The sequence below is a fragment of the Engystomops pustulosus genome, chromosome 1 (assembly GCF_040894005.1).
Source record: "Engystomops pustulosus chromosome 1, aEngPut4.maternal, whole genome shotgun sequence".
In the NCBI taxonomy this organism is placed as follows: domain Eukaryota; kingdom Metazoa; phylum Chordata; class Amphibia; order Anura; family Leptodactylidae; genus Engystomops; species Engystomops pustulosus.
The window spans coordinates 217,050,047-217,122,135 of record NC_092411.1 but is presented as its reverse complement, the minus strand read 5'-3'; positions in this window follow the sequence as shown (position 1 = coordinate 217,122,135).

Below are 72,089 nucleotides of genomic sequence, written 5' to 3'. Positions count from 1 at the left end.
GAAGAGCCAAAGCCGTCCAACCACTTTCAAACACAACAGTTTTACAAAGGGAAGTGTAGTTAGATGTTATAATAAAGTAATATCATAGTCACACTGTAATAAAACCACAGTGTGCAATAATACCTATTATATTCTATTAAATTACTTGTGTATTGTACATAAGTCTCACAAAGTGTGAATTCATTGCACACAACCTGACTGAAATGTTGATGTGAAACTAGAATCATTACACTCTGCCTCATAAGACTAATTAGCAGCAGAAATAAAGTAATAACCTCAATGATACCCAGAGCCTCAAGCGTAGTTCATTTCAACACAGCCATCAATACACTTGACATGCAGAGACTTCCTTAATGGAGGTTTGGAAAACATATCCCTTTTTCAATCTCGACAGAAATGTCCTTTGGGACCTAATAGCCTAATGTAATAGAAACTAATGTACTTTTTTAAATTTCAAGTTATTTGCATTCAATTATGTTTTCTAATTACATTTAACAGTTTAGTCATTGCATAAAAACAAAACTTGATTGGTATTTTCCGTTCTCCTTGGAGCAAAAGAAAACCCAATATTCATTTACATAAAATGATTGGGTTGTTTTGTAATACATCATGTTACAGTTCAAGTCTGTATGACAGTCCAGAAGTCTAATTACAGTGTGGTGACTCTGGAACTGGCATCCACTCTTCAGTTTATCCAGGTTTGGATACGTTCACATCACATATGTTTGGAGCAAGAAAGAGAAAAAATATTAACTTACAGGGTATTATATATCTAAAAGTAGGGTCTCAGCTCCAACGACAGGGTCGTCAATGACAAAGATTTCACAGACAGTAGTATGAAAGTATAAACTTTGTGTTTATTTTCAAACATTCTGCAGCAAACAAAACAAAAAACAAAGTCCTTGCCTGTCCGTCTCTAACTTTACAGCAGGGGTTTTATACACTAGCAGACAAGCTAAATACCCCACAGAATGTTTAATTCTTCCTGGTGTGCACTCATAGGTCTCAAGCAGTTGACCTATTTCTCCAGACTTTATTTCCCCTGGACTAACATTCTGGGCAGTGCATTTATTCTCCCCTCTCAGCAATCCTCAACTGAGAACACCCTGGACTGGTTGTGTGGACTGGAAAACTCTTACTACTAGCCTGTCAGCCTATGTTCTGCTAAAGTATCATGTATCCTTCTGGATTTCTGTTACCCTACCCTGACTGAGGAAACCAAAAGAGATATGTACACTCCATCTAAAATGCTACCACACACTTTGACACAATTTATATTCAGTGGGGAAAATAAGTATTTTACCCTAAGACAATTTTGCCAAGTTTTCCAACCGAAAACAGTGGAGAGGTCTGTAATTTTGATTGTAGGTGCACATCAACTGTGGGAGACAGAATAATAATAATACGTTTTATTAATATAGCGCCATCAAATTCTGTAGCGTTTTAAAAATCATATCTAACTTAAAAGTTAACTTATAAGTCATACATTTTGAACATCTCAGTTTCTCCCTCAACTGCTTCAAATGGCCAAATGACTGTCCAATTACTTAGATATCCAACTACTTCCTAATTTACTTTTTTTTTACTTACTGTACTTTATTTTCTGATTTAGACTGAGGTAAGGTGCATTGCCAATTCCTCATTCCATAGCATACTACATAAAGGTCTTTTCTTGACTTTGGTTAATTTTCCCTCCATCCACTCTAACCCCTATCCGCTGCTGCCACTAGACTTACTACCAAGTAGGTTATAACCAGACTGGGAAGATATAAAAACAGATATTTTATACACTTGTAATAAAAATACCGAGCGTTACTAAGATGACACATTATGCACTTAGCTGAAGAATCTCAGTTGGAGGAAGCCTTTGGAGAAAAAGCTTTTCTCAGTTACATTGCATGCTATTCTAGATCTTTATAAAGTTGGTAGACCATACTATCTATAACAGTGAGGAAGAGAGCTTGAAGTCAATGTACCATTTGATTTAATGCATTATGAACCAAACATACCTTGAGAATGCTGAAGCTACACTGATGCAGGCACATACATTGTTTAATGCCTGTACTGAGTGGTTTTGCTGAAAAAACTATTATAAAATTATGATAATGAGGCTCTGTCGCTTCTGTGCCTGGCTCTGGTGCTTCTCTCACATTAATTATGCACCTCTCAAAAGAATGATGTAATCACTGTGTTGTGCTTCTGCATCATCCCCCAGCTGCTGTGTATGAGTGATCCAGCTCAGGTTAATTAATTAGTCCTGTCTAGACAGTTCAGGAAGCTCCTTGGAATGTGTTTATGAATGGCAGGCTGAAGCAATCCTTATTTCCCAAGCTCCTGAGTGTTATAATTGTTTTTTTAGCAAAACCACTCAGCTCAGGAATTAAAGAAGATACGTGCCCGCATCAGTGTAGCTGCAGCATTCTTAAGGTGTGTTTGGATCATAATGCATGAAATCAAATGGTAGATTTTCTTTAATGAGAATTTTTTCGATTAACCAGACTGTACTAGTAACTAGCTAGAGATGTAATATTTAAGTGGGTGGTATAACCCACATTTCATGGTCATGTCAGAAACGCCTGACATTTTAGGAGAAGGTCCTTGATTGGACAGAAAGAATATACTCCTGTACTATACCAACCTTCCCCAAATGTAGTTTTGTTCGGGAACCTCTGTCCAAATTTTACCTGGAAGAAAAACTCTCTAGCTCCCATATTACCTGCCAAGCCAATATTACCTTTCTTATGGAAATGGAACGATGTTCCTGTTAAAATGACATATTGTTCAAGCAAAGGAAATGAGATCTGTAGGTTTGAGGAACTAGTACACTGGGAGCTAGGTACTAGATCTAAGTTTATTTGCATATGGTGACCCTGGCATTCATTTAATTCTCACATTTCATCACAGACCTGCTCTATGTTATTTGCATCTATATTTGCTTATTATCTTATAAATTATCTTATTTAAGGTGAACCCGTCACCAGGGACCTCATTTTCACCATAGGCAGGTTGAAGAAGCCCATTACAGCTGTATTGCAAATATGCCTTTCTGCTTTCTCTCAGCATTTGCATGACAATATAATTGTGTGTTATAGCTTACCTTGCATTCTGACAGAATCCTCTGTGTAGACCCAGGGTTGGGCTTTGGTTTGGCTGCATATCAAAAAACAACATGTGACTTTTCTGTGCTGCAGGCTGCTCTGCTCTCGGCCTCCACCTTTCTGCTCCGGTACAGTTCCTCCCTCCCCCACTGATGTCAGCTCACCAGGCTATGAGCTCTGTGAAGGAGCAGGAGGAAGGAACTCTACAGGTGCACAAATGTGGAGGCCAAGAGCTGGGTAGTCTGCAGCACAGACAAATCATGTGTTGTTTTTTGAAAAGCATCCCTAGGACTACACAGAGGATTATGTTAGGGTACAAGGTAAGTTATAACAGACAATTATATTGTAATGCAAATGATTAGAGAAAGCAGAAAAGCATATTTGCAATCCAGGTGTCATGGGCTTCTGTCTTTAGTTAAAATGATGGTCCCTGGTGACAGGTTCTCTTTAACAATTATGTTGTCCTCATTAGACTGTGGGATACCACTTTATTTACCTTTCCCATGTCCTCACCCTCCTCTTTTTACCTTGTTCCTTCCATTTACCCCACCCCCAGGTATGCATATGGACAGGTTTGGGCCCCTTCTCATCCATTTCTTTGATCTGTTAAGGTCTTATCATATACCTGGTTGCAAGCTACCATCTTTCTTTATTTTTATTGTTTCCTGTTCTAAATATGTTTAAAACTTTATAACTTTTAATGGTCAAAAATGTTATACCTTATAATGGAAAATATAGGTTATATGTGGTTTATCTTTGATCAATACTATTTGCTGTATTGTACCCAATAAAAAAACAATGAGGCATTCCACTCCTAGGATTTGAGTTCTCCTGGGTGCTAACGGTGTTGCTGAGCTGTGATAGCATGGCTGAGAAAGTGCTGCTTATTGAGATCTTCTGATAACTTCTTCTAAAGTACCCCTAGAAAAGAAGGCGTATCATCATTGATGCATTGTAGTCACCTGTAGGTGATGTAGCCAGCTCACCCATAAATACTAAAAGGTAAATATTCAATATGCCTAGTCCTGGGGTGCACAAAATCTTTAATCCAAAGCCTTCAGACAAACACTCGATAAAGATGTAGACCACTTGGCACTAACTGGACACTCCAGGAATCTCTTGAAACAATTGCTGTATTCCAATAAAACAACTACAGACAACACAATGTACAGTCGATCAATGTGTTTTGTACTTGGCATCTTACTCATGAGCCCTCACACATGTAAGTCCAATTAACATTTTAACCATCACCATTGATGGCAGCCATAAAAAAGTCTGCATTTTAAATCTATACAAAAAAAATAAATAAATATTGGTCCAGCCTCTTACATACTGCTAGTGGTGTAGATTAGTGGACACAACCCCCTATCACTGTAAATACAGCCCATAACAATAACAAAGAATATATTATTGGTTTCACATTTAAACATTGAATATTAGTGTTGAATGCTGAGTAATAAGTGAAATACGAATGTAAATAAGACATGCATTTATAGTGTTCTTAGCTGGGCTGCCTGGGGAATAGGAATAAGTATTGAATGACAATGGCTAGTGTTGGTACAGTATTCTCCAGAAAGGAAGCAGTGTTTTCTACCATGTGGTCATTCACCACAATAGGCAACATGGGATCAGTTTTTCATTTGTATTATTCAGAAACAGAATAAATTAGATATGCAGACATTTTCTTGAGCCTTTAATCTCATTTTATTAAACTATTTACAGCCCCAAATTCTCCATAGACTCAACAGGATATGTTACGATTACAATAAATACAACTCATATAACGTAATCCTTTCTTACAAGTTGTTTTTGTTATTTTACATAATTCTTGTTTTTGCCTTATTTGATATATAAATTAATGTGTATTTACTAATTACAGTGGCAATTTATTTTTATCTTAGTATTTAAATGTCAATTCAAAATGTAAAGACAGATGTTTATTTACTGTTATAAAAATAACCTCTCTTAAAAAATGTGTGAAATATAAGACAATGGTCCACATTTATCAAAAACAGTGCAAAGCTGTGCCAGATTAATGAATTGTGGCAATCGTTCTTCATGAATCTGGTGCCTCTTGCACTGCTCCGAAAGAGCGCAGCAACTTTTTGGTGTACCTTCATCATAGAGTGTGCAACAAAATTCTGAGAAATTGTGCGTAATAAATGTGGTGCACAGTCCATCTGTGCACCGTAACGCCTCTTTCAGAGCAGAGTTTTGTGTCGCATCCAATATAGTGCAGTCGCGACACAAATGTGTCACAGACACATAATAAATACATGTGCAAGCAGTTTGCACTAAAAAGACAGAAAACCGATGCATGGGCTTTAATTAAAATTTCCCTTTTTACACATAGAAAATTTTTATTCAGTTAGATAGTTATGGTCCATCTCAGCCAGAGTCCATATACATATCTGGGATCAGGGTAGTGAGGCAAATGCATAATAATTAGAGATGAGCGAGCACTAAAATGCTTGAGTGCTTGTTATTCGAGATGAACTTTTCCTGATGCTCGAGTGCTCGTCTCGAATAACGAGCCCCATTGAAGTCCCATTGAGCACAATAGTCCAGACTAGGCTCTGTTTCACTGAGGTTAGTGAAAGGGGACTGTCAGTTATTGAAACTGAGAGTTTCAACCGAGTACCGGATGTTGTGTGGATAACTCTAAATAACTTCCTGTGCCTCTCAGAACCTGTGTGCTCAGGGAGTGTCTATTTATAAAATACAATAATTAATTGACCTTCTCTTTTAGTGACTGTCTCTACCATCAAAATCAAACATGATAAACCAGGGACAATTACTCATTGATCCAAGCATTAATCTTCTTATATTTGTTATACATGGCCTCTTTCCTTAAAAAATAAACTTATTACATTATAAGTAGAGATGAGCGAGCACCAAAATGCTCGGGTGCTCGTTATTCGAGACAAACTTTTCCAGATGCTCGAGTGCTCGTCTCGAATAACGAGCCCCATTGAAGTCAATGGGAGACTCGAGCATTTTTCAAAGGGACCATGGTTTGGGAATAAAATGTGTTAATTAACTGAAAAAGAATGTCTTCTGATAAGTTAGCAGATGTATGCAAACATCTGCAATCTATTCTTCACTGTTCCGCGCGTATATTATCTCCCGACAAGTTAGCAGATGTGAAGAACAGTGAAGAATAGAATAAAAACAGTGAACACAGTGAACACAGGATCATTTAAAGGAAACCTACCACTTAGTATGGCAGGGGTAAGCTGTAAGTACCGAGCACCAGCTCAGGGTGAGCTGGTGCCGGTACTTACTTTCGTTGGTGTTAAAACCGCGGTATCGCGGTTTTAACACTTTTTAAACTTTAGGGCAGAAGGGGCTTCGGCGCTGCGCGACCGTGCGCGCGCAACATCTCCGCTATTTCCTATGGAGGCGCGCGCACGATCGTGCGCACGCAGCGCCGAAGTGTCTTCTGCCCTAAAGTTTAAAAAGTGTTAAAACCGCGATACCGCGGTTTTAACACTAACAAAAGTAAGTACCGGCACCAGCTCACCCTGAGCTGGTGCTCGGTACTTACAGCTTACCCCTGCCATACTAAGTGGTAGGTTTCCTTTAAGTGAAAAACACAGTAAAGAACACAGTGAAGAATAGATTGCAGATGTTCGGCACATCTGCTTACTTGTCAGGAGATACGCTGTCCCGGGATCTGCTCCTCTTCTTCCACTGAAGTCTCCCCAATCTCTCTGTCTCTCTGCCCTTCCCGATGTCTCCGTGCCGCTACCCCAATGTCTCCGTGCGTGCCGCTACCCCGGTGCCGCCGCTGCCCCCGTGCCGCTGCCCCGGTGCCTCCGTGCGTGCCGCTGCCCCAGTGTCTCCATGCCTGCCGCTGCCCCAGTGTCTCCATGCCTGCCGCTGCCCCAGTGTCTCCGTGCCTGCCGCTGCCCGATGTCTCCGTGCCTGCCGCCGCCCGATGTCTCCTTGCCTGCCGCTGCCCGATGTCTCCGTGCCTGCCGCTGCTTGATGTCTCCGTGCCTGCCGCTGCCCGATGTCTCCGTGCCTGCCGCTGCCCCAGTGTCACCGTGCCTGCCGCTGCCCGATGTCTCCGTGCCTGCCGCTGCCCGATGTCTCCGTGCCTGCCGCTGCCCGATGTCTCCGTGCCTGCCGCTGCCCGATGTCTCCGTGCCTGCCGCTGCCCGATGTCTCCGTGCCTGCCGCTGCCCGATGTCTCCGTGCCTGCCGCTGCCCCAGTGTCTCCGTGCCTGCCGCTGCCCGATGTCTCCGTGCCTGCCGCTGCCCGAAGTCTCCGTGCCTGCCGCTGACCAGGTGTCCCTGTGCTGCTCCCCGGTGTCTCTGTGCTGCTCCCCGGTGTCTCTGTGCTGCTCCCTGGTGTCTCTGTCCTGCTCACCGTGTTCTTCAATGTGTTCTTCACATGCTATTTTGTTCGCACCGTTCCGCGCATATCTCCCGACAAGTAAGCAGATGTGCCGAACATCTGTAATCTATTCTTCACTGTGTTTTTCACTGTGTTTTTCACTTAAATGATCCTGTGTTCACTGTGTTCACTGTTTTTATTCTATTCTTCACTGTTCTTCACTGTGTTTTTTAAATTAAATGCTCGATCTCGAGCAGGGGAAATACTCGTCCGAGCAACGAGCCGTTTTGAGTACCTTAATACTCGAACGAGCATCAAGCTCGGACGAGTATACTCGCTCATCTCTAATTATAAGCCTGTGGGATTCTGGGGGGTGTTATCAGAGTGATGTCCGTTCGATGGTTGTTACAATGGGTAGAAAAGGGGGAGACATTTTCTGTTAATTGAAACTACCAGTGAAAATACATCACTAAGAGGCATTGGTAACACTCTCAAAGCCCCTCAGACTTATTAGCATATTAATCAAAGTTGATTTTTGAAGTAAGAAGGCTACAGCAGTCGCAGTGCCTGGATCTATAAGTAAGTGTCCCTGGTTTATCCATGCTTGATTTTCATGGTAGATATTCTTTAAAAACGTAAAATGTTAAAAAAGAGTCTATTTTTTGCAATTGTACTAAATTTGGAAATTTTTTTCTTACCTTTCCATAAAATTAAATTCTAGCACAATTTTTTCTACAGGTAACAAACCTACTGGTTCTGTAAACATAAAAATTTTAACCATTGTTTTTGGCACTGTGCACCAAAATCACTGACACTGGGGCGACCGGTGCTGGGGCCTCCTGGGCCTCTATCTGACCCAGGCGCATGTGATGCCATGTGTGATGTCGTCATCACACATGCCATAATGCACGTTTCAGTCATAGAGAGAGGCCCATGTATACTGGGCAGAAGAGGAGCAGCAGGATGAGAAGAGGAAGCGGGTAAGTACTGATTCTATTATTTTTATAATAAGCACCAATAAGGGGATCCTATTATGAATTTGATATGAGTAGGGATGTGTTATGAATTTATTATGAGCGGGGGGGGGGGGTATGAATTTATTATGAGTAGGAGGCTGTTATGAATTTATTATGAGTTGGGGGCTTTTTATGAATTTATTATGAGTTGGGGGCTGTTATGAATTTATTATGAGTTGGGGGCCTTTTATGAATTTATTGTGAATTTGGGCTGTTATGAATTTATAATGTGTGGGGGTTGTTTTGCATTTATTATGAGTGGGGGCTGTTATGAATTTATTATGAGTAGTGGGCTTTTATGTATTTTACATGACATGGGGGTTTATGTATATTATATGAGGGGAGCTTCTGTTATGAATTTTATATTATGGGGATGCTTTTATGTATTTTATGACTGGGAGGGCTGTTGTTAATTTTATATGGTGGGTGGCTGCTGTTAATAATCTTATGTGCATTGGGGGCTACTGTTATGAATTTGATTTGACATTGGGGCTGTTATTATTGTATATGACTGGGGGTCCCTGTATAGTATATGTGACAGTGTATTCAGTTGTATGGAGTGTTATTTATCAGCAAGGGACTTAGTAGTTATCCAGGAGACACTGGGGCCCATTTACTAAGGGCTGTTTGCCAGTTTTCTATTGGACTTTGCAGGTTCTTTCTAGTGCAAACTGTTTGCACAGATATTTAAAAAGTCTCTGCACCACAAAAGTGTCGCACGTCACCCTTTTGTGTTGTGGCTGCACTAGTCTTCATGCAAGACAAATTTCTGCCCTGAAAGGGGTGTTCCAGTGCTCAGTGGGGCCATGCACCAGATTTAACATGCCAAGTCCGACAGAATTGTGTGGCATGCATCATGTTAAAAGTGCACCAAAAAAAAAAATGGTGCACTTTGTCGGAGCAGTGCAGGGGGCACCAGATTCATGAAGAATGAGCACCAGATTCAAGATTTGCACATTACACAGGCAAACTGTTCTTAGTAAATGTGCCCCACTATTAACTGTGATATAATTTTAGTGGCACAGTGTGGCAAGGAGCTGACTGTCTAGCAAATCCTGCAAAGACCGCTGGGAGAAGACATTGTGAGGTTGTATTGCTGATGAAGAATTGTTAAATGTGAATACCCTACAGGATACAGACAAGGATGTTTATACCCATCTCTACAGCCTTATTGTACAGTACATTTATTGCCCCTATATATTATATGCTGATGTATATTTATGTTTGCAGTACATTAATAATTATCTTTACTTGTATTTACCACAGGTACACATTTATGTGTATGTATGTGTAAAGTCAATATGTATATTCTCAAGTTTAAAGGGGTATTCCCATGTGGGCATTTACATTTAATTTAATTCTTTTGCCATATGTAAACATTTCTTCAATTGAATGTTCCTGTGTGAAGTTAATTTCTCATAAATGTAGTAATGTTGTCCCTTAGAAACAAGATTGCTTCCTCGGTTACGACCACCTCACATTTTGGTTGCCATGGCAAGACATGTGTTATTGAGCCCTGTCTGACCTCCTGGATTCAGCGCTCATTACCACAGGGCGGCTGTGGGACATGCAGTAAGCCCTCTTCATACCCCCCCGTCGCTAACACCCGCCATCAGTGATAGCACCGATCTCAGGTGTTAACCCTTTGATTGCCGCAGGCAAAGCTGTTGGTGGCATTAACGAGCCAGCGCTGTGTGGGCACCACCATCTTGGCTCCCGATCGTCGCTCCCAGTGACATCATCGGGGAGCTGTGATCTATTGCCATGACAGCCTCGGGTCACACAAAGATCCGAGGCTATCATGTTTTAGGCGATCTATTACACTGTGTGATTTGTACATTATAATAGATGGTGTGCAAAATCCCCATATATTGCCATACTGTAGTATAGCAGCATATGGTAGAATCAATCAGACAACCTAGGGTTAAAGTACCCTAGGGAGTCTGAAAAAATTGAAAAAATAAAAATAAAAAGTAAAAAAAATTTAAATTAAAAAACTTAAAAATTCAAATCACCCCCCTTTCCCTAGAAGTCATACAAATATAAATAAACAGTAAAAATCATGAACACATTAGGCATCGCCACGTCTGAAAAATCATAGTATCATAGTATCATAGTATATAAGGCTGGAAGGAGACTCAAGTCCATCAAGTCCAACCTTCAAGAATTAAATAAATGTTTTATCCCCATAACCCGTGATATTTTTTCTCTCCAGAAAGTCATCCAGGCCTCTCTTGAACATGTACATAGAGTCGGCCATAACAACCTCCTGCGGCAGAGAGTTCCATAGTCTCACTGCTCTTACAGTAAAGAACCTTTGTCTATGGTGATGGTAGAATCGCCTCTCCTCTAGGCGTAGAGGATGCCCCCTTGTCCTGGTCACAGGCCTAGGTATAAAAAGATCTTTGGAGAGATCCTTGTACTGTCCGTTCAGGTATTTGTACATTGTAATGAGGTCTCCCCTCAGTCGTCTTTTTTCTAAACTGAATAATCCCAAATTTTGTAATCTGTCATTGTATTCTAGTCCCCCCATTCCCCTAATAATCCTGGTTGCTCTCCTCTGCACCCGTTCCAGCTCTACTATGTCCTTTTTATACACTGGTGCCCAAAACTGTACACAATATTCCATGTGTGGTCTGACCAGGGATTTGTATAAGGGCAGAACTATGTCTTTATCATGAGAATCTATTCCTCTCTTGATACATCCCATTATTTTATTTGCTTTAGCAGCAGCCGCCTGGCTCTGGTCACTAAAATTAAGTTTACCATCCACCAATACGCCCAAGTCCTTTTCAGCTTCAGTTTTACTAAGTAATTGACCGTTTACAACATAATTATACTTTTTGTTTCCATGGCCCAAGTGCATAACTTTACATTTATCTACATTAAACCTCATCAACCATTTCTCTGCCCATCCCTCAAGCTTCCATAAATCCCTCTGTAATGCTAAACTATCGACCTCAGTATTTATTACTTTACACAGCTTAGTATCATCTGCAAATATTGAAACTTGACTGTGTAAACCCACTACAAGGTCATTAATAAAAATATTAAAAAGAAGTGGCCCCAATACTGACCCCTGTGGCACTCCACTGGTAACATCAACCCAATCTGAGAATGTGCCATTAATGACTACCCTCTGTTTTCTATCACTAAGCCAATTACTTACCCAGATACACAGATTTTCTCCTATTCCCAGCAGTCTCATTTTATATACCAACCTTTTATGTGGCACGGTGTCAAATGCCTTTGAAAAGTCCAGATATACAACATCCACAGCGTCCCCCAGATCCAGTCTTGAACTTACCTCCTCGTAGAAACCAATCAGATTAGTCTGACAGGACCGATCTCTCATAAACCCATGCTGACGCTGGGTTATAAGGTTGTGCACAGTGAGATACTCCAGGATAGCATCTCTAATAAACCCCTCAAATATTTTCCCCACCACAGCAGTTAGACTTACGGGTCTGTAGTTTCCAGGATTGCTATTTGATCCTTTTTTGTATATTGGTACCACATTTGCTATGCGCCATTCCTGTGGAACATAACCGGTCCTCAGTGAATCTTCAAATATTAAAAATAACGGTCTGTCTATCACCGTACATAATTCATGCAGAACCCGGGGGTGTATGCCATCTGGCCCAGGTGATTTATCTATCTTAGTGGTTGCGAGTCGGCGCCGTACCTCTTCCTGGGTTAAACTGTTGACATTATAAAAAGAATTTACATTATTCCTCATTGTGTCTTCCACCAGGGGATTTTCCTGGGTAAAGACAGTTGAGAAGGCGACATTCAGTAGATTGGCCCTTTCCTCATCTCCTTCCACCATGACCCCCATGTTATTTCTAAGGGGACCCACACTCTCTGTTTTTAATTTCTTATCATTTATATACTTGAAAAATAATTTGGGATTATTTTTGCTCTCCCTGGCAATATTTCTCTCAGTCTCTATTTTTGCGGCCTTTATCTGCTTTTTACAGGATTTATTTTTCTCTCTATAATCCTGTAATGCCTCATCGCTACCTTCACGTTTTAGCACCTTAAACGCTTTATCTTTCTCGCTTATTGCTTTCCTTACAAGACTAGTTAGCCACATAGGCTTTTTCTTGTTCCTTTTATGCTTTTTCCCATAAGGTATGTGTTTCTCACAGGACTTTTTCAGAATATATGAGAAAAAGTCCCATTTTTGGGGGGGCTTTTGTCTTTGAGAGCATTTTCCCAGTCTATGCCTTTAAGGTCTTCCCTTAGTTGATGAAAATTTGCCCTCCTGAAGTTCAGAGTGTTGGTTGCCCCTTCACTAACGTGCTTAGTAAAGCGTAATACAAAATCAATGATATTATGATCACTATTCCCCAGGTTCCCCCCAACCTGTAGTTTTGATACCCTATCAGGTCTATTGGTAAGGATAAGGTCCAGCAGTGCCCCCCCTCTTGTTGGCTCCAGGACTAGCTGCGACAGGTAATTGTCTTTTGTTGTTGACAAGAACCTGCTACCTTTGAAGGACCTGCAGGTTTCTGCCCCCCAGTCAATATCTGGGTAATTGAAGTCCCCCATGATAAGTACAGTAAAAATCATGAACACATTAGGCATCGCCACGTCTGAAAAAGCCAGATATATCAAAATATAATAAAGTTTTTTGCCATTTTGAAAAATATAAAAAATTCTATAAAAAGTGATCAATAGGTCATACAATTCTAAAAATAGAAGCATTGAAAAATCATCAAAATTTGTCATCAAGATGACACCACCCACAGCTCTGTACACCAAAGTATTTAAGTTAAGAAAAGGTTATTAACACCAGAAGACGGAAAAATTAAGACTTTTTTTGTTATCCCCATATCCCGCACTGACAAAAAGAATAAAATAGACCTGTAATTTGGGGTGCACAGTGAAAGCCGTAAAATCCATGCCCACAAGAAATGGTGCAAATGTGTTTTTTTATTATTTTCACTGCATTCAGAATTTTTTTTCCACTTCTCAATATACGCCATAGAATGTTAAAAGCCCAAACACAGCTCTTTACATGAAAAAATAAAAAAGTTATAGATTTTTGTATGTGGGGTGTGAAAAATAAAGACGCAAAAATAAAAAAGGGCCTGGTCCTTAAGGGGTTAAGCACTCCAATCTGGTGTCACAAATTTACAGCTTATGTACAATAAACAAGTCATAACAGTGTTAAAAAGTCTTCATACTCACAAACAAAAATTATATTCTGTTCATATGTACCTGAATTCTTGCCACATACTGTATCAGTTTGGCTGTAATCCCCATATGTCCAGCATTGCAACATGTGTATCCTCGTGTTCTTTGAAGTTATTTCTTTGTATACCATTTCCCTCAGTTATTTTGTAAAACCTTTCTTTGAAAACTGATATGTTTCAAATAAAATTGTTTAGTAATACCAAAGAATCGAGTTGTAAGCTGTAAATGTGGCACCTTGTAACTAAATCCTCAAAACATAACAGTTTGTTACAATAACATGAGTGCATAGAAGACACGCCATTCTGGAATAAGCATAAAATGAATAGCAGTAATAGAAATAATGGGTATGCTTAAAGGGAACCTGTCACCAGGAGACCCATTTTTAGCACTCCCCCAGTCCCCACAGAGCATAGTACATACACTGCCAAAGTGTTTTTGTATAAAAAATAGGTTTTGCTGAAAAAAAGATATGTTATATTGTACCTTTCATTAGCATCTGCCGTGTGACTAGGCAGTTGCCAATTGGGAGGGGCTGGAAAGGAGCAGTTCCCCCCCACCCTTGGGAAACATGTGACCTTTTCAAATATATGAATAACTCCCCACACTCGGGATTGGCTGTAGAGGCGCAGGGGGCGTCGCTAAGCCCAGTGATGGGTGTTTTCATATATTTGAAAAGGTCACATGGAGCAGCAATTTCCCAAAGGTGGGGGGGAACTGCTCCTTTCCAGCCCCTCTCATTTGGCAACTGCCTAGTCACACAGCAGATGCTAATGAAAGGTACAATATAACATATCTTTTTTTCTGTAAAACCAATTTTTAATTCAAAAACACTTTGGCAGTGTATGTACTATGCTCTGTGGGGACTGGGGGAGTGCTAAAAATGGGTCTCCTGGTGACAGGTTCCATTTATAAAGTAAGGATTTATAAATCAGTGCTGCTACACCATTTTCTATGTTGACAAGTTTTTAGGCAACACTATTCCACGTTTGACCCAGCATAGCTTTGCCCGGCAGCGCGGCTGCCCTGATGGATACATCAAGAGGCTAATGCCTCTTGATGTATATGCTGTGATGTATATGCTGTTGCCTTTATATTCTTTTAACTCCGCCCCTTGATTTTAGTTTTCATATTTGGCGATTATGGGAGTCTTTCTTAGAGTTTAAGCCAAATGTTGGTCTCATGTGAAAATAAATGATTTATTAAATTTTACCACATGACAAAGCTATCTGTGCTGGGGTACTGTGGTACACAGTCAAGTTTAGAAATGAACCCACAAAAGAAGTCTGGATGCCATAGTAAAACAATGGCCCACATTTACTAAAAACAGTGTGCAGATGGCACCAGATTCATGATTTGTGGTGCCCCCTGCACTACTCTAATAGAGTGCACCATTTCTTTTTTTGGTGCACCTTTACATGCACCTTCTGTCGGACTTTGCATGTTGAATGTGGTGCATGGTTCGAATGAGCACCGAAAAGCCCATTTTAATGCAGAATCTTGTGTTGCGTAGACTTCAGTGCAACGTGAATCACAAAGTTTCTTGGAAACTTCTTGAATACTTCTACATGAAAGAACGTGCAAAACTGGCGCAGGGGCTTTAGTAAATCTGGGCCAATGACTGTTTGAGTTTTTTTTAAAACATCATAGACTGGTAGATATTGTAGGCTACCATGGTTTAAGGGGTACCCTGCTCTTTATTATGACATGATTAAGGCTATATTCACACAAACTTAAGGGGGATGTATATCCCCCATAGTTGTCTGTGGTGCCTGGACTCGGTACGGTGACCACAACATGTGCTCACCGTACCATGGCCGCAAATAAGCTAGAGCCTGCTCTATCTCTTGGCTGTAAGCACGGCCATGCACCATTATTCTCTATGGAGAGAGGAGGGGCAAGCAGCGCTCACTTCTCATCCTCTCCAGTGTGCCCCCAACGTGTGCCCGCCGTGCTGAAGCCATGTGGGCACACATCCGTTTGAATCCAGCCTAAGAGCAGGATGCCAGGAACCATTTCCATGTAGAGAACACATTTTTATAAGATTGTTTTGTCTTTGAGAGGGAGTATCATTTATCTTCAGCCTTGATCCAGTCCTGAGTAAAAGCTGTTGTTATGGTGAAACATCAATGCAGTCGATATTGATGTATAAAAGCATGACCACAAATGGTCTAGAGCATTTAAATCCAGGGTGGAGTTACATTCCCAAAATCTACATTAAAACTTACTGTGCATGGACAATGTAGATGTGAGGAATCATTACAAGGCAGCAGTAAACACATCAAACCCATTATCATTACACAATCCTGACGTGATTTTATTTTAAATTGCCTTGTACTACACATTCACATAACGTGTATATTTATTTTTAAGACACAGGCTAGACTGGATATAAAAAGTAAAAAGAAACAGGCAAGTTCAATAGTTATGTTATTGTTTTTGTAACTTTAGAAATAGTTGGTCTGGAGGCTGTTTGAGGTATTCACTGGTTTGCTAAGTTTGTTTTTGTGTTGTATATGATTTCTGAGCTTGGCTTTAGTTAATCTACAGTTAAAACTATCATTGTTGAAAGTAAACAATTGGTGGACCACAAGGTTTAAGTTAATCATATCCTCGGATCAACTAAAAAATGTACCATGTATGTTTGAAATACATTTCAGCTGGTTGTTCCCTTTATTCACATTTGTTCTTCTAAGTTCAAATAGTAAAAAGGTTAGAGGATTCTTATACCACACTAGCCTTACATGAATGACCCAAATTCATATGTATTTGGCTTACGACAAAAGTAGAAAATACAGGCCTTTGAGACAACACAGTTTTCTTTTCCAGGCATTAGGAAACACTGAAGCAAAATCTGAGTTTTCTCAAATAATTAAAAATGTTTATAAAGAAGGATTTTAGCAAAGATACATTCTGTTCATAAGTTTTTACACAGGTTATGTTCCAATAGCAACCAGTCTCAAAAAATGTAAGCCAAGCTCTGATTTTCTTTTACTGATGCAGCACCAGCTTAACAGATGGCATGCTACTGCTTTTGTGGATCGTGCCCCATGTATGTCATTATTCAATGGGTATAATCTTAACCTGCTCAGAGTTGATGCAACATGTTATAAAGGCTTCCTACCTACAATGCATCATTTTGTACAGGTTTCTTTTATGGGGAACAGGTGCATTAAGGGCTCCCTAAAATTCCTGGTCCCTGGGCACAGTAGTCAAATAGAATAACTTTCAGTTTCTTAAATTGGTGCCTCTATACCTCTATTTGGTAGATAAGGCCTATTTAGGGATCTCTAAACTAATATTTATACCAATACTCAATGAAAAACCATGTTTTTAACAAATCAAATAGTATCAGGTTGTGGCTCCTTGTATTACAGAACTGGAAAGACAATACAGGCAGTTAAAATCATAGTTGGGAATGCTTACTGCAGATAAAGATTCCCTTTCTGCCTACTTCTACTATGATTGCCTGTATTTCCGGTTCTGTAGCACACAGTAGCAAAAGCCTATTGCTATTTAGAAGATGAGATTCACAGCATAGTAGTTAGGACATTACAATACATTGGGGCACATTTATTAAGGGTCCGTGGACCGCATTTCCGTTGGGTTTCCCGACTATTTCCAATTTGCACCGCATTAAACAGGGGTTTTTGTCGCACGTGATCGGATTTTAGTGCAATTGCGCCAACTTTCATGCGACACAAATCGGGGGGCTTGGCCCGACTTATTCGGACTAAGCGCGGGACTTAACATTCAAATTGTGTCGCAAGACATGCACTTACATACACCGGGAAGAAGATGGTGAACTCTGGCGGACCTCAGTGGGGAAGCAACACATGCAGGGTATCCGTCACACGATCTTAGTGAATGGTGCCGGACTTCATCCTCGTCGGACAGACCGGATCAGGGATCATGAGAGGACCGGGTAAGAAAATGTGCCCCATTGTTCTATGTAACTCATGATATGAGTGCATGAATAGACATTTCCCCTTCAGCCTCTCAGTCAGACTAATCTTAGGCAAAAACTCTTTTCAGTTGATTTGTAAATGAATTAGGAGTTTTTTTTTACAGGTGTAGATTTTCTTTTTTTTTTTATAGGAAAACAACCAAGATCTAACATAACAAGGTATGATACATCAGATGTTTTGTTCATTCTTTGACAAGCAAATTGAAGAATGTAATTTTAGTTGCCTGTTCTGTAGTGAACAGAGGATCAATACACAGAATTGGCTGGAGGAGAGTTACTAAGCATCCATATTTACTGATGCTATATGAACACAAGAGCACACATTTAATGGGCTGCACAATGGAGCCATGTGATCAATGTGTAACGTCCGCTCACATGAGGAAGACCACAATATACCGTCACTGAGCCTCAAATACAGGCAGGAATAGGACATGCTCAGGCTCACACAAAGGCTGTGGAAATCACGGCTGTGTGTATGAGTCCATAAGCACAATCATTTTTGTGCTCTTTATTGAATCAACCGATAGCACAAGGGCAAAAACAACTTTGTGACTGTTTCTTTAATCTTTTAGGTCTCTAAAATATGTCTCTGGAAGAAATGACAACCAAACATTTGTGCTCTCTGGAAAAAGGGGCAAACCGCAGAAAGATGATTTTTTTTGACACATCCTATTAAACGGCGTAAATGTTTCGAGTGAAAAAAGTTACTCTTTGAGCTGGGTAAAAGACGAAGAAACACATCTATGAAATCTGTGAAGTCATATGCTTCAATGCATGACCTTGTAATTCATACCTTAGACAATATAGTTGTACATAAAATAAAATATAGTTCTATACCAAATAAAGTATAGTGCCTTGCAAAAGTATTCTGCCCCCTTGAACTTTTCTACCTTTTGCCACATTTGATGCTTCAAACATAAAGATATAAAATGCTATTTTTTTTGGTGAAGAATCAACCACAAGTGGGACACAATTGTGAAGAGGAGTGAAATTTATTGGATATTTTAAACTTTTGTAAAAAAATAATAAACTGGAAAGTGGGGTGTGCAATATTATTCGGCCCATTTATTTTCGCTGCAGCAAACTCCTATGTGCAGACTCTCCCACCTCAGCTGTAGATCTCTGCAGCTCATCCAGAGGGATCATGGGCCTCTTGGCTGCATCTCTGAACAGACTTCTCCTTGTTGGAGATGAAAGTTTAGAGGGACGGCCGGGTCTTGGTAGATTTGCAGTGGTCTGATGCTCCTACCAATTCAATATGCTCACTTGCACAGTGCTCCTTGGGATGTTTAAAGTGTGTGAAATCTTTTTGTATCCAAATCCGGCTTTAAACTTCTCCACAACAGCAACATGGACCTGCCTGGTGTGTTCTTTGGTCTTCATGATGCTCTCTGCGCATTAAACAGAACCCTGTGACTATGACAGAGCAGGTGTATTTATACGGAGATTGATTACACACAGGGGGATTATATTTATCATCATCAGTCATTTAGGACAACATTGGACCATTAAGAGATCCTCACTGAACCTCTGTAGTGAGTTTGCTACACTAAAGGTAAAGGGGCCGAATAATATTGCGCACCCCACTTTTCAGTTTATTATTTTTTACAAAAGTTTAAAATATCCAATAAATTTCGTTCCACTTCACAATTGTGTACCACTTTTTTGATTTTCACCACAAAATTAAAATTTTATATCTCTTTATGTTTGAAGTCTGAAATGTGGCAAAAGGTACAAAAGTTCAAGGGGGCTGAATACTTTCGCAAGGCACTGTATATATGTTACTTCTTTATATTTCAATATCAGGTAAATTTGAAGATTGGCATTAGTTTCCTATACGAAATAACGTACCATAGTAAGTTAATGATCTTCTATCCAAGACATCTTTTCATAAACACTTAGATTGCTTAAGCTAATTTTTTTATGGCAATTTAGTATGTGGCTCCTTCTTCTAATCAGGCTACAGTTTCCAGGTCTGGCCGCTTCATGATGAATGACATTATCTTCTGGCTTTGCTGTGTTGATTCTGGTGCCAGAAGCAGATGGAAATAACTGGCTAGTCGACATCCTCAGTATCGGACCCTCATTCATCTATTATTAAACATTCTTTGTATCAGTGATCAAAAGCTGAGAAAGCCTTCATTATATTTTAGAATTAAGCAAAATATATAAGTCAATATTCATACAGTTTCAATAACAATAAATTCTTAAATGATGACTTAATCCCCCCCATAATGAAATAATCTATGTGACCATGATGCATTGCTATAGTTCTTTAGTTGTCTAATCTTAGCTTTCCTCTCCTTCGTCTCTTGTTTACATCTTGTTTAGATAGCAAATATTCTTGGTTAAGAGACAAGCACTTTGGGTTTTGAAACAATTTATTATATAATCAAGAAAATTCAAGACCATATCCCGAGATCCCAACGACAGCCAGACAGCACGTGTAATTGCTGCTACATAATTGCAAGGATTGTTTTTGTAAGACTTGAGGGATCCAGCGAATGTTCTTTGATTTTAAAGTGACTGTGTAATTGACAATGTCTTCTTAGAAATTTTCAAAGCATGTCAAGTTTTATTCCTGGCTTGCATGGCATGTGACCAGAATTTATGGTACATAATACTTCACTCTCACTTTCAATATGTGAAATATTTTAAATGCACAATTGCCTGTTATTCTCAAGTGGAGCCATACTACATTGCATTCAAGAAATAAAAGTACAGAATGTGCCAAAATATGTTAACCATACATTTATTAGTCCTGGGATTTCATGGTTGTATTACACATCCCTGTCTTCCACATCGTGGTAATAAAATCCTGTAATTTAGTTGTTGATGATAAGCTAAATTATAGCTCAGAATGCCCGTCTATGGCATCCAAAACCAAAATGATACAGTATTGCCCTGTATTGGGATAGGCATGGCTTGTAGAACAGAACTTATTCATCTTCGTCTAAAGCTCTGATGTGGACAGATCTTGAGAACACAGTCCAGTTTTGGGTACATTTATTTAAAAAAAGACACCAGATAGTTTAAAGAAGGGCAACCAAATTGAAATTTGACTTGGAAGATCTGAGGTTGACAAAATGACATTTATATAGTTTGGAGAAGAGAAGACTAAGAAAACATATGATCTTTTTATTTAAATATGTAAATGGTCCTTATTAAACTCAATGCAATACATTTTTTTTCTGCAGGTCAGAGTGTCATTGCTTCCGGCTAGAGGAAATGCAATTTTTTTAAATAAAGTTTGGAAGCATTACTTGTCCAAGAAGGACATCTATCAAACTTTTGGCTTGCCATATTTGAGACTTTTCACGGTGCTCGTGCTCATTTGGGACATTTTTTTGCGCCTAAAACAGTCTCTCTTCAAAGTTTGTCATTGGCTAGTTTTCAGCAGACTACAGACTAAACGCCACATGTATCAATGAAGAAAGAACATTAAGATGTATCTGACCAGCAGTACAGCCAAGAAAAGTCTCAAAAAACAGACTGACAAAGCCAGACTTATGATACATGTGCCCCCAAGTATTACGAAGTGACATCACCTGCCCCGCAACCTCTGGGTATAGGCTTTATGGGTGTAATGAGAATATGCTGCACAAATTCTATGTTAGATGGTTTCATTAGTTATCCTTAATTATCTTTTGCAGGGGATTTAACACTTCAGTGTCCACTCCTGATTGTTTTTATCTTACACAGCTTGAAGATTATGGGGAAAATGTATCTTTATTCTTTCCAGTGTCTATGTCAGTCTCTTTTCCTTGTATTAAATTGGACCTGTACTTGTTATTCTAAGGATACAATTTTTGCATTCCTTTGTGCAAAAGCTTGTTCTTCTGTTTCTTTCAGTCACTTTTACCAGCCGTGACTAGGCAATTTGCAATTTTTTTTTCAATTTTTAAAAAATTGCAGAATATGCACCAAAGCATCTGGACAAAAAGATAAATAAAGTGATGAGTTGAAGTGTAAAAAGGTGTTAAAAATGCAGAGATTTTCCATTGCTCAAAAATTTGTGACTTTTTAAATCTAACATAGTAGCCAAAAACTAAGATAGATCTGTCCTTACGTTTCCTAATAGCATAAATATGATGGCTGTACAAAGCACAAAATGTAAAACAGGGCATAATTTACATAACACTAGAATTGCAGGTTAATGGTAAGCAGGGTTTCAAGCTCAAACCGTGGGATGCCTTTTACAGAAAAAAAATTGATGGTTATATTATAATATAGAATTGTGTACTCTCCCGTCAGCCCCTTCCCTTCCTTGGTTGAACTTGATGGACATACTGTATGTCTTTTTACAACCATACTATGTTAGTGAGTGTCCTTGTTTTCTAAGAGGGTCCAAAACATGATCAGGGGCATATAATGCACAAAAACAATTAAAAAGATGCAGCAAGGAACAGAATACTTGGCATTTAGAGAGGTAAGCAGACATATTGTAACAATGCCTATATATTATAATGATTAGAAAGTAGTCAGAGACTATAATTATTAATTTATGCCTGATGCCACAGTATCTTTTAACATATGGGGGGAGATGTATACACCGGCACAGGAGCTCAAGGCCCCCATCCACCCAGTCCGCCCCACGACCTCCTGAGTCCATACAAAAACATCAAGAGGCTTAGCCCTGTTGATGTATAATACAAGCGGCGCAGACATCGGGCAGAACTATGCCAGATCCAACCTGGCACAGTTTTGTTGGAAAACCAGTGAACGAAAGTTTGCTGGTTTCTCAAACGAACATTAAAATTAGCTTATTCACAATTTTAATCCAGATGGTTGCACTGTGATTTAAGATTATTTCACTGCTTCTGCATCAGAAAACTGGCATAGATGTAGTTCTAAATCTCCCACATGGAATCTATATATTTAGGGTAAGCAGTTCCCAGTTTCATCATGCCAGTTGATTTAACACTTTTTGTTATTTTAACAGAAATACAACAAAAGCTGTAATGTCATTTTTCGTTCAAGAAGTATTCATAGTGGATCATCAGTCTGTCATCCATAATCACACATTGGTTTTTTAAGCTGTACACACAATTGTATTTATTGCACCTTTAACTTTCATCAAAGTGACAGATTGTCAATATGTAAGTTTACTCAAGTGGGGAATGAAATATTCGTGTTGGAGCTGTCAAATGGACATAGCAATTTTGCTTGTGATATATTTTTGGACATTTCAAGTAGAATCTTTTCAATGAATAACCAGTGATAACAGAGTGGCATACAGAATTAGGTCACAGCTGTGTAAAGTTATTTTGGTGATAGATATGATGATTCTGTTTTCAAGTCATGTTACCTGGAACATTTAAAAAAAATGATAATACAATTTTTTTTGTATCAGGTTGATAATCTGGCTTCTTTAAACTTTAAGGTCTTCATTTATGGTAATATTGATGTTCCCTTTCCCCCACAGGACATGCATGGATCAATTCTACACCAGGTACTGCTTCAGGTTACAGCTAATGGGGCATATTCATCAGGGCCTCTGCAGCACGTCAGTGGCTAGCACTTGTGATTATTTGCCCTAATCCACCAACTTCACGCCAGTGGGTCATGAAGAGGCGTGAAGTGGGGTGCAATCGGCCTGGAGTGGGCCGGCACGTTACTGTCCCCAACTTTTTACATGTGCGCTGCGGAGTATCTTGCCCGATACATCAAGAGGCTGAAGCTTCGGGGCTATCATATGCCGGTGCGTCATAAACATCCCCCAATTTTCCAGGATTGTCCACTCTACACACCTCACCACCCACTTGTTGTTGAGGTGGCATAAGGGGGAAAAAGTCAAAATTTTTGACGTTGCACCAGGAATTTCTACTTTTTCAAGGCTTGTACGTACAAGTCTTGATACACCCCCCGTTATGTATCACTGAACTATTTATTTACAATTGCAGTGGTATGGAATGAACTTTGGAGAAGGCACCTCATTTCTTCATCAAGCAGAAAAGTCAGTTAATGACCTATATGTTAGTTATAATTAGACTTGTACTGAATATGATTTAAGAGAGAGTATATAAAGTATCAGCTACTCTTCTCTAGCTTTGTATCCATTTATCCACTTTCTAGGGCTTATCAGCTGTAAAATTGACATAGTCTCTAAACCGATATGGTTTATAGTCACACGCCATCATGTATGGCACTATATGAGTTGTCTAACGGTTTGCATTGGGGTTAACCTATAATATTTTGTGTACCCTCCAGATAACATAAAGGTGTGCCCTTCTTTAGCTCCTTGTCTTCTCCATAACCACAAAGAGTACCTTATCTGTCAGTTTTCAAGTCTTGAAAATGTGTTTTTACAGCATCCTGGGTGCCATTTAGACTACTCATCACACCTCCTGTGAGCCCTTGGCACAGCTTCATTTATCCGACATCACTCAGCATCCTGTCAAAGCTCTTGCACATGGTTTGTGTGCCTGTAAAATAGGACAGGTACACGCAGGGCTGGCAAGGGGATCCCTGGTGCATGAGCACAAACTTTGACAGGATACTGAGTGACATCGGAGATAGGAGGCTTTACAAAGGGTGCACAGAAGATGGGGTGGGTAGGGCAAGGAACCATCAGGAGACTAGCCAGCTTGACTGCATAGTTGAGCTTCCCCAACTCCTTGACTTTCTCTTCTCTATGGGAAGAATAAAAGTACTTTATGAAGGCATCCTGCATCATTGGCCTGGTATAAACACACATTTTGCACACTTGAAAACTGATGTACAAGGTTTTGGAGGAGGGAAGGCGGTGACAGGTTCCTTTTAACTTTTGGGTAAATATACATGTTCAAGGATGTTTAGGTGACCAGCTTAAAAAATACATGATTTTACAATATTTTGCAATAAGATACCTAATGCTCTGCTTGGTGGCATGTTAGTTAAGATAGAGTTTATCCAAATGGCTGATATTGTATAATAGAAGAATATATGTCCATACATAAATCAATTGATTATACCAACCTTAGGGTACACAGATTCTGTTTTAAATGATAAATAGTATCCTGAAACAGTAATGGTAAAGTCTCATTGTTTATTCCAGATGTACTCCCTTATATACACCTTTACGTATTCCCCTCAAATACACTTACACATGCAAGACAGGTGGGAAAACTTTATTTTAAATGACCAAATTATGCACAAAGATTACCTTTCAGCTTTAAATTAATTGTCATGTCTCCTGTTCGCAGTTTTTGGGAGATGTAGCAAAGGGTAAATCATAAGTTCTTCTCATCAGATTCCCATTAGCTCATTTATCAAGTTTAAGGCCTCCTTCAGCCTCCGACTCAACGCTAGTTATTGGTTAAGACTTTCTATTTTCATATATTGCCTAATTATGACTGATCTGTTTCCTGACTACCTGTTGGCAATGTCTTCTAGTTTGGGGTTGTCATTTAGGGCACTTGTCATATAGGTAAGGACAGTTTATGGGATTAGTATCAGAGCTCCTCACTTACGCTTTCCCTCCCCTGACCTGACAGTAATATTTCATCCACGCAGACATTAGAGATATTAGCAAAGCATCTAATGGTATGGTGCGATATTGAGTATTGGATGTTTTTCCATGTAACAAAAAGTTATAATACCTAAGATAAAATAAAGTCACATCTGTTTTAATGCATTAATAAAGATAAATCACCAAGATGCACTGTAGCTGAGAATGATCGCCTGAGAAAAGTACAGTACGTTATAATCTAGTTTATTCCCAATAAAAGAAAATTATAATAATCAAAATGTCTGATTAAATTAAATACTTTTTGAAGAGTTGGCTCATGACAATGAGTCATGTATTTTTTTTGTTGCATTTAGGAAAAAATTGTGGTTATGGTAAAGTACTTTAATTAATTTATGCCGCTCAAATACATTTGGGGAGATTTATCAAGCTGTCTGAGCCAGAATTCTGGAGTCATCTGTGCCAAAATACTATCTGAAAAGCCTTGTGGCACAAGGGTAGAGCATTTTTAAACACTTTTCTGACTTGTAAAAAGGGGACATGGCCTTAAGGAAATATGGCAAAATTTATCACAAATTTATCGTACTCACGTACTCACAAAAGCTCAAAACCACCGTGGTCTTTGTTGTAAGCAAATGAATAATGTGTTAGGCAATAGATACCCCAGTATAGGCCAAGTTTTTCAGCACAAAACATGTCCTAAAAAACCTCACCTCGGCTTATACTTGAGTCAAGAAAAAGAACCCAAACAGTGTACTCACCTTCCGAAGCGCCCCCCCCCCCCTGTAGGTCCTCTTCTATACAACGATGCTCTGTCACTGTCCGACAGCTGATGTCACTGAGCCGATGCCGGATCCACGAAGGATAAAAGAGGACCTGCCGGTGGGGGCGTTGAGAGGTGAGCACACTGTTTATTTTTTTCTTGCAGGCATTATATTGGGGCAGGGGCTTCAGGGTGCTGGCAGGATATATACTACAGGGGGGTGGGAGTCTATATACTACATGAGGGTGGTAGGCTATAAACTACAGCCCCCTGCAGTTGATATTAACCTATCATTGTTCCTGCCTCCTGTCTCGCAGCCGTACACGTGCGTCCCCATCTCCTAGGGTGTGCACGCTGGCTTCAGAAGATTTAAAGGGGCATTAATTGCCATTGGCCAATTCCCAGGATATATTTCAGCCCCTCCGTGCACACCCTACCGATCTTCGTGCCTAGTACCGTGCATTCTTAGTGTAATTTCCAGTTGTGACCCCAGTTCCGTGTTTTACTGATCCTGTCCCCCCTGCCCTGACCTGTTGCTTCATGCCCGACTCCGTGACGATTCCCTGCTGCCCATCCTGACCTGTTGCCTGTTCCAGCCTACGATCCTTCTCAACATCTGTGTACCTCGCTTTGGCTGCCTCTGCGGACAAAGTCGCACCTGTGGAATGACCTGGTGGTACCACGCTGCACCAAGTCCAACCAGCTTTGGGGCAGGTTCTGGTGAAACCCGGGTGCCACTTAGTTTCCAGTCCCAGGTGTCAGCTTACATCATCGTCCGCGGAGCCTACCACTGGAGCCTGACACTTACATGTAAATATTATTGCTAAAGACAGAAGAAAACCCAAAGAGGGACCTGGGGGGACCTTATCATTTAGGAGTCTACTTGTGCCAGTTTATAGACTGTCTTAGGAGATTTTTGTATGTCAGATTTATCATTGTGGCATAGAGAGCTGGATAAATGTGGCATATGAAATGTTAGCATTAGATTTCAGATTTTGGTAAAAAAAATCACAAATTTTGTCACAACAAATTCTTAAAGGAGTTTGCCTATTAAAGAAAATTCTTAAATTTCAATCCCATAGAGATGTTTATGCAATAAAGATCATTTTAAACCCCTTAGGCCCGTTCCACACTTGCGAGTGTGATGCTATGAACTCGCATCACACTCGCAACGCATGCTGCCGGGAATGCACGGCCTGAACGCTGCACCGTGGGATTGAACTGACATGCTCAGTTTTATTGATGTTTTAGCTCTTATTACTCAGTGATGATCAGTGTAAAACTCCAGAGTGTGATCAGAGACTCTCTAAGCAGACACTTCATGATCCCGGTAGTGCGGTGAGATACAATGTTCTAACAATGTGGTTAGATTATCAGGGTACAAGATTTATATACACTTTTATTTACCTTCTCTACATAGTGCTAGTGTCTGACACAAAAAAGAGATATGAGACAGATCAGAGATGAGATTATGAGATCCATGAGATGCATATTACACACTGTCAGCACTGCTACATCTCTGTTCTGCCACAACATACTATCAGATCTGATGTGCCTCCCTCCCTCGGATAAAGCACCTAGCTGCCTGTAGATTGTACCTTGTAGGTCTACTACCTTGTGATGTGTTTGCTTGCAGGAAGTCAGTGTCTGTGAGCTCACCTTGGAATGCAAGGCTGGGGGCCAGAGGCAGGGAGCAGCTCAGCTCATGCAGCATCAGAATGTGGCTTCTCTGACCCTTAAAAGATCCAGGGTCGGAAACCAGGGGCAACTGAAATTGTGTACACCAGGACTAATAGAGACAGGTTGGAAATATATATGTGAAACGCTGCATTTTTGTTAATAACAGTGAATTAGAGAATGTGTTATTTTGCTATCCTGAGTATAGTCAAGAAACTTGTCTTTGTGGGAATACCCCTTTCAGTACTTCATCCAATGCATCTACATTTGCAACTATTTGAAAAGTTGCACACTTCATAATTCCATCTACCACATCTATTTTGACTTGATACATCTGGTGTAAATAGGCTAAAGTAAGATACATTGGAGTAGGTTGGCAAAAGTCACCAGAGGATTCCAAGCAGTAGATGAAAAAACCCTTTCTTTAAAAATAATTTTATGGTAAAATCCAGCAATTGGTCACCAGTTTGTGAAATGCAAAAGTTAAAATCACTGCACTGGTGAGAACATAAAATGTCCTGAATGCTGAATGCTACCTCTGGATGAAATTCTGGAGCTGGCCTTCAAAATGTGATAACTCATTCCAGTCCTGTCTGAAATTGGACATCGGCCAGATAAAGTCTAATGCAGGCCAGTCCTATGGAGAAGACAGATGTCTGTTGTCATCTTGTTGTAATTTCACTTAAGATTTATGCTGATATGCATTTAGCAGGTGTTACAAACGTTGTTAACACCCAAAATGGCATATTAAATGGGCCATGGATTCCGGAAAGAAAACATACACACATTATATTTTTAAGGGTTCCCTGTTAAATGTCATGTTAATGTACCAAGATTAAATCAATATATTTAGCTAATGACCTGTAACAGTTACTACATTTGGGATCCTAGAAAATGGGATCAAGACATAACTGGCCAATCATTATAAACTATATGAAAAGCAAAGACTGAAGGAGGTACAAATCATGTCTAATATACATCACCCTCCAATGAGTACAAATAACAAACAAATTCTGCACTATACATCTGTAGCCATCTAGACATAAAGACCTGTACAGGGTTAAATGCAGCAAGTATCATTTTTTCTTTACCAATAATATATACACTATAATAGAAGGGGATTGATATTATATCCACAATATATACATATCCCTTAAAGGGAATCCTGTTAGTGACTATGATTTTGAACAAATCCCTAGCTTAACAGTGATCTATTCACACAGAACTACATCTGATCTAACTGCTTTTGCTCGGAAGGAAATGAGCCATTCATTTGTATATATCCCTTGTCATGGGATATTTTTTTCTACACTACACAGTAAAGTAGTGTAATTCATGAAATCAGTACTCATTATATGTCATAGTAAAATTTCCATGAAGTATAATAAAAATAAGCCTCAATTATCTGTATTAGTTTTAAGGTGAGCTAATTCTTATGTAATGCAAATATGGGTTTTGACAGATTACAGAAGAACGTACTATAGAATTCTTCTTTGTTTCTCAATTGGTATAATAATAAATAATGCAGATCGGCTATAAAAAATACATTAAACTTTTTAAATGGTGAACACTTTAATGGTCAGTGGGCAAAGTATTACAATAATAACATTTGTATATATATGAAAGTAGCTAAGGAGAAAAAGAGACCAACAGATAAAAAAAATTGTGACATATTGTAGTGGAATTCCTCAGCATTTCCACTTCAGAATTGCCACTGTAAAAACTGCCCAGACTGAACTTATCTGTGCCCACTTTCCTTAGATTTCAACTTGTCCATTTCCACCTACGACAACTGTTTGCATCCTTAAGTGCTGCTCCAATGACTGCAACACAGAGAGGTCTTCTTTAAAATTTTCGTAACCACTTTTTATGCAATAAGCAAACATAAGATTTGTATCCATTTGGCATAATCTTTTCACAGATCCCATTAAACTTAGGTCTATGGGGCAAATTTACTTGCACACCAGTGTTCTACCCTATAAGCCTGGCAATGTTCAAAATTCAAGCAATTGTGACAAAATAACACCCTTGTGCCAACTCTATGCCAAGTGGACATGGAGATTCTTGAAGGGAGCCGTGCCAGGTGGTGGAGTAGCATTCCTACCCTGCACATGTGCACTACCTATAGCCTGCAGGACCTTCTGTAGAATTGCCCGGCAGTTTAGCTAACCGGAGGCCGGAGCCTTTTGGGGGTTTGATCATCTGCTAGTACATGCACAGCAACACATCTACCAAGGTCAGCTCCAAACTTATATGTATGGGGGTAAAAATATCCTTTGTAACATATTAGCCAGTGGTTAAAAAGATGAAAGATGAGAGTCCTCAGTTGATGATACCTTTTAATAGCTAACTAGAAAAGGTGATAACAATTGCAAGCTTTCAATACTACTCAGGTCTCTTCATCAGGAATGGGCAACATCTGAATAGAACAGGCATTTATGCACAAATGGACACAGAAACCATACCATAGACTTACTGGGGGTCATTTACTAAGGGCTGAATCGCGTTTTTATGGCGGGTTACCCGAATTTTACTGTTTTGCGCAGATTTTCCTTGAATTGCCCCGGGATTTTGCCGCACGCGATCGGATTGTGGCGCATCGGTGCTGGCATGCAAATTACAGAAATCGGGGGCGTGACCTTCGGAAAACCCGTCGGATTCTGAGAAACTGCTGTATTTTTTAAAAAAAATGTGTCGCTTCACACGCGCTTACCTGCAACCAGCCTGGCTTGGTGAACTTCAGTGAACTCCGACGGAATTCAGCGCAGCAGCGACACCTAGTGGACAACGGGGGAACTACCTTAGTGAATCGCCGCAAGACCCGAATCCTCCACAGAGAACGCGCCGCTGGATCGCGAATGGACCGGGTAAGTAAATCTGCCCCACTGTGTCCATTTGTGTATGAATTTGTATTTTATTCAGATATTTCCTTATACCATGCCTGATGAAGACAACCTTAAAAGTTTACAATTTTTATCACCTTTTTTAGTTAGCCAATCAACTGAGGACTCTTATCTTTCATCTATATATGGGGGGAAATATATGTTACATCACATAAGTGGATGTGTGAACAAAGCTTTCCCATATGGCATTCTACACACAATCTAGACAAAAGTGGCATGTATCCAAACATGTACAATTTGAGCAATTGCTTATAATTTAAACCTGCAAAAAAACTACAATAATAAAAGTATAATGATAAAATTGCTTCACTTTTCTTTTGTATCAAGAAATCTTCTCCAATTTTCCTTTAACAAGATCATTATTCACTATCATTATCGTTCAGTACATTAGGTAAAGATGAGATGTGATATTTTTCCAATCTCTGAACACCTTGTACAAAATGTTCTCTGAATGCACTATTATAAGAAATCTATCAGTTGTCTTTCAATGTGGCATTTTATTCAAAGAAGATTGAGAAAACAGCACTGCTTTAATTCTTGTTAACTGAATATTAATTATTAAGTACATTTTATTAATAGGTATAATAAGTCCAGATGTGATTTGTTGGCTTGATATAAATAAGTTAAAATTTATGTGGGGAATCAAATGTCTTATTCTTAGTTTCAGTGTTTTCCATATTACATATGTCTCCTTACCCTTCCAATAAAAAACAAACAAATCCAGTTGACCGTTACTTTCCAACAGTCAGGAAGGGCCAAAGTCTCAAAGATAATATTCTCGAGAGAATCTTCAGAGAGCATCATGAAATGTCCCTAAAACCTGACAGCTTTGGCATAGAATCATGTTTCTCATTGGATGGATTACACTAGGGCTGACAGATTTCTCCCTTCTTACCCAATTTGTCATCCTTGCTGGCCACATACATTTGCTGCTGTCTGAATTTTTTTTTTTTTAGAAATTGGATTTTTAGAATTTTTTTTAACTTACAACTTACATTATGAAGCAATAGATAATCCCAAAGTAATAAGAGAGGGATTAAGCCCAGCATAAAGAATGGATTGAAAGGTTGTACACCACAGAGAGTGAAACCGTTACAAAAGTGGTAGAAGCTGCAAAAGGCAGCCCAAACATTAGGATAACACCATGTACTAGCTGTCATGACCTGTAGTAGGGGCCAAAATAATCAACTAGATATAGTGTCATATGATGTATATGGATGTATATGGGTAACTTCAAGAAGCTTCTGTTAGTCTTTTAAAGGAAACCTACCATTTAGAATGGCAGGGGTAAGCTGTAAGTACCGAGCACCAGCCTCTTCTGCTCTAATGTTTAAAAAGTGTTAAAACCGCGATACCATGGTCCTGTGATTTCCTGTTTTGGACACCGTTTCCGTTATTGACTTGATTCTGTGCTGCCTGCCCTGACCTGCTGCTATGTCCCCAAATATGGTCCTGTGCTGCCTGTCTTGACCTCCTGCCTGTTCCTGACCACAGTTTTGCCTAACGATCTCGTACTACGCCTCGGCCACCACCGCTGACAAAGTTGCGCCTGTGGAGCGACCTGGTGGTACCATGCCTGAGAAAGTGCAACCCACTTTGCAGCGGGCTCTGGTGAAAACTGGGTACTCCTGAGACTCTGCTCTAAGTGTCGGCTTAAGTCATCATCTGCAGTGGTCCTGTGGGTTCACTACCCCTGGTTCCTGACAATATCCTAATAAGACTCATTAATGTCAGGTTCTAGGCTGCAGCAAAATTAGTATATTATGTTCCAAAACTAAGGATTATATTATTGCTCATTTTTATTCCAGAAGTCTAGATTTTCAGATACAAATGTAGAAATGTGTGCATTTACAGTTCTTTTGTGCGATAAAATATACAGAGCAGGAAGTTTTCACGCTGCAGAAAGTTAGAATTAATTTTGCTACATCTGTAGAAGATTTGGTTTAAAGTCTAATTTTACTAGTTCTTCAACTTAGCACAGAAATAATTGTATGTGACATGTATATGCTGGGGACTATTTTATTGAAGCTATTCGGTGGTAGGGAGATACCTGTAATTATAGATAATTATGGCTTTTAAGGGATATTCAAATGTCTGCCTCTACTTCATTAGACAGTTCCTGTACGAGTCTCCCGAGTAAAGTCTGCAGTATTTGCGTTATATCCTAATGTTTCTACATTTGTTTCCTGCTATTAAAATTTGTTACAAGAAACCCTATTTTCATTTTCAGAAATTTTTTGCTTTAACTGCTCCTGGATGACTTAATTCATCTTATAAAAAACAAAGTTGAGGTCAGATAAATACTAGAGGACATTAAAGCTGACATGATATGACACTGTAATCAAGATTCCTTTATAAATGCTTTTCTGTGTAATCTTTGTTGTGTGGTCATTCAATATATAATTGTTACAATTATAGACAAGACAAATAGATGCATTGGTCTCATTTTGGAACCACTAGTATGGCTCATCATGTCCAGGTAGGGGTGCACTGACCATGAGGCAAGTTGAGCCTCTAGACTCAGGCAGTACCAAGATGGTGGGGGGGGGGGCAGCGACAGAGGCACACTTATCTGATACAAAGCAGGACCTGCCAATTAAAAATTGTGCCTCTTCACACCTGTTGTCAACATGGGCATAAGAAAATGCATGGAGAACTCACTTATTAAAACGAATAATACATTACTATTGGAGGCAACAGAGAAGGCAGGATTCTATAGCCCTCCTTAGGCAACTAAGAGATTAGGTTCACCCCTGTGTCCAAGCATTGAAGGGTGGTCATACATGCACATTTTGATAAATGTATATTCCATAAATTTAACTTAGTTACTCAAAACCAAGTCTTTTGATGCCTTAATGTCCAGAGGAATGTCCAAGGAATATTTTGGAATCTCAAATTTGATTAGCAAACTTTTGTATTTTTATTCCATTCTTCCAAATATTTTATTTTTTTCAGGTGTGCCATGCAGTAAAGTACTTTGTGTTTCTTATGACCGTGGGCCATTGGGCAGGTGTTTCATAACTTCCTTGGGCTCACTTTGTTATGGTGATAATACTTGTACACACTATTCAACTGAGATAAGTTTATTTTTGGAATGGTACAGGCATAAACATCTGAACTGCAGTACACAATTAAAAGCATGCCTTCATATTTTCCAGTCAGAGCTGCCTTCTTCACATAATATTTCATTCAATAAAGTTTTAATAAGTAAACTGAGAGTTATAAACATGGAGAGTATACTGTATTATTTCAGCTGACATAATGAATTATTTTGGAGCGAAACAAAAAATGGCCGCGTCATACAAATAAATTGTGTTCTGGGACAAGATGAACATCTACAATTTTATAGGGACTAATTGAAAAAATGAAAATCTATTCATAGCAGACAATGAATGTTCCATGCTACTTGTCTCCAAACATGATCTCATGGAGTGCAAACATAGACACACTAAATAAACAAGGCACATGATCAGATATTTGTCCTTAAGAAATGATGCAGCTTGCTGCAAAGTTCATCAAAGTATATATTTTCTTGTGGTTGAGTTGAAATTTTTTTTTGGGCTGTGGGGAGATATAAGCACCTGATGGTTCATAATATGTACTCACTCTGTTGTCCCCGCACAGTTATTTTCAGCTCTGCTTCCTCTGCCTCCAAATTGTAAACATTTCTTCTGGCTTATTTTATGCAGGTTCAGTTACAATTTCAATGGCACAATTTTGAAGTACATAGAACTTATTTATATTAATTTTTATTAACTGTTCCCCACCTTCCAATCCTTCAAATGTAACCTGAAAACCCATCTGTTCAGGATTGCCTACAACATACAACAACTGCATCACTCTGCTCCACCTTATGTCTCTAAAAAGAATAATAATAATTTAAAACTTAAATTATAAACTTAAAAAAGAATGCACACTATAAACCTACTTGAATGCTAAGATAGATAGATAGATAGATAGATAGATAGATAGATAGATAGATAAATAGATAGATAGATAGATTCCAAAAACAGGCAGCACTCCCAAATATTGTTCAAAAAGAAGGGGTGTCTTTATTCCATGTGCGACGTTTCAGCTCACGTGAAACATGACATGTAGGGACAAAATCCATCTGACACCATTGTGAGATTCTTTCTCACATACCTCCCTTTGGACCTCTAGGCTCATAACAGGGTCAGTGTTCCTAGGGATAGGTTCCAGTTGGGGTGGCAGCTTTTTAGGGCTTCGGCTCCAAGGTTAGACTACACAGGGAATATAAGCCAACTGTCTGATTAGAGACAGTACTGTTTCCATATCTACCCTCCTCTTCTCCCGACAGTTGCACTCCACCCTGTCGACCTTCCCCCACTTGTACTGTTCCTCCTCGACACCATTCACGGACTGTTTACAAAACCACCAGTACCAGCATCAACTACAGTCATGGCCATAAGTTTTGAGAATTACACGAATATTATATTTTCACATGATCTGTTTTTATGTGTGTTTGTCAAATGGTTTATCACATACAGAAATACAAGTGCAATCATTTTATGAGTAACAAAAGCTTTTATTGACCGTTAGAATGAGTTAATGCAGAAAGTCAATATTTGCAGTGTTGACCCTTCTTCTTCAGGACCTCTGCAATTCTCCCTGGCAGCTCTCAATCAACTTCTGGACCAAATCCTGACCGATAGTCGTCCATTCTTGTACAATCATTGCTTGCATTTTGTCACAATTTGTTGGTTTTTGTTTGTCCACCCATCTCTTGATGATTGACCACAAGTTCTCAATGGGATTAAGATCTGGGGAGTTTCTAGGACATGGACCCAAAATCTCTATGTTTTGTTCCCTGAGCCATTTAGTTATCACCTTTGCTTTATGGCAAGGTGCTCCATAATGCTGGAAAAGGCATTGTTGATCACCAAACTGCTCTTGGACGGTTGGGAGAAGTTGCTCTTGGAGGACATTCTGGTACCATTCTTTATTCATGGATGTGTTTTTAGGCAAGACTGTGAGAGAGCCGATTCCCTTGGCTGAGAAGCCGCCCCACACATGAATGGTTGCAGGAGAAAAGACTGGTGGTATCGCTCACCTTCTCTTCTCCGAACAAGCTGTTTTCCAGATGTTCCAAACAATCGGAAAGGGGATTTATCAGAGAAAATGACTTTACCCCAGTCCTCAGCAGTCCACTCCCTGTACCTTTTGCAGAATATCAGTCTGTCACAGATTTTTTTTTCTGGAGAGAAGGGGCTTCTCCGTCTGCATCTGCCCTGCACAAGGCGCAGATTTGTGCCTAAAAGTAAGAAAAAAAAGTGAGAAGTCACACAGAATATCTAGAAAATAGAGATACATAAGTCACACTGCATAAAGTGCAGACAAAGGTCATAGTGAAGTTGCAAAACCACAAAAAGTTGCAAGAGTAAGGAAAAAACAAGCAAAAATAAAGATGCATGTCCCACAATGTGTATTAGTTGTTTCAGGCACTTTTTCCCTCTTAATATTAAGGAGGCTAGCCTAGTCTAGGTAGCGGGGCTGAAGAGCAAATCTGAAGATCAAGTCCAGCAATTCTGACACCTGATTAAACTTATATTCTGGTATTGGAGAAAGACAGTTTCAATATTTGAGTAAGGACTTTGGATGCTCCTTCTGTTTCATGTGTATGTTCTTTTTATTTGGCATTAAATGGTTAAAACTACATTGTTTATGACAGCCTTCATCAGGTTTAATACAATACATAATCATAGTCTGGTGCAAATTTGTAGTGATTAGTAATAAAACAACTATTGGGTGACATTAACTTAAAGGAAACCTACCACTTGTAGTGGCAGGTTTCTGATGGAAATACCAGGCGCCAGCTCAGGGTGAGCTGGTGCCGGAGCTTATTTTCGTTAGTGTTTTAAACCGCGGTATCGCGGTTTAAAACACTTTTTAAACTTTATAGCCGGCACAGAAAGTGAAGGAGAGCCGCGCGCATGGTAAGCGCCGAGCGCGTACCTGCCTGCGCCGGCTATAAAGTTTAAAAAGTGTTTTAAACCGCGATACCGCGGTTTAAAACACTAACGAAAATAAGCTCCGGCACCAGCTCACCCAGAGCTGGTGCCTGGTATTTCCATCAGAAACCTGCCACTACAAGTGGTAGGTTTCCTTTAACTAGATAATGTGAAGAAACACCATATTTACTTTCCAGTATCAGCCACTAGGATAAATTTGGTAACCTGTCTAAAAATTTATCAGGATTGGGAAATAACTTAGACTGTACTCTCTTGAAAATTAAGGCATACTGCTATATACTACATAGATTTTCAAAATATGCATTCATTATCTCTCAAAACTCATTAGAAATTGCAAAAATGACTCTCAAATATGGACTGGATGTATTTACATTAGGCACAAATCATGCTGGATTTTGAAACCGTAACGCTTTATGTTGGATTTTTACCAATGCAAGCACACTAAAGTAGCACAAATGTTTCCATAGCTAAATAAATTCTGTACCATGAAGATCAGAAAATATTTTTTTTGTCCCACTAGTTAGGCATCACATTTTCACAGAACCAGTTCTCTTTACTGGCTTATATTTCTAACAATATGCAGCAAATGCAACTGCTTTTTAATGCCGTATGTTAAGATCCTCAAACAAGAAACTAAACAGGGTTGTTAGCTTGCACATCGCTGCTTTAATTTAGCTTTGGTAAAATAATTATAATATATGAAATGCCTCTTCTGGGAGCTACTGGTTGACAACGATGGGGCACATTGACTAAAAACAGTGCAAACTATGTGCGGTTTGCCTGTGTAGTGTGCAGAGGGCGCCAGATTCATGATTTGTGGTGCCCGTTCTTCATGAATCTGGCGTCCCCTGCACTGCTCCTACAGAGTGTAAACTTCTGTCAGACTTTACATGATAAATGTGGTGCACGGTCCGGCTGTGCACCAGAACGCCCACTTGAATGATGAAATTTGTATTGGATTGGGAATAGTTCAGCTGCAACACAAAAGGGTCACGTGCGACACATATGTGGTGTGGCCTGGACACTTCTTAGATACATGTGCACTGAAAATAATAAAAGTTCTTAGTAAATGTGGTCCTATGTGTTGAAATACATCAGTCCTTTAACCTTTTAAAAGGCATATTGACCTTTTATGTTATGTACTCAAATCTGTCCGCAGCTCTTAAGTGGCGGTAACACATGGGCACTGCCCTCTTGCTTCAGATAATCAACCCCCTGTTACATTACAATACAGTAATTTGAATGAGAGCAAAGTATGGCAGTACAGAGACGGCAGGAGACAATCAGTTGATGGAGTGGTATCCTATTCGGCACCTCTTTTCCACTAGTAATCATATGTATTCTACACAAAAAGTATGAGATTCGAGCACTGTTTGTGTTGAAAAAACAGTAAACATAATTTTAAAAACTTAAAAAGTAAAATTAAATAAATAAATGCAAATTCTAATTACCCCCTTTTTCCTAGAATGCACAAAACAAAATAAACAAAACCACCATAGACCGAGCATTTTTAGATAAGGCAAAATCTATAGAAATTTGAACATTAATATCCCATATGGTGAACCCAAGATACAAAACAGGAAAGCAGCACTCCGTGGAAAAATGGTGTTTATTTCGCCAGTGGGCAGATGCAACGTTTCAGCTGTCTCTATGCAGCCATTTTCAAGCATAGTGAATGTTAGTACAAGGCGGGTTTTTATCACCCACAGGATGTGACATCATTAAACAAGTGACATTGAATAAAGTATACAAAATGACATCAATACGTGATTAATGGTGATACAATAGTGATACATAGTTTCAGTGAATCAATAAAGAACATAATTAGTGCAAAGTACAAAATTTGCCTGCAGACAAACAGCCCAGGGATCCGTCATGCCTACATGAAAAGTCAAAGGCGCATGTCTAAAAGGGGGGTTACCTAGGTAACCAAGAAAACATAACACTGATGAGGCACACGGGGGGGGTGGAGAGGGTGTATAAGTACAAATAGGAGAAAGGCGGCACAAGAGACTCTAAAGACCCACACATCAAGATACGAGCTTACCTCAACCCGGATCACATGAGGCTCCCGGAGGGGACTAGCTGGGACGGTGCGACTGCGTTGCGGAGTGCCCGTGAAGCACCCGCCGCAATCGATCATGTCTCTCAGCAACGTCACTCACGCAGGGACGCCTCTACTCTCGCGAGAGTGTCCAGATCGGGCAGCGGCCATCTTGGAAGTGGGAAGGATGAGTACAAGTGCCAATATCAAGGTAAGTAAGGACTTGAACACAGGATTATACGCACAGAAGTATGTATAGAGTCGCTTGGTGTGAATATAATGAAGAAAGTTGTTGGAAATGGTGGTTCTATGCCACCAATCCATCCAAGATAGGGAGTATTAAAGCGACCAACCAATTAATCGTGCATTTTAGTATCCTGTGTGCCTCTCATTATGCCAAATCAGATTAAATATAATATACGCAAATTCTATAGGATCTGCTAATAAAGACTTAGTGCAGATTTGAAAAGCGGCAGACGGAACGTCCGGGGTTGGATGTCGACGGCCCTCATATGGATATGATCATAAGGATGATCTAAAAGAAAGAAAAAATTCAAGTTAGAATATAAATTTGTACATAGAAAAAGAACTTCATTACACTGTCGTCTGAGTGCACGTATACAAGGAAGAAAGAAGGGCAAACTTAGTTCAGGGTATTCACATTAAATTCTAGGTTTAGACCATTCGGTTGAAGGGTATTTAGTCTAAAGATCCATTCTGTTTCACGTTTTTTAAGGAGCTTTTGTCGGTCTCCACCTCTACGTAGTGGTGGAACGTGGTCTATAATGCAGAATTTTAGTTGTTGTACAGAGTGTCCACACTCAGAAAAATGGCAAGGGACAGGTAGGTCAAGTTTAGAGGTATTTATAGTGGACCTATGGTTATGCAACCTAAGTCTACATTCAGTAGTAGTCTCTCCTATATAGACCTTCGGACATGGGCACAACAACGCATATATCACATAGTCTGATCTACATGTCAGGTGATGTCTGATAATAAATTTCTTCCCCGAGTTTGGGTCAATGAAACAAGTACCTTTGAGCATGTAATTACAGTTATCGCAGCTCATACACGGGTAACAACCCGGTTTCAGACTCGATGCCAGATTGGGTTTTTTATCAATGGGACCAAAGTCACTTTTAACAAGGCAGTCTCTTAAGTTCCTCGGTCTCTTGTAGGAGAATAGCGGAGGGGTTAAGAAAGCTTGGATGTCATGATGGTAGCGAGATAGAGTAGGCCAGTGTTTGGAAATCAAATTAGAGACAGATTGGCTCTGAGGGCCAAAGGTGGATACAAATGGAATCCTATCCTTAAGGGTTTGATCCCTAGTTCTTGGTGTCAGTAAAGAAGGTTTGTCCAGAGTTTTGGCTCTCATACGGTGTCTATGTACCAATTGAGTAGGATACCCTCTGGCTACAAATTTTGCACTCATTTCATCTAGTCTCATGTCAACTAGATTGGGGTCATCAACAATCCTTCGAACCCTAACCATTTGACTAAAGGGTAAAGAATTCACTGTACATTTTGGATGTGCACTGTCATATCTTAAAAGATTATTGCGATCAGTTTTTTTCACAAACAAGTCAGTTTTTAATCTGTCACCTTCAATGTACACATTAGTATCCAAAAATTGCACATCGGAGTAGGAAAAAACTTTCGTAAATTTGATATCTGGATCTATCTCGTTTAAGTAATCAAAAAAGGAGAGGAACATGTCAAGACTACCTGTCCAGACCAGGAAGATGTCGTCGATATAACGCCACCATCTAAGCACATGGGCAAAGAATGGGGACGTATATACCGACGATTCCTCAAGGTCTGCCATAAACATATTCGCATATGTGGGGGCCATATTGGCCCCCATTGCTGTCCCACGTAATTGCAGAAAGTACTCATTGCCAAACAAAAAGTAATTACAAGTCAAAATAATTTCTAGGAGATCTGCGATGAAGGCTTGACAATCAATGGAGAGACTAGTAGTACCTAATGCTTTCTTGACACAAGACATACCCCTCTCATGGTTAATATTGGTGTACAAACTGGTGACATCAAATGAAGCCAGAATGGCATTGGGTGGAATCGTTACTTCCTGAATTTTTGACAGGAAATCGGAGGTATCTTTAATGTAAGATTTTGCACTACTAGCAAAACCACAGAGGAATTTGTCCACAAACTTGGCCGCTGGTGAAAGTATTGAATCACTCCCGGATACTATAGGCCTGCCAGGAGGGTCAATGAGCCTCTTATGTATTTTGGGCAGGCAATATAGTACCGGAGTGACTGGTTTCAGAGGAACAAGGAATAAATGTGTGGCTTTGTCAATTGTATCCATGGCATATGCATTGTCGACCAACACCCTCAATCTCTTGGAGATCCAAGGTAAAGGATTTTCAGACAGTTTATAATAGACCTCAGTGTCGGTGAGCTGGCGTTGGATTTCACTCAAATATTTGTCCCGGTCCATGACGACAATGGCACCACCCTTATCGGCCGGTTTAATAACCAATTTGTCGTCATGGACCAGGTCAGAGAGTGCCAGTCTGGCAGATTTAGATAAATTATTGCGTATGGTAGGTTTTGTGTCGGAGCCCCATTGTGATTTCAACATAGCAATATCGTGTTTAACTGATGCAATGAATGTTTCAACAGCACAGGAATTAACAAATGGGGTAAAGTCACTTTTGTTAAACAGACCTAAATCTTTAAGACATATTGCAGTATCACAATATAGAGTAGGGTTAGGAGGTACAGTGGTTTGATGTTGAGCAAACCATACTTTCAATTTGATTGCTCTGAAAAAACGGGCTAGCTCAGCCTCAAGTCTCAGCCAATCACACCTGCCAGTGGGACAAAAAGATAACCCCTTACTCAGAAGTTTTAGTTGTACATCAGAAAGAGAGTAAGATGAAATATTTACCACTAAGTCATTCTGTGTGGATATCATTTCTTCTGTGCCGCCGTTTTCATCAATTTTGCACTTCTTGTCATGGGGCTGCTTTCTATGCCGCCTGCCACCACGCCGGATGTTTCTCCTCCTCCTTTGAGGCGGGCATCGCCAACTTCCAAAAAAGGCTCTCCCTGCGGTGCCAACGGACCAGATTTACTTGGTTGAATCGATGGAGGTTTGGATGATTTTTTGGGGTATCGTTGTTTCTGTGCTCTTGGTTCCATTTTCTCTTCAAGTTGCCAGTTATATATTTTTATATATGTATCTCGATGCCATTTGTGTCTCTTCGTTTCCTCTTGGTCATATTTAAATTTGGAAAAAATTCCAAATTTGTATGATGCAAATTCAGATGCATCCATCAATTGTTGTAACTGTGTCTCGTACATAGTCACTTTACTTGATGTGGTTGTAATCTCCTTCTGTAAAAAGTCGATGTTCAGAAGAATAACATCGTATGCATATTTATTAGTAAGTCCTTCAAAAATACGACAGAACTCGACATTCTTAGAAAACAAATTTGGTCTCAGTTGTGGTCTGAGGCCACGTGGAATCATATTATTTTTGTAATATTCCCCCAGCAAAGAAAGGTGCAATTTTAAGGTGATCAATTTCCTAGATTCGGCTTCAAAAAGTCTTTTGACATCAATTTTAGATGGAATACTCAAGAATGAAGTATCTCCCAAGGAACCCCCAGAGGCGTCCCTGCGTGAGTGACGTTGCTGAGAGACATGATCGATTGCGGCGGGTGCCTCACGGGCACTCCGCAACGCAGTCGCACCGTCCCAGCTAGTCCCCTCCGGGAGCCTCATGTGATCCGGGTTGAGGTAAGCTCGTATCTTGATGTGTGGGTCTTTAGAGTCTCTTGTGCCGCCTTTCTCCTATTTGTACTTATACACCCTCTCCCCCCCCCCCCCGTGTGCCTCATCAGTGTTATGTTTTCTTGGTTACCTAGGTAACCCCCCTTTTAGACATGCGCCTTTGACTTTTCATGTAGGCATGACGGATCCCTGGGCTGTTTGTCTGCAGGCAAATTTTGTAATTTGCACTAATTATGTTCTCTATTGATTCACTGAAACTATGTATCACTATTGTATCACCATTAATCACGTATTGATGTCATTTTGTATACTTTATTCAATGTCACTTGTTTAATGATGTCACATCCTGTGGGTGATAAAAACCCGCCTTGTACTAACATTCACTATGCTTGAAAATGGCTGCATAGAGACAGCTGAAACGTTGCATCTGCCCACTGGCGAAATAAACACCATTTTTCCACGGAGTGCTGCTTTCCTGTTTTGTATCTTGATTATCCATGGGATTTGGAGTCGGATCCTTTTAAAGCTTTGCACCCACTACGAATTTTAATTCGTCTTTTTCATTGTGCTGCTCCCCACTCATATTTTTTCCTGCCATATGGTGAACCCTATAAAGGTATTTAAATCTTGCTGCTTTTATGCCATTTCAGATTTGCTTTGCACACACCTTGTAAGCTGCAGAACAGAAAGGGATATGAATGATATGTGCTGGGTGTGTGTTTAACAAGAGGGGGAAGATGGTGCAGATGGACTCACCTCAGTTCAGGAACGCCCGGGTGACTCTCTACGCAAAATTACAGAGCAGAGTGAAGGGGGGGGTTCACAGGAGTCACTGACTGATTCCAATATCATCATGCAGAGCAACTACAGTTACTACAGTAAATGAGGTGGGACCTTCGGTTTGGGAGAGCTAGATGTGGCTGGTTATTTTTAAACATTATATTGGTCTTAAAGGTGTTTCCACAGTTGCTGTCTGACAGCAAAGATCTGGAGTTGGGACAATGGGTTGGGAAGAGGAGGGGTAAACAATAAGTCTATAATTTTGCTCCAACATTTTGGATCATCACATGTGCCATAGGTTTGACATCACTGTCAAAGATTATTCTCAGTTCACGAGGTTGTCCAACTGAATTTACCTCTCTGCGTTTGGCCTTGGTCGACTTTACAAAAGCTACATACAGAACCCAATAGAGCATCAACCGATGGGTGATTTCTCCAAATATTACACAGGATGAAGAAGTAAAATCTCTATGAAATTGGAGACATGTTGAATCACATTAGATGGCAGCCCTAATACATATTAAACAATAACTCTAATACAGCCATATTCATAAATCCATAGAGTTTTAAACTGTTATCCACCAACATCAATTTTTACTTTTAATCTTAATGTATATGTGTACGTACAACACTTTTTGGCAGTAGATATTGAATATTTTTTATTAAAAAAAAACATCTTCTGTGTTTACAAAATACACTCTTAACACAAAGCATATTTTGTAGTGTAACTGTAAGACACATTTACAAAGTTTAACAGTGACTAAGGATAAGATATGTATTTCCGGTGAATGTTCAATTGTGTACTTTCACAAACCCCACACACTGGAGTCCAAACACTGGGTGCACCTACTCTACGGAGTCCCACAATTTAGCCCTTAAGCTTTGGACACTTCCACAAAATATAGTCATAACCCTATATTTACTCCACGAAATTTCAGCACCCAGTCCGCTGCCACTAGCACAAAGGAGGCCGTAGGCACCTCAACCACACAGTCAATGCACACTGATGATTTACACACTCACTATTTATGCTATATTAAATGATGAATTCCCACAGAATATGCAATCGCTTACTATATAGACTATGCTCGAAATGGCCTCTGGTAACGTAATTCCCTTTGTAGACTCTTTTAGATTGTTTAAGGCTACAAGCAAAGGCTTATTAAAGTTATCACTTTAATATACATAAAAAATGCAGTACACTCAAAACAATATTGTCAGATAAAAATAAAAAAGTTAAAAACAATACACAAACAATAGTTACAAACAGGGAAAACGAAAACAAAAAAACTCTTGCTATGGAAATAGGTAGAAGTTCCTTGGCTGAGGACAGGGCATGGAGAGCAATCCAGTCTTCTAATGTACAGAATACTCATACTCATACTCAAACGCCGGCAGTGTGGCCGTTTCGATAATTTAAAGCCAGGAGGTTTTTGACACCCACCCCTGGCTGTGATGTCACTGTGAGGAGGAGTTCTTCTATCCCCCTCCCATCAAAGAGGTACTCTCTGGGTCTGGGTCTGTTGATTGGAAGATGGCACAACCGTGCCATTCCTACCAATTAACCTGGTTCCTTATTACCATTTACCCCATACCAAATTCAGGGTGTCTGAGCCTAATACTAGGGGTGTTCTGCAATTGGCTGGGTTCCCCTGCTGCTAAGCTTCCAATACTCGATCCAGTAGTGTAGCTAGATCATATAACTGTCCCATGTAACTGGTGACCCATAATTATGAATTATGACCCAATATGGATAGCTATGATATTTCCCTTTGTCTTTTGTTTTTTTTTTAGGTGTTAAAACTACACAACACATGTCCCCTATTCTTTTAATTTCTTTGTCTCCAGAGATGAGCTAGCAGAGGTGTGAATTTCTGCACTTGCTCTGTGGTCACAGAGAAGCACCCTGTAGTGTTGGCTTCAGCTAGTCCAGCTGTAACAGTAATTAATATTTGCTCCTCTAACCAGTCATAAATTTAAGAAGACACAATGAGAAAAAAATTAAACACAATGAAACACAAACAAATGTACGGTGGTGCAATATTATCACATGTACTATAAAGCATGTGATTTATAATAATGAATTGATGTAAAAGTTATAGATTATCTTTCATATACACATACATTAGGAATCCCCAATCCAAAACTTGGCCAACCTGCACGGTTGATATGAAACATATGTCTACCACCTAATATATATGTACAATTAACCATGTACAGTATAATAAAATCTTGAAACAGTAGGGCACATAAAAGAGTTCAAATATATATTTTTTCATTTTTACTGAAGTTTTATTAGCAAAACCACAGAATGTGGTCAACATTGTATAATGTGTGAGAAACCCTTAATTCAATTTGACCACAACTTTGCATTTCATTGGAAAAATCTTAAGACAAAAAACATGATTTATAGCTTTTCCCACTTTTTGTCTCTTAGCACAAGGTGCAATATAGGATAGAGAATTTTTATAACCGAGTGTCTGTCTGTACTGAAAAGGTGGGCGACTATGTAAACAAAAAAATCTAAACGTGTACTGATTTCGCTTGTTATGTCTACGCAAAATGTGCCTGAATGTGAGACTAGCCTCATATTACCAATGTGTTTAACTTTGACTTCACAGCTCCAGAAACACAGAAGGGCAATTTGTCTTTTTAGGTTACCAAAAAAAAAAAAAAATCGGCATTACATTACAGCTAACATACAGTTAGATTCTTTGCTGTGGTCTTGTGGTCCAATATTAATATGCTTTTAAATAGAGTCATGGTGGATTAGATCATTTTCCATTGGTTTAAAGCTCTAGGGACACTACCATGTGTTGAATAATGAAATTTCCACATTTTCATATGATTAAAGGATGGAATAATGAAAATGTAAAGGGTTCAGTTGTGAATTTACTATGCAGTAATCATAATCATAAATGATGACTAATTGTGTTGTGAATTTACTGTAATAACTTGATAAAAATCACAGCATGTAAATGCTGTAGAAAATTAAGATTGGTAGTGTAGTTGCCATTTAGCATGAAACCAGAACATAATCAGAAAAAATATTTTATTTGATAGATGCATATTGAATGGAACCTCCATATGCCTCCAGTCCTGTGATTGAAGTTATTAGGGTTCACTTTGAAATGGTAATATCTTCAGTCTCTTACTAGCCATTGTTTTTAGTTGCTTAATGTAATATTGGACATGATATAGTATTATAATATATTATGAATATTTTGTGACTTATGTGTGCTATGTAAAGTATTGTTTATAATGGGTTACCTGTTATGGGAAACTGAACAAAAAGAAAGGTGCCCATACACCATTTTTATCTTCAAGCGAGTACACCACCTTCACCACCACCAAATGTAATAATGTTCCAGCAGAAAGTTGTAGAGCAATTCACTGTGATTCCAAAAAAAACTTTCTTTTTGAGGCAGCTTGGGCAATTGGGGTGTGTGTTCAAGGCATAAGGGACACTGGTTTACCAAAAACCATATTCTTCTGATTCCAATAACATATACAAATTCAACTTGGTCTCCAAATTGGAATGTCATTGCTTGTATGTGTATGAAACCCTTAATCTATAATACAAAGTTTGCATTCCAGGATCAAAAGTAAGTAAATGAAGCATGTCAGGATCAAAAACTTAGGTTTAGGGAGGGAGACTATAAGGTCTTGCTCGACTACCCTCTGACAGCTTTCTGCCTTAAGAACCTGAGTAATTTTAGCTGCCATGGCTCATCATATATAAGGCTGACAAGACATCTTGCATAGAGTACCTCTAATGTCACTTCTGAGTTTATGGACTCGTTAGAACAAAATAAGGCTCTTATTAAATTTAAGTTTTAACATAGAAAAAATGGCAGTGCTTACATCCAAAAGGGGTTATCATACAAAAAGGATGACACATTAAAAAGACAATAAAAACAATGCAGCAATATTTTTATAAAAAAAAGGGATGAAAAAAGAACTTAATGCATTATGTGATGTTATAAATCTGGTGCTTAGGGAAGCAGAAAGGCCTGATCAATCTATCCTCTAAGGATTCCCAAAGAATAAACATTTCTGTCTGGAAACTTCTACCTAAGTATCATTCCCATAGATCTCCCATAGATCCCTGCCTGTGATGCCATATGAAGGCTAGGAGTAAGTTAATTGCATTTTAGGATGTTTATGATATTATAATATCCTGCAATGTGTGCATCCTACAAACTTGGTCTTACTTCCAGATTTTCCCTCATTATGTACTGCACACATACATACTAATCATAATGATGACAGCAGTAATATTTTATTAGTTATTTAATTGTTCCCTGTGTTATGCAGTGGCCTTCAAATTAGTAACAGCAGAGATCTTGACTTTTGAGAGAGTTATTAGGAAAAAGTATGTATCCAAAATATGGTTAATGCCACATATTTTTTTGATATGTAAAGCGAGTTGGGGAGTTATAATGGCGACCTCAGATCTGTAGGCCATTACATTCTGCTGACCTCATTAATGGGTGTAGAGAGCATCCCATCAATGCTCCATTCATTTTTAAATAAGATCTGGGAACTGGTGATGCAGGCTTTATTGCTCCAGCACCCTAATCTGAATTATAGGAATTCAAGAGGGTAGGGGTGCCTTACCTCTTATATTTTGTATCTTTATAACCACAGTGCAAATTTGTTTTTGTTTTTTTTTGTCAAGTGAAAACACCTTTTATGGATTGAGTTCTCAAACTGTAACCCAAACCCTACTTATTTATCGCATTTGCCTCTAATGCTCAGGGTGGTAAATTCATATTTTACAACAAACAACTGAACTGAAGATAAATAATTTAAAAATAGTTGGAGAATTCTCCCTAAGATGGGGATTTACCATGTATGGTCAGGTGATGGGCATTGGCTTCTGCTCTACTTAGGTAGTCCTCAACAGTCCGACATTTGCTCAGAGTTTTAGAGCAGGGCATGAACCAGGGTGCAAGCCAACAGAGAGAACTTTGAGTGTCACCCCTATCACATGTGCCATATGTTCACCATCACTATCAAAGATTATTCCTAGTTCAAATGGTTGTCTGGCTAAATTTACTTCTCAAGTGTGTTTCCAGCCATTCACATTATTCCTGCTGTTACTGGTCTTTACTAGACAGAAAATGGTGATGCTTTATTTATAGTCATATAATTTTTATAATCAATCACTTGAGGGCAATCTATCATATGCCGTTTTTGTACAAATAACTCCAAAGTGATTGGCACCTTGATTCACCTGACTACAACACAAAATATCACCTTATCAAGTCTAATAAAAACTGAAAATGTCAGGGACCACGTACTGGCACTGAAATGGCACATATTTACAAGATGAGTAATGTTCATGCTAAGTTTCTACCATGTCCAACCTTTTTTTATATAACCTAATAATTTGTGATACTAAAATCGTTTGTGGTGAGTCTATTATTTTCATTTGGACAACAAAACTCCATTTTACACAATGACTGAATATTGCTGTGCCTTGCTAAGTTCTGGGCACACATTTCTGGGAACAACAATGCATGGCAAGTCTATTGACTAGAACACTTTAATCTTGGACGCTGAATATTTTCTGCCATCTAATGTCAAATAATCCTGTATTTGTAGTAACCTCATGACAGGGAAACTCCCAAGTATTCCTGCAACTTCTCAGGCACAAATTACCTTTCACATTATCCATGATCGGTGGAGCTTTTAAATGGCTAACAGCAAAATGAAGCAGCAGGAGGAGGTCTACAGAGTATTACATTAAAGCTACAACGTTGATGGCTGAGGTATAATATAATATAGATCTGAGAGTGAAAGATGTGTGGGATCTTTAGCACAACAGGAAATTGTATCAGCAATGAGATGTAATTATGAGTCTGGCATTAATATGGCTCCAAAAAGAACTGATTAATTTCTGCAACTTCCTTATAATAGCACTTTTTAGCCAAGGCTCCCACATTCATTCTGGTAACTCTTATATAAACATATGGAAAGACCACACCTTGGAGTATAATTTCTAGGTGCCACATGCCACATAAAAACAATCAATGTAGGAAAACAAGAAGTAATAAATTACTGGTCTTATCCATTATTCACATCTCTGTGAAGGAATAACACTCAAAAACACTAGTTCTTTTGATAAGATGAATGTAATTTGGGGAAAAGTTTATTCATAATGTTTCAGTATTACTGAGGGTTTTTTCTATAAGAAATTCAAGTTGATATGTCTTCAATGTATTCTAGGGTGCTTATACAAGGGAAGTTTATCTGATACTGTGGAGAGGCAGCAATCTAATGATTTCCACATACGATAGCTTTTAGCTGAAACTTTTATTCAACTTTTAACAATTTTTCCCTTTCTATGGTTTTCAAGGCTGGATTAAGACTGCCATGGGTACTGGACTGTATGAAAATGATAGCCCCTACAAGTCTGGAATTTACTTCCTACATATGGTACTAGAATGAAGCTTCTGACATTCCTTCTGCCTGCTTACCACCTCTGGTTTAATCCACTCCACTTTTAACCCGATTATTTTGGGTTAAAGGGGATGTGGTAAGCCGGTTAGGGGCAGGGATAAATGAGCCATCGGTGAACGGCACATCACTAGTGCAGTGTATCTCCTGTCCCTGTTGCACTACCATGTCACAGGGGGCTATTAGAAGAATCTATGTGCAGGGAGCAGGCAATGCATCAGCTTCTGGTTTGATCTGTCCTCCAGCTGTGGGATGTTCTCCTCCACCCACTGTTTTGGCTTTTCCTCTACTTACCACAACTGAAGCAGTGTTCTCCATCCAGCCACAGCTGCACATAGCTTCTTATGTGACATGGAAGAAACAGTCTGTGTAACAGGGAAAGTAGATTAAGGAATAATGTGCAATTCCAGCACAACAGTGATCTGTGAATTGAGATCATTGCACAGATCACAGGACACTGTAAAGGAGTGAGACCTAAGGGGAATGTATGCTCACATATATGATTACCAAATGTGAAAGACTGTGCAGATAACCACTGCGTCAACATGAGTAAAACAGTGCATTGAGAGTTAAAGGAATTCCTAGGTATTGCTTCATATACCAAACTTTACTTATTATTTCTGACCTTGGCTAAATTGGCTAAATTGATTGATCATATAATATAATGCAATTATTTTTAATTTGTGCTGATCTGTTATTACAAACTTTTTAAGGCTTGGGCCATAACAACTGAATAGTTTCACCAATGATATCAAGGGGGGAAAGGGGTTGGATTTGAGAGTGAACCAAATGGAGTGAGGGTTTAGAATTTCTCAGATGGCATAGGGGCTTTGTAGCATCATCACATTCCCCATGTGCACAGCACATTTTAAATTTATATTGGAAGGAAAAGAAAGGGTTACTAGGTAGACTACCAATTCCTTGTGCATTGCTACATTTTTCTGTAAAATGCACCCTATGAAGCGTAAATAAAGCTGGTGTAAAATGTAATGTGTTAATAGCTAGACAACCATTTAGTGTGCTAAAGCTATAGTTCAGACATCATAAACAAGATTTCTTTTTATAGGGATATAAATAAACCACAAAATGTATGTATGTACTATACAAAATGTTAACTGTGTTTTACAAACAGAAAGACCACCCAAACCTCCATTCCGGAAAAAAAGTGAGATACTCTTTAAGAATAATATACTCTAGTTTTGCAGTTATTACGTTTGCTTTTCTTCTGACATATGAAATGGCTCTTTTACTGCCATGGAAAACTTATTAAATACAGAACTGTCTCACAGCACTGTTCGGCATGATTTCAAATTTTTAGGTAAATAAAAATTACAGAATTGCCAAATATTAATTAAATATGGCATTAATTTCCCAATACACATGCTAAAAGTTTATGCACCAATTTCATGGGAAACAAATTGAATGACTTATTTTGCATTCCTTTTTAGATTGTGAACAGATTAAAAGGATAATGTTGTAAATTGGGATAGACATGTGCTGTAACAGTAAAAAGAAGTGCAGTAAGTAATTGACCAAACTGACATATAAGGATCATTCTACAAGAGAAGGGGAAAAATTAGTTCTATTAATCAATGTATAATTGCTTGTATAATGCTTTAAAGGGGGTCTATCAGATCTAAATTGCTTTCAAGACCAATAATAGTATTGTCTATGGGTCATACTTCCATTAACCCCTTAAGGACGCAACGATTTTACAGCTTAAGGCTCAGCCCCATTTTTTGGATTCTGACTTGCGTCGCTATATATGGTTATAACTTTTGAAGTTATGGTTTTTTACGGCGTTTATTGTGCGGGTTCAATAATTATTTAATTTTATTCTACGGGTTGTTACAGACGCAGTGATACTATATATGTGGGGGTTTTGTTATGATTTAGACTTTTTTTGTGTTATATGTCTCCTTATATGTTATGGGGCTTTTGGGCATTTTTATTGATTTATTACTTTATTTTTTAGTGAAAAACATTTTTTTTTACTTTTTTACTTGTTCCACCATGCAACATGAACAAGCAATCATCTGATTGCTTGTTCATGATAATACTCTGCAATACTGATGTATTGCAGGGTATTAGCAGTGTCAGCCTATGCACATGCACGTCAGAGACGCCATCTTACTAGCAGTGCCTGCAGGCAGTGCTGGGGACCAGATTGGACCCCAGAGATTCCATAGCAACGACCAGCACCCCCGAAAGCAGCGCAGGGGAGCTGATCGTGGGGGAAAGACCCCCCAAATGTTCATTAAGTGCCGCGCGCGATCGGAGTCCACTCCGACTGCGGGTGTTACACTGGGGTGCTGGCTATTAGTTACAGCTGGCACCCCGTGTTTCCCGATGCTGGTTCGGCTCCGATCCAGAGCCGAGCCGACATCAGCTCAGTGACGGATATATCCGCCACTGAGCGCTAAGTCACTGCGCTCCGTGGAGGATATATCCGCCACGGAGTGCTAAGGGGTTAAAGGGGTTTTCCCACAAAACAAGTTTGGCCTTATCCATACTTGGCCACATTTATAAAACTTGCTTTGCCAGTTTCTGTCTTACTTTGCACTAAAAAGAACGTGTTTAGAGCTTACACATAAAATATTTGTGCCAGATTTGTGATAAAACAATCTGTACCTAGAGGAGTGTGTTAGTGCTTAGTCTGAGTTGGCAACACATTTAATGCAGCGATTCAACAGAATTGTGCCTCACGCTGTATGTTAAAGGTGCACCAAAAGAAAAGCCCACTTCCTGAGCAGTGCAGGGGGCGCCAGATTAGTGAAGACCCTACAACAGTATTTAATAATTTGGGGAACTTGGCACATTTATGAGGCAAACGGCACTTACTAACTATTGCCTCACTTTTGATAAATCCAGGTGGTAGATTTTCTTTAATATAATGCTGATAAGCATAACATATAGGAAACATATTTATATTGCAAAGTGATACCATACTCACTGTTCTAAATTCTTTATTAATAATTATTTGCCGCTGTGAGGCCTGTATTATTGTTTTTTTGTCTATTCTGGGGCCTGAATTACTAATAATTATCATACATTGTTTGGTCAGGGGTCTAACATTATTCATTGTTTTATTTGGGTATTTGTTTTAGTTTTTGTCTGCAAGATAATTTTCTTACTGTTTATAGCAGTGGTGGCGAACCTATGGCACGGGTGCCAGAGGTGGCATTCGTAGCCATTTATGTGGGCACTCAGACCATCGCCCAAGAACAGAGTTCACCAAATAGGACCAAATCTTCCTGCAGGCCTAGCCAACTTAAGCGACACTTCTTTGGAACTGTGAGAAAAGGAAGAAGGTCTTGACAAGACTACATTATCTTTGAAGCTCATCCTGCTGGACCCTCCATTCTTTCTCTACAGAGAGACCCTGGTGAGAAGCTACTATGAGAGTCTGATTTGCCCCCTTGTTTCAACTGTGTTGGTGGTCTCAAGGGGCCGATATGACTGAAGATGTGGAATAACAGGTAGCGATAAGTTACTGCTTAAAATGATATTTTTGCACTTCACAGTAAATAAGTGAATTTTGGTTGTAGTTTGGGCACTCGGTCTCCAAAAGGTTTGCCATCACTTGTTTATAGGTTGACTTTACTTTGATAGTTATAATGTATGAGTTGGTATTTTAAGCTGTAGTTTTTTTAGTGGTGGTATACAAGCAATGCTCCTTGAGGATGAAAGGTATGACAATAATAATTTTCTTTCCTAAATACAGTACCTCTGTGGTTTATTTCCACAGTACAAGCCTATTCTTAGTAACTATGGGATATACCAGTGTCACAATAGAGAAAAGGCTGCAGGTCCTAAACTCACTCACAGCACATGTCACCTACCTAACAAGCCATCAAAACCCTAATGATCAGGGTCTTCTGGTCAACAATGTCTACACTGCATTATGCACAGGAAAGATGAAGTGACTCAGAGGGACAAAACAAAAGAGAGAACAGGTAGAATTGGGTCAAATCCAAGATGGTGGCAAGGCACAAAATTGAGTTTAAGTGAAAAAAACAACAAGCGTCAGAGGAAATAACCAGTCACCTATAATCAGAACTGGGCAGATATATTATGGAATTTCTGAACACTGACCACAGCAGCTGACTGGCCTAGCCATCCATCCATCACAGAAGCCTGAACCCTGATACCATCCAGAGGGTTCTGACAAGCAGTCTTCAGATTTCGTACTGTGGACAGCCATGGGCATCTGGCTGTGATACAGTACTAGATAACATTGTTTTTTTTATCAGTAATACTAAAGCTGTCCCAGACAAATGTTCCAGGTATACGGGTACACATTACATTTCTAAATATTGTCTGTTAGCTGTAACTTATTTGCTAGAAGCATGACATCCCCTTTAAAGTTTGACTGTAGGTTTGATTCATGTTTACTCAAGTGACAGGTTAAATTCATTCACAAAGAACTGAGGCAACAAAGTTTTATAAAAACAAATACATATTTCTCAGGAGTAATTGGTATTACATCAGTATATTATGTATGCATTAACAACAGACTTTCCCAAACACTGACAATTTTAGATTATTTGTAATCAGTGTTTAAATTCATGTTTTTCCTTTTTGTGTAGCGGGTAAATCCAAATGATCTTAGGTTGAAGGAATCTGACATTTATCAGGCTAATGATCTTTTGTTTATCCTAGACTAGCAGTCATACCATAATCTAGGTCTTTCACACAAACATAAACTGATGCATTTGAATTGAGATATTTTCCTTGAAGACTGTCCCTGTTAAATTGTATTGTGAACAATGGCTTATTTTCCTGTGCCAGATCCCAATGCGAAGTACTGTGGTTTGGCAATCAGCATTACTCCAATTTCAACCACATGTATTAAAAAAAATCAAAAGATCCCTATTTGGCACTTGAGCCACATATCTTAAATGCAGTACTTGTGCCTCAAATTTGAAAATAATTGAAACCAGGGGCACAAGTTAATTTTTTTCCAGGATATTTTAACTTTATGTAAAATATCTTCAGAGACTTTAGGGAAAACAAGATTAAAATGTTTTCTTGATTTTGGATATTCTATATTTTCTAATTACATCATATTATTGCAAATATAATTACTAGAGGAGTTGTTAATTTTCTAAATAGCTTATGACTACATCCATTCATTTGCTTTGATGAATTGAGTGACCATTAGTTCATTTTTTAAGGAGGTTATTTTGAAAAAATCTACTTTTTAACATTTTTGGAAGTATTTTGGGATAGATCAGACTCTTCAATTACTTTTTATTACATATTTATATACATATTGCAATTTTGACAGTTTTTATTTCATAATATTTTTATTACTGATGCAACAATGCCCATTTTTTACTATATTTGACATTTTTATATTTTGATATTTTTTATTTTGTGTTTCTTTTTTTTACTGTTCCACTCTAACAAATGATCAGTGTTACAATACACTGCAGTACCTCTGGCTGGGCATAATGGGCTTCCTTGCTTGGCAGACTCTAAGGCCTTGATGTAATCTCGGGGTGGCATGGCAACCCCTTTGAAATTACTTTGCTCTAGTATGCTCATCCTAATTTGGGAAGTCATTGCCAATCAGGACTAGCATACTTGTCTTTGGATTGTTGGGATGGAAGGGAGAAGGGGAACTCTGTCAAATGGATTACTGTGGGGAGGAGACATTGTCTAAAGGATTACTGGGGGAGAACCTGTCTAAAGAATTACTGAGGGGGTAAATTCCCATGTTAAGGATGACTCCAGGGTCCACAGGCAACATCGAGTTATCACCATGTTTTGCTGCTCTCCGGAGATAAGGCATGATGCACCCAAGTGGGAAATAAGTCCTGTCTCCAATTTCCCCCTTGGCAGAAGAAGGGTTAATGCTGTGAAAAAGCCTGGGCTAGCTGTCTTTCTCAGTAGGCTGATACCCTGGTCACAGGCTAGGAGCTCAGGGCCTATCAGCTTCTTCTCCTGGTTGCTCAGGTAGATTGGCAGTCTTCATCTTCAAGTTTTGTTGCCTAACTGCAGACACTAAGGACTGGGACTATTTTACTAAAGGTAATTCTAAAGTAAACAAGTCTGTTTTTGTTCTGCAAAACAACCTATTATATCTGTGAAAAATACTGATACAGTAATAATAAACAGAATGCGTATAACCCTATAGATTAATGCTAGTTGACCATTGATGTAAAATTAGTTCACTTACAGGAAGTATTCCTGTAATATTACAGGAAAGTTCACAAATGTCCAAAGTTTAATGCTACCCTGTTACAAGGCACTACGTTAAGACAGTATGCATTTAAAATGGGATAGTAAAATAAGGGGGCTGTACAATAATTTAAAAAAAAACGAAGAAAAAGATTGTCACATACCCTTTTGGCTTGTCTGTGGGTAAAACCGCTTGAAATAGTGCTGCTACGGCATCTGGCATCACAGTGAAGTCCAAGGAAAAATATTCGAAAAAATCCGGAGAAATGTGGTCATTTCTGTGGTGTGAGGGGTATATATGATATATGTGGGAAACACGGTGTTATCAGTAGTTGTGTGAGGGGTATGGAGGATCTCTGTGGTGGTCATTTATGATGAGTATATAGGATGATGCCAAATATTTCCGTTTAATAAACTCGCAGTTATGAGTCATAGATAGAAGATCAGACCAAAGGAAGAGACGCCATCAGATATGACTTCTGTAAATCATTGGATTACATTGCAGCTTGCGCACAGGACTGCTATCTACTACAAAATACTGTAGGTTTTAATCCAGTCATTATGTAATGGTAGTGGTCATGTATAGTGGTATTATTTGGGCCTTGTGCAGATGTGCCATTAGTGATATTGTCCGTTGCATGGTGATATTTGTCTAATTACAGTGGAGCAGTAAATATCTTCGATTAATGGAGTTTATATATGTGAAATTATTGTTACTGATCTTCTTATAGAGTAATTTGTTAATTATCATGATGGTGTTATTTTATGCATTTATGTTGGGGTAATTTGTCGGTCACAGTTTGGAGGTATTGTTTTGGCATTGTAGGTCTATTGTTTGGAATATTGGTCTTATACTAGTTTTATTTAGTAACAGTATAATGGTATCATTATTTGATTGGTCATGCGCCAAAATTGGAAGTGGTTTAATGATGGTTGGAATTTATGAACTTATCTAAAACTAAAAATAGCCTTGTTTCAAGTATCTCTAGCACTTGGGCTTTTATTTTATATGTCGTTTATATAATATTTTATATTATAATAAGTTTCATTCTTTTAGATATACAGTATTGTGGTGGGAGGGGGCAGACAATGCAGATGTTACAGAATTTTTTATTTTTCTTACATATGGATTTAGAGTCCTCTGTATAGGTCACACAGGTAGCCAGTTGAACACATTTCCTAACACAGTTTAACAGGTTTCAAAATTGGTTCCCTCTTATTTCTTCTAACGTTTTCAATTTATTTTGCCATCCTCAAACTTAGAAAACATAAATCTGTTATACTGTTATTGTTTATATTTTTGTGTGATTCATGGAATTTTCAGGTACAGATTTTATTTAACTTCTCTATATTTATTTTGGTTGGGTGCCCCTGTACAACTAAATCCTTTTCAGTTTAATAATAGGTTAAAACTTATTCTTTCAGTAATATCCCAACAATTTTAAGTGGTTTTAAAAATAAATACTTATTGTTTTTTCTGACTACCAAATTTAAGTTAGTTCTGTTACTGCAAGGTACACATACATACATATGATTTACTCTTGTTTCTTTCTTAAGCACTGAAAGAAGATTATTTTAAAAATATGTAAGATGTAAAGCAGGGCTGCACAACCCATTGCCCATAGGCTGCATTTGGCTGGCAGGGCACCCGGTTGTGGCCTGCACCCACTGCAGAAAGCAATGAGTGCTTCTAATAGTGATAGATGTGCTTATTGGTGCAGGGACCAGGTAGCATGAGCACATAGCCAATGCTCCCTGCTCCGGAACTCTCCTGCTGCAGATTACGATGTTGGTTATATGCACTAACATCAGAACCCGCAATGTTGCACACTATACCTGCACCAGCATCAGAAACCATAATGGTGCGCACTGTTCCTGTGTCCTCTCCTGCTTTGAGTCTTGATTCCAGTGCATACAACCAGCATCAGTGCACAGAGCAGAATCTGCAGTTGCAGTGTAATCAGGGTGTGAAGAAGATCCAGGGTAAGGTGAGTTTAAAATTATTGATTTTCTTGTCTCCGGGGGTCTCCAGTATTATTAGGGTGGCTCAATGGGAGTCTCCAGTGTTATAAGGAGGCTTATGAGGATCTTCATTATTTTTTGGGAGGCTCTGGAGGGTTTCCAGTATTAAGGAGACTCTGGGGAGTATCCAGTATTATTAAATAGGCCATTGGGGTGTCTCCAGTATTATTAAGCAGGCCATGAGGGGTCTCTAGTATTAGTATGGGAGTTCTTAGGGGTCTACAGTATTATTAGGGTGTTCATGAGACTATTCAATATTATAAGGGGGCTCCTGCGAGCTACAATATTATTAGAGGGGGACTGGGGTAGTCTTCAGCCTTATTAGGAGGACACATGGAGGTATCCATTATTGTTAGGGGGTTCTCGTGGGCTCCTGTAATTTAAAGTGGCTCCAGCATTATGAGGAGATCTCCAGTATCATAAATGGGGCTTTCTGGGGCTCCAGTATTATTAGAAGGCTCCTGGGGGGTATCCAGCATTATTAGTGGAGCTCTGGGGGGTCTTCAGTATTATTAGGGGGCTCCCACATTATCAAAGTGCTTTGGGGGTCTCCATTCTTTATTATTGTTTGCTATGTCTCTTCAGTATTTGTCTGCTCTGAGGGTCTCTATTACTGTATCCCCTGGGGTCCAAGTTAATATTCTTTGTCTGTTATTCATTTTTTTGGTGTATTTATTCACTACTATGGTGTATTATTATTTATTATCTGGTCTGTATTAGTTATTGCCTGAATGCAATATTTGGTTTATGGGTTTGTATTTATGGCTGTACTGTGGTATTATCATTTCTTGGGTGGCTTTTTAAGTTGTATTGTGGTTGTTGAATCCACGGGGCTTGATACTGGTGTGGCCTTTAAAGTTCAGTGGTATGACAGTGCGGGCCTCGTATCAAACAATGTTGTGCACCCTGGTGTAAGGTGTAAAAGAGGTAACCTTCAGTCATACTTACCAATCTCCCCTCATCCTTTGGGTATTTATTTTTAAGGGATTTTTGGAGCAGGTAGTATATCACATCAGAAATGTGAACATTGCGACTGTTATTACTACTCAGAAGAATCAAAGTAATTTAAGAATTCAGTAAACTCTAGCCAATCTTCTCAAAGATGTCTGTTATTTATTACTTAAGACCTTTCACAACTTACAAATCTTTGTAATCAATATAGGAGTTGTTCCAGGATGTGTTGTTATTCCCTATCAACAGTATAGAGTTAACTATAAAATTGGTGGATCCCCACTATCATGAGGGAGTCCCGTGCAAGTAGGTTATGCATGCATCCTGCTGCTCCATTAAAAATATGGCAGTGTTTAAAATTGCCTACAACAGTGTTCTGGTATCTCAGCATTCGCTGTCTATATGAGCAATGAAGGTAGCTGACCTCAGCAACTTCTAGCACTTTCAAAGATATTGAATAGAGCTGTTCTATTCATTAGTGTTATCCTCTATCCTGTGAATAGGGAATAATATTATTACTTGGTAAATGTTCCACTGATTCAGGCATCCTGATTCAGGCATCCTCGAGAAGGCAGTACCATTATATTTTCATCTAAGAAGGTTATTTGGCTATCCATCAAATTTGTAAAGTTGAATGGACTTAGAAGTGAATGGACAATGCTCTTTTCCTACCTCCCATAGTGTTATATTTCTAATGTTCTACACAAATGGACAATGATTTGACAATTTAAAATAACATAGCAAAATGCAATTTTTCTTAATTACTTATTGTAGATTTTTGTCTTCTATTTTCTTTCCATGATTTAGAGGTTGCCATCTAACCTCTGATCTATATACTGAATTAAGTGGTAGAGAGTCCTCACGGCCCTAGACAGTAATAGCTTGGAGAGAAATATCAGAGATAGTTTTCTAGATGTGCTCAGTGAAGAACGTAATACTAATGGCCAGTACTTTTTTAGGTAGGTATTTGTTGTGTCTTTCGGGATAGGATTTCCCTCTTTCAACTCACTGCAAGACTCTCTCAGAAGACTCTTTGTTTATTTAATTAATTTATTTGTTTATTTAACAAAATATGGTGACAGTAATTTTTATTTGTATGACAGCATCTTTTATTTGATAAATGAGAGTTTCCTGCAGTGAAATAAAAGAGGGGAATTGTATCCCAAAAGATAAAACAAATACCTACCTAAAAAAAGTATGTCTGTTTTCACTCTGGCCATTGGTGTTAAGCTTTTCACAGATCATGTCTACAAAACTCCCTGGACCTCAGATAGTAATAAGGATACAAAAAATAATTACCTGGAATAACCTTCCATTGGACGAATAATCCTTATAGAGACTCGTGCACAAATTCACTTTTAAAGCAACTACAGTATTGTACTGTCACATATTTTATTGTCCAAATACAATTTTACTGGCTATTCTTCAAATGAAGCACTTGTTTTTATTTAAAATTTTTTTTCATTTAATAGGTTTTTTCAATATATTTATGTGAAAAAAATAAAAAATGACAAAAAATTACTAAACATGTATAGTACTGTAATAAAATTATTGATTCATGGGTTATTCGCACATAACTCCATTTTCATTTTTGTTAAATAAATAATAACTTAATGTGGCTTATTTACTAAGGGTCGGCGGATCACATTTCCATTGGACTTCCCGACATTTTTGGGATTTGCACCACTGTGACAGGGGATTGTGTCGCATGCGATTGATTTTTCGCGCAGCGGCGCCAGCTTTCATGCGACAGAAATGGGGGGGAGGGCCAACTGATCCGACTGATTCAGACTGAGTGCGGGGTTTAAGATTAAAATTGTGTTTCAACCAATTCACTTACATACACCGGGAAGAAGATGGTGAACACCGACAGACCCGAGCGGGGAAGCAACACATGCAGGATATCGGGTGCACGATGTTAGTGAATCGCGGCACAGTGCATTCCAGTTGGACAATGCACATCGGGGAACGCGCAAGGGACGGGTAAGTAAATGTGCCCCAATGTATGTTGTTCTTAATCTTAGACTATATTTAATTAAGAAATTCCAAGGACAAGGTATTTTTTTATTTTAATCCTAATATATTAAACCATAGGATTGTTTGGTTTCTTTTAATGCTTTTTGAGGCTTGTCCTAAATTTGTCCCAGTTGAGACTTTTAATTTTGGATAAGTGCATAGTTTTGGAAAAAAAGACATAGGGGGTCATTTACTAAGGGCCCGATTCGCGTTTTCCCGACGTGTTACCCGAATATTTCCTATTTGCGGCAATTTTCCCTGTATTGCCCCGGGATTTTGGCGCATGCGATCGGATTTTGGCGCATCGGCGCTGGCATGCACGCGACGGAAATTGGGGGCGTGGACGAACGAAAACCCGATGGATTTGGAAAAACCACCGCATTTAAAAAACAAAAAGTGTCGCGGAGCTTGCACTTACCTTCACCAGGAATAGGCCGGTGTACTTGAGTGCATTTCAGCAGACTTCAGCGAAGCAGCGACAACTGGTGGTCGTCGGAGGAACTACCTTAGTGAATCTCGGCCGGACCCGAATCCACCGCAGAGAACGCGCCGCTGGATCGCGAATGGACCGGGTAAGTAAATCTGCCCCCTAGTTTGTGATAACTGTTCTACTGGTATCACTGTTAGTGCTTAACCCCTTACCACTGAAGCCACTTTTCAGCTTCCTGACACGGCCCATTTTTTCAAATCGGCCCTCTGTCACTATAAGTGATTATAACTTTGGAACACTTCAACATATCAAAGTGATTTTCAAATTGTTTTCTTGGGACACTTTGTACTTCAAGTTGTAAAATGCTTGTGGTATGTTTTGCGTTTATTTCTGAAAAAATAAATATTTGGTGTAAACTTGGAAAAATGCTTGATTTTCAAAATTCTAAATGTTCTACTTTTTCAACACGTAGTCATAACAGCAAAAATACTTGATAACTGATATTAACCGAATGTCTGCTTTATGTTGCCTTGGTTTTCATGCGTCTTCTCATTTTTAGGAGGTTACGGGGCTTTGAACTTTAGCTGCGATTTTTTACATTTTCATAAAAAGGCAAGATCATGCTTTTGAGGGACCTGCTTAGATTTCAAGTAACTTTGAGAGGCATAAATAATAGTAAAACCCCATAAATTACCCCATTATGCAAATTACAAACCTCAATGTGCGTAAAACAACTTAAAGTTCTTAATCCATTAATTGTTTTACAGGGGTAAAACATGTGCAATTTTGAAATTTCATATTTCATATTTCAAATTTTGATACCCCATATGTGGTGGTAACCTGCTGTATGGCCACACGCCAGGGCATTGGAGGGAAGCTTCACCATTCAGAGGAGATTTACATTGTCACTTTTAAATGGCTATACAATCTTTATTTTTTTGGAAATAAGGGCATATTTTCAGCGACATAAGATGCACTTTACAACTACTTCATTTTAGTAGGTCATTAGTTTATTGATGAGGTGTTATTAACTTTAGAATGCATGGAGGAAAAGAAAATTGTCAATTTTGGTTTCCTTTCTTTATGTACATTTTTGGTGAAGTACCATAAACATAACATATTGGGGCAGATTTACTTACCCGGTCCATTCGCGATCCAGCGGCGCGTTCTCTGCGCTGGATTCGGGTCTGGCCGGGATTCACTAAGGTAGTTCCTCCGCCGTCCACCAGGTGGCGCTGCTGCGCTGAAGTTCCCCGGAGGCGCGCTGGAATGCCCTGAAATTCACCTGCCTATACCTGGTGAAGGTAAGTGTAATTTTCGCTACACATTTTTTTTCTTAAATGCGGCGGTTTTTCCGAATCCACCGGGTTTTCGTTTGGCCACATAACACAGTGTAAGACTGATGTATTGCACTGTGTTATGTAACACACTGAGCATACACAGCAGCCTGGTCCTTCTAGGAGGCAGCACCTGGCTCCTGGAGTAGATCGCGCAGCCCTGGGGCACTGGCAGATCCCCCCAGAAAGTGCTGCAGGGGGTCCAAATAACCACACATGGCCCTTGCATTCCGTGTTCATGCGTGACAGCGGCACATAAAGGGTTAACATTCGTGATTGGAGGAATCTCCGATCGAGGGTGTTAGCAGCGGTTGTCGGCTATAATATACAGATGACATCCGCAGCTTCTGGCACCGGCGTAGCTCGGCAGCCAGTGCTAGAAGCAGGACGTTGTACTACGTCACAATGTGGCAAATCCCTGCTGCCCGTGACGTAGTACTTCGTCCAATGTCGGTAAGAGGTTAAAGCTTTATCCTAAGGGAGTAGGGAAAAAATAAATAAAATGGCAAATGCAAAAAATTTACACGGAGTGGAGTATGTTCATTTCATAGAAGCCAAAGGAATAAGGATGGGGGGAACAATAAAAAGTGTATGTACATGAATGCCAGAAGTCTCACAAGCAAGATGGAGGAACTGGAAGTCTAAATGTTGGAGGGAAAATATGATATTGTAGGTATCAGTGAAACATGGCTGGACAATAGCTATGACTGGACCAATTATATAGAAATATAAAGATCTTTTTAGAAATGATCAGAAAAATAAAAAAGCGAGAGGGGTTTGTTTATATGTGAAAAATGCAAATAAGTTTTCCAAGGTGTTAAATGGAAAACAATACCTCCTTTTGCTACCTTGAAAGGCAGCCCCCTTAACATCAATCCCACATCATGTTTTTAGACTTCTTGTAGGTCATACTTGATGTTAAGGGGGCTGCCTTTCAAGGTAGCAAAAGGAGGTATTGTTTTCCATTTAACACCTTGGAAAACTTATTTGCATTTTTCCCAGAATTCCCTGGTGGAGCATTCATGGCTTTAAGTCTCCACATGCCTTTAAGGTGGCCTTAATTGGCATTGTCTCCTTAAGGAGAACACCTACTGTCTGATCCTTTATATGTGAAAAAGAACCTCACGCCTATGCTGTGGGATGACATTGGTGAGAAAAATTAGACTGCAGACTCTTTTTGGGTGGAGATAATGGTAAGAAAAAGAATAATAAAATATCACAAGGTTTTTTTTATAAGGCTCCAAATGTAAAGGAGGCAGCAGAAGAACTACTGATAAGTCAAATCATGGTGAAGTAGTCATCATGGGGTATTTTAACTACCCTCATATAGTTTGGGGTGAGGGAAGAAACTTGTAGGTCCTACAAAGGCAGAGGGATATTGGTGATAACAACAGACAATTACCTGTCACAACTGGTACAAGACACAACAGGGTGGGGGGCCACTCCTGGACCTTATCTTGACCAATAGACCTGAGAGGGTGTCAAATTTACAAGTTGAGGGTCATCTAAGTAATAGTGAAAACAGCATCATTGACTTTGAATTATTCTTCAATATGAGGGGCAACGGAAACTCTGAACTATAGGAGGGCAAATTTTCAACAGATAAGGTAGGACCTTGAGAGTATAAACTGGGACAATGTTCTGAAAATAGAAATCAAAAATTAATGGGATGTATTTAAAAGTATTCTAAAAAGGTCCGGTAAAAGACATATGCCACAGGAAATAGGCGCAGTTAGCTGGAAAAAACATGTGGTTAACTATTGCAGTAAGGCAGGCAATAACTGAGAAATATTAGGCATTTAAGTTACTAGAACAAGAAGGCAGCGATGAGGCCTTACAGGATTATAAAGAGAAAAATAAATCCGGTAAAAAAAACTAATAAGGTCGCAAAAAACTGAGAGTGTGGGCCCATTGAAGAATAACTTGGAAGTCATGTTGGAGGGATATGAGAAAAGGGCTCATCTATTTAATATCTCCTTCTCAACTGTCTTTACCCAGGAAAGTCCCATGGGCAATGATATGATGAGGAATAATGTAATTTCTTCATTAAATGTCAGTTGCTTAATGCAGGAAGAGGCACGGTGCTGCCTCAACACAACTAAAATAGAGAAATCACTGGGCCTAGATGGCATACACCTCCAGTGAATGAATTATTTACTGTGAAAGAGCATTATTTCTAATATTTAAAGATTGATTAAGGACAGGTTATATTCCACTGGACATAGAAAATGTAGCTATAATATTTAAAAAAGGGTCAAAAGGTGATCCTGGAAACTGCAGACCTGTGAGTCTAACATCGGTTGTTGAGAAATTATTTGAGGGGTTAATTAGATATAATCATTGTACATAACCTCATAACCCAGCATCAGCATGGGTTTATGAAGGATCAGTCCTATTAGACTAATCTGATCAACTTCTATGAGGAATTACGGTAAGTTCTAGGCTGGACCTGGGATAGGCAGTAGATGTTGTGTATCTGAAATTTTCTAAGGCATTTGATACAGTGCAATATAAAAGGTTGTGTCAGTACCTGTCCAGCAACCGCACAACCACAAGCAGGCTTGGCGCTAGCTGTCACACTAGGTAAGTGGTGGCAAACTCACCCTGAGACTTCACTGCCGGCTAAGGCCCTGCCTGCAGCACATAAACCACCTCTGAGATCCCCTACAAGATGACAGGAAAACTCATTTCGTCTGGCAGCTGCTGGATGGTGGAGCGGACAGGTAACCGGAAACAAATATAGGTCAGTGTTCAGACAGGAACACAGAAACCGACACAAGACAGGAAAGTGGGGTCACACTAGGAGATAAACGATACTGAAGGACAAACAAGCGGAGTCAAACAAACCGGGTCAAAACCAAGATGGTGGCAAAGGTACAGAACTGTAAAGCATATAGATTGGTCAGTAGGCAAAGCAGAAGTCAATACACTGAATAGCAAGAACTGCAAGAGCACCAGAGATTGAAATAACCAGCACCCAATAAAGGGGCTGAGCAGAATATAAGACAGTAATGGACACTCCCTCCAGCACTGACTGGCTCAGCCGTCCATCACTCAAACTGCAGTTGCAGACAAAACGAGTTCAAAGACACATCCAGCTTTCCCTTTTCTCATTTCCCTCCACCATGACTCCACCATGGTTTCCTATTTTCTACTATTTATATATTTGTAAAATAATTTGGGATTATTTTAGGGTCAAATTGGGTTGGAGTCACCAGTGGGCTGCTACAGGAGTCAGTATCGGGCCATTTCTTTTTAATATTTGTAATAATGACCTCATAGATGGTTTACAAACAAGATTTTCAATATTTGCAGATAATAAGCTGTGCAAAGTAATGAAGGAAAATGAAAATTATAAGTAAGTTTAAATTTCTTGGTAAAACTGATGGAGACTCATGTTGTTAGAGGACAGTAAACTCATTTAAGTGATTAGTGTCAGGCATCTTCTGCTAATGCAAATAGAATTATGGGATTTATCAAGAGAGCCATAAATTCTTATGAAGGACAAAGTTTTGCCCTTATACAAATAACTGGTCAGACCACACATGGAATAATGTGTGCAGTTTGGGGCAGCAGTGTATAAAAAGGACATGGCAGAACTGGAAGCGTTGCCGGGGACAGCAACCAGGACTATTGGGATTATTCAGTGGCGAAAAAAGATGACTAGGAAGAGACCTAATCACAATGTACAAATTATCTGAATGGCCAGTACAGAGATCTGTCCCAAAGATCTTTTTATACCTAGGCCCGTTGCCTGGACAAGGGGGCATCATCTACGGCTAGAAGAGAGACGGTTCTTCCATTGCCATAGACAAGGGTTCTTTACTGTGCAAGCAGTGAGACTATAGAACTTTCTGCCACAGGATTTTGTAATGGCTGATAATTTAAACATGTTCAATAGGGGCCTGGATGCCTTTCTAGAGCGCAATAATATCCCATTGTATGGAAATAAAACTTTTGTAGGTAGTTTCTGTTGATCCAGGGAGTTACTCTAACTGCCATATTAGGGGTCGGAAAGGAACTTTTCCCTGATTTGGGCCAATTGGCATCAGCCTTGCCAGGGTATTTGCCTTCTTCTGGAACAACGTATCCAGACGTATAATTTATAGGTTGGACTTATGTTTTTTTCTAACCTTATTTACTATGATATTAGGATCTTCTGTAGAATATCTTGGAGACATGTGCTGTCTGTAGCATCTAGCTGCTGTTAGTGTTTATTGTGCTGTAGCGATTTCTTTTTCAATCCCAGGGTGTGCATTTAGGGGGATCTGTATACTCTAAGTAGCAATTTTTTGTAGCTACTGAATCTAATAGGAAGAAATCTGTTTCATATTGTCTCCGCAGGGGTGACTGTGAGGCCAGAAATGCCGATGTCATCTAGCGGCAGTGTGTTGATCAACAACCCAAAGGTTGTTCATTGGTTTACTAGGTCATCCAATTCCTCAAATATAACATCTGACAACCCCAGGCAAGAGTCCGTGGGTTCGTCAGATACAACAATTAGTTGGAATGGCCCAGGAGCAGGTCAGCGGCCCTCACCTGTCCTCCACCAGCCTCTATCCTGTTCATTTCCCTTAGCCAGAGAGCTACTAGGTGGTCTGGGCTCAGCGCCACTATACAACAAGGATGACGTGTTTGAGGACAGTCAGCAGCTGCTTGGCAGTGAAGAGATGGGGCTGACATCCTCTGCTTCATGCAGTAGGCAGGCTGTGCATACTGACACTGTTGAGGAGAGTAGCAGTGACAGGGAAATGCAGATAGCCGGGTGTAGCAAGGAATTCATCACCGTCGGACGAAGAGAGTGTCAGCGTGGGCATCAGACAGCGGAGCAGGCAGCAAGCCACTACTGTAGCTGTGAGTCAGCAGGGTGGCAGCAGTGTGGGCACGGGAGCCAAACCCCGCTTCAGAGGTCCAAGTAAGCAGTGGTACAGGGACTCAGCGAAGCAGCGGTGTTTTTTGTTAAGACACCAGTGGAGCCGAGAGTGTGTATATGTAGAATCTGCGGGCAGAAAGTCAAGCTACTAGGTGGTCTGGGAGCTAACGTTGGCACCACGGCCCTGCGTCAACACATGCAGGGTCACCATCCAATGACCTGGGAGAAACATGAAACAGATGTGGAGGTCCATCCTGCCGCTGCAACAACAGCAGCAGCATAACCTAGTTGCACACATGCCATTTCAGTCAGTCAAGGCTCCAGCACCTCTGTCGAAGGGAGCTTTTCGTCTTTAACATCGTCTCCCTGTCCAGATGCTCCTGCTCCTCGCTACGCATGGCGAAACAGTTGTTAAAAGATTCCAGACAACTGTATGCTTCCAGCCATCCTAAGGTGCAAAGGCTGACTCTTGTCCAAGTTGTTGGTACTGCAGTCCCTCCCTTTCCAAGTCGTGGACTCTGTACCCTTCAGAGAACTAATGGCTTGTGCTGAACCGAGGTGGAGAGTTCCAAGCGGCAATTTTTTTTCCAAAAAGGCAGTGCTAGCCCTTCACCAATATGTACAACAGAAGGTGGGCCAGTCCTTGAGCTTATCAGTTTCTTCCAAGGTGCACAGCAGTGTGTAACTATGTTCAGGGCCAGTACATGTCCTTTACAGCCCACTGGGTGAATGTGCTTCCCGCCCAGCCACACCAACAAGAGACACCGCTTTCTCCTCCACGTTGTCAAACTGCTGCTCTTGCACCAGTGTCCGCCTCCTCCTTCTCCACCACCACCTCAGTCTCCACAAGTGCTGCTCTATCATACCACATGTGCAGGGCACAGCAGTGTCACGCAGTTCTTCTACACCTGGTTTGCTTGGTTGAAAGAAGTCAATGTGTGGCTTTCTCCGCGACAACTAAAAATCGGAACCATGGTGACAGACAATGGGAGGAACATGGTTCTGCGCTGCACTGAGGAGGGATGGCCCAAGCACCCTGCATGGCGCACGTGTTCAATCTTCCACCCATCTGCAAGACATTCTAAAAATGGCCAGGAAACTGTGCATGCATTTCAGCCAATCTTACAAAGCCAAGCACATCCTCCTCAAGTTGCAGCATCAGAACGGCCTACCCCAACATAGTCTGATATGCAATGTTTCCACCTGTTGGAATTCCAGCCTCCATATGTTAGAACGCCTGTACGAACAGAGAAAAGCCATTAATGATTTTTTTGATGATGCTAGCAGAACGGAGTACCCCCCAGTGTAACTTTGATGTCAGCCACTGGCAGCTCATGTGTAACAACTGCAGTTTGCTCAGGCCCTTTGAAGAGGCCACGTTATTTGTCAGTCGCCAGGACTGTGGGATGAATAACGTAATTCCAGTCCTTCATGTCCTGGAACTCATGCTGCAAAATCTGTCTGGTCAAGGCACTGGAGAAGTGGAGACTACATATCATGACCACATGAGTCCGGTGGGGGCAGAAGCAGGAGCATCCGGAGGAGGTAGAAGACAGATGACCCAGAAGTACCGTGGCAGCGCACAGTGGAGATGGAGGCCGGGATTTGCGCAATTGTCCATCCTCTGTCAGGTCTGACCGTGGTATTCCTGGCAGTCATCACTCATGTACTACTGCCACGGCTGCTGTGGGGATATAGGGGGGTAGCAACTCCATCAGCAGCAGCTTAAGTCTGTATTCCTTAATGAGCAACTTCCATCAGCCGCCTAGTGAGGAGACTAGCCGCCACCAGCAGCAGCAGGACATGGAGCAGACCCTGCAAAAGCAGATCATGGAGGAAGAAAATGTTGAACACTCCGGCACCAGGAACTTCTTAAAAAGTTGCAAGTTTTATTTGTCAAAAAATTTTCAAATCCATAAAAATTATTTGCAAACATCCATTAGCGCATCACCAAAAAGACCTTATGTGGAAAGGCAAAAGCCTACGCATTTCAGGTGTGTGCTACACCCTTAGTCATGGCTTACTAAAGGAAAATAGGGTGTTGTCTAATATACCGGTAATCGTGTGACGTAAATCACGTATATCCGGAATCTACAAATAAGCCCTAAAAGCTTTAGTAAAATACAATACATAAAAATGAATGAAATACCCACTTCGTGTTGTGTTGCAATGTCACAACGTGTATTATGTTACCTGATAAGTAAATTGAAACTCCCCAAAGTCCTACCTCGGGCTTGTTACATTGTTTCGAACGATCGCGGTCTGCAGCCGGTCAATTAATGTTGTGTCTAATGCGCCTGCGTGGCAGAGTGGGGAATTTTGTTTCTGGTATCTAGGAAACAGCTTTGTCCGGGAAGTTACGTTTCTAAACTGCGACACCCAGAGGATGTTTCTGGGAAGTGCATATGTGCTCATTGAGGGGAAGGAAAAGAAGAGAGCAGCATGTTGTGTGTATATGTAACCAAGATAAAAGTACCTATATCTTTTGTCAACATCCCATGTTTGGATCGGGGGACAGAAAATGTGAATGGAATGAGAAATTAGTAAGTGGGGAATCAATAATGAAATAGAAATTCATGTCTATAATTTAAACCTTTCGGTATTCTTGTATCTAGGTGAAAGATCCAAAATGCTTCCCTGTTCCGTAATGATTTCTGTCTGTCCCCTCCCCTTTTTCCTTTGTATATCTGTTCTATGGCAAAAGTTTCAAAACTTGAGACATTACCCTGATGTATTTCTACAAAATGTTTGACGGCCCCTGACATGTGTTTACTGTGTGAACTACCCCTTCTAATGTTGGTGATGTCCCTGAGATGTTCAGTAAGACGCTCCTTAAATCTCCTGACAGTACAGCCAATGTACATTACGGCACATATATTACATCTAATGACATAGACTACATAGTTGCTATTGCAATTTAATGTGTCATGGTATTATCTGCATTAGAAAAAATTTTTGTGACTTTGGCAAATTTACAAGTAGTACAAGGATGTGTGCCACATCTGTAAAAGCCCTTACTGTTCAACCAGGTAGGTTTACTACTTTGTCCTCTGTGGTCATTAAACAAACTTGGAGAAACATGGTTACCCAATGTCGGGGCCCTACGTGGTACTATTTTACATCCCCCTTGTAGAATTTGGGCTAATTTCGCATCGTCCATAAGAATGGGTAGATTCCGTTCAACAATTTTTTTAATTTGAGAAAACTGATTACTATATTGTAGTGTCAAGTATGGAGTGTTATCGTTATTGTCTTTCCTGTACTGACGTTGTTGACTAGTGCCAAATAAAAGTTCTTCCCGATTTTTGGAATCCACTATGTGTTTTGCTCTAGTGAGTGTCCAGTTTGGATATTTCCTATGTTTTAATCTTGATATGATCCTTGTTGTTTCTGTGTGGTAGTCTCGGTCCGTACTGCAGTTCCTGCGGGCCCTGGTCATTTCCCCTATTGGTATGGATTTGATGGTATGTGTTGGATGTGAGCTTTTTGCATGTAGGATGGTATTTCCTGAGGTTGGCTTCCTGTGTGTACAGGTTTGTACTGACCCTCCCTCATCTATGTTGATACATAAATCCAAAAAGATTATACTGTCTATACCCACTGAATATGTGAACTGTAAGTTGTATGGATTATGATTGAAATATTCCATGAGCACTGGTACGGCAGACACACCGCCTCCCCAAATAATGAGGAGATTGTCGATGTATCTGCCGTACCAGTGCACCTGGGCAGAAAAGGGGTTATTCTGAGTATAGATATATCTTTCTTCCCAAAAGGCCATGACCAAATTGGCTAGAGAAGGGGAATACTTGGCTCCCATGGAGACCCCACGGGTTTGGAGGTAATACTCATTATTGAAGGAAAAGAAGTTATGTGTCATGAGGTACCAGGTAAGTTCTTTGATAAAGATTTTGAAATTGTTATCATAGGTACTATACTTGTTAAGATGATGATCAAGTGCCTCAATGGCTACTGTATGTGGTGTGCTAGTGTACAATGCTGTGACATCGCATCCTATCCAGACAAAATTGCTCGACCATTTCAACCTGTTGATAGCTCTTAAGACATCCCAGGTATCTTGGAGGTATCCTGGTATTCTTCGTACCAGTGGCTGTAACTGTAAATCTAACCATTCACAGGCTCTCTCATTTAAGGAGCCGATACCGGATACAATGGGACGCATAGGGGGGGGATTTATTTGTTTATGGACTTTAGGTAGGGCGTGTAATATGGGCATGGTGGGATAGGGCACTTCCAGGAATTCCCTCTCTTTTTTGTTTAGGGCCTGTAATGCAACACCCTCCTCCAGGATCTGTACAAACTCCCTAGTAAATGTCTCATTGGGGTCCCCCGTTAATTTCCTATACGACTCCTGGTCCTCCAACAATTTTAGGACTTGAGTTTTATACAGATCTGAGTCCATAACAACCATGCATCCGCCTTTATCGGCCATCTTAATGGTAAGAGAGGTATCTTGTTTTAATTCTTTTAGGGCGTTTTTTTGCTTGCGTGTGAGATTGGACTTGGGAACAAACTTGTTGTGGGCACAGGAGTTATATAAATTCTTTAGGTCCCTCTCTATGGCTTCCTGATATTTATCCATAGAGGGAGTTCTTGACTGTGCTGGATAAAAATAGGGATTAGATATTTTAAGTTTTTTATTTTGGGATAATGCTATCTCTGTTTCATCCAGCTCTGTCAATGTGATAATGGACATTTGTTCAGAAAAATTGAAACCTGAAAAAATGTTGTTATTTCTATGAGCATCATTAGGTTGATGAGCATCATTTGATTGACTAGAATCTATCTCATTCATAT